General features: G+C 44.5%; 1 protein-coding gene across 1 annotated transcript; it reads right to left on the bottom strand.

The window, feature by feature from the left end:
* Positions 1-18,857: 18,857 nt before the first annotated feature.
* LAPTM5 (lysosomal protein transmembrane 5) lies at positions 18,858-63,821 on the bottom strand. Its single transcript, XM_020983357.2, has 8 exons — positions 63,642-63,821; positions 33,730-33,823; positions 32,418-32,494; positions 27,186-27,317; positions 23,169-23,294; positions 22,877-22,972; positions 22,398-22,490; positions 18,858-19,777 (listed from the first exon to the last, which is right to left on the bottom strand). Exons 1-8 carry the CDS (start codon positions 63,726-63,728, stop codon positions 19,700-19,702), a joined length of 783 nt encoding a protein of 260 aa, XP_020839016.1. The 5' UTR covers positions 63,729-63,821; the 3' UTR covers positions 18,858-19,699.
* Positions 63,822-72,089: the final 8,268 nt, after the last annotated feature.

Genomic DNA, 72,089 nt, shown 5'->3' with positions numbered 1-72,089 from the left:
CAATAGGGCCTCATGAAGCCCGAAGAAGTGACAGGCCTGCACCTTCTGAATCAGCATTTCACAGCTTTTTCAACATCAGACCACCAGCCACCCCGGCAAACCTCCGCTGTGAGGGTGGATGGCCAAACCCACAGCCTGACCATAGTCCAGCCCTCCCAGAGGCCAGCAAAGCCACTCTGGTGTCTCTGCAACCACAGAGCCAAGCCCACAGTCAGGTCCCTCCACCGTGGTTGGAAAGATTAACATTCTAAATGGACTCTGAGGGACCCCAACAGGAAACTCAGCCTGGGACTCATTGGCCACCAAAGTAGTTCAGCTCTGGAGAGAAACTGAGGAGGAAAGAAGCCAGGCCAAGGCCTGGTGCTATTTCATTCCAAATAAAGAGAGTTGAGGTGTTTAATATGCCTTGATTTCACTCTTGAAGACTCCAGACGTTCTTGTTGGTGGTATCTCAGTGGGCCAACAGCGCTCAGAGTTCTAATTCTATCTCAGACACTCACTAGCTCTGTGATTGTAAGCAAGTCACTTAATCTCCCTAAGCCTTAGTTTGCTTACCTATAAAATGGGGATAATAATCCTTGAACTACTTCCCTCCCAGGGTCATCAGGAAGAAGATATTTTGTAAATCTCAAATTTCTGGAAAATATGAAAAGCTCTGTTTCTGGGAGATGCTCTGGAAGGGATCTCCAGAGATTAGTCTGTTCAATCCCCTGGCCCCAAATTGCTTTGTTGTTCAGTCATATCCAAATCTTCGTGACCCCACTTGGGGTTTTCTTTGCAAAGACACTGGAGTGGTTTGCCATTTTCTTCTTCAGATCATTTTACAGATGAGGAAACTGAGGCAAACAGGGTTAAGTGACTTGCCCAGGGTCACACAGCTAGTAAGTGTCTGAGGTCAGATTTGAACTCACAGAGATGAGTCTTCCTGATTCCAGGCTTGATACTTTATCCACTGCATCACCTAGCTGTTCACAGCCCCAAGTAGACTTTGTTATTTATAGTTATATATAAACAATATAGTATTTATAGAGCACTTTAAAAATATTATCTCATCTTTTGTCAGTATTAGGGTAGTGGGAGGGGAAAATTATATGTATGGATAGATAGATTAGATAGATAGATAGATAGATAGATAGATAGATAGATAGATAGATAGATAGATAGAAAGAGAGAGGTAGAATGGGGTAAATTATCTCACATAAAACAGAGGAAATAAAAGGCTTTTACAGTGAAGGGGAAATTGGGGATGGTGAGAGAGAATGAGTGAATCTTATTCTCATAGGATTTGGCTTAAGGAGGGAATAACATACACAGTGGGGTATGGAAATCAATCTTACCCTACAGGAAAATAAGAGGGGAAGGGGACAAGAGAGCAGGGAGTTGATAGAGGAGAGAGCAGATTGGGGGAGGGGATAATCAAAAGCAAACACTTCTGAGGAGGGACAGGGTCAAAAGAGAGAAAAGAATAAATGGGGGGAAGAATAGGATGAAGGGAAATATGCTTAGTTTTTCACAACATGGCTACTATGGAAATGTTTTGCATGAATACATATCTATAACCTGTATTGAGATGCTTGCCTTTTCAATGAGGGTGGGTGAGGAGGAAGGGAGAAAATCTGTAACCCAAAGTTTTAAAAACATATCTTAAAAATAAAAAAAATATATTATCTCATTTGACCTTCACAACAACCCCAAGAGGTGGGTGCTATTGTTATCCACATTTTACAGATGAGGAAACTGAGAAAGACAGCGGTTAAGTGATGTGCTCACAGTCACACAGCTAGTAAGTATCTGAGGCAGGATTTGAACTCAGGTTTCCTGGCACCACTTCCAGTGCTCTATCTACCATGGCACCTAATAAATCACCCATCTGGTTTGTTACTCCTGGGCTCGCTAGGCAGTGGTTCCCACTGTGGGTTATACCACGTCAAAATCACCAGTCTAAATCATGAGAGGTTAAATAGAATATAAGCTCCTTGAGGGAAGGGACTTTTTCTTTTTTATCTTTGAGTCCCCAGTGCCTAGCACAGTGACACACAGTGGCTGCTTGATAAAAGCTTATTGCCTGATTGGTTCAGCAGAGAAGGGAAAAGAATCCTAGAGTTGTGTCCAATCTGCCTGAAGTGGTGCTAGTCAGACCACACACAGGGGACTGTGTGCTCTTGTGGTCATTTTAAGGACAGTGATCAACTGGAATGCCTAAAGAGGAGGATGACCAGGACGGTAAGAGGACTAGAAACCATATCTTCTGAAAAGTAAAGAAACATCGTGGCCCAGTGACAACCACATAGAGTTTGGAGTTAAGGGAATTGAGTGCAAATCCTGCATCTGCCCTTACTCTCTGTATGACTTTAGACGAGTCACAACTTCTCCATGCCTCAGTTTCCTTATTCATAAAAGGAGATAATGAGGAGTTCTCAGCTTTTGCTCTGTCATGACCTCCCTGGTCAGTCTTGTGAAGCCCTGTGGACCCCTTTTAAAACAAGGTTTTAAAATGCATAACATAAAATACATAGAATTACAAAGGAAATCAATTACACTGAAATACAATTATCAATTTTTTTTTTAAAATAAGTTCACCTACCCCAGGTTAAGATCCCCTGTCCTAGATGATATCTGAGGTTTCTTTGACTTCTCAATCTATGGATCATAACTCTATATTCAGCCTTAATTCATGGCAATCTGGTCATCTTCCATTATTTGAAGGGCTGTCCTGTGAAAGGCCATGACTAACTTTGTTCTGCTTGACCCCAGAGGCCGAACAAAGAGCCTCTGCTGGAAACTACAGGAAACATGGGCTCAATATGAAAAAAAAAAACAGTCCTAATAATGAGATCTATCCAATCCAATTCCAATTATAGTCAATATTCAGCAGCACAAGGCAACTGGTTTGCTCAGTGGACAGAGCTCTAGGCCTGGAGCCAGGAAGACCTGAGTTCAAACACTTACTAGCTGTGTGACCCTGGGCAAGTCACTTAACCTCTATTTGCCTTAATTAACTGGAGAAGGAAATGGCAAACCACTCTAGTATCTTTGCCAAGAAAACCCCATGGACAGTATGGTCACAAAGAGTAAGACATAATTAAATGACAATTCAGCTGCAGTGTAGAAAGAAGCCTATTACAGAAGTGTGCTAAAGCTAGCCCCTATTGGCTAAGGAGAGCTGACTATAAAATGTTCAGTGTGAGCATTTATGTATTGGAAATACTACAAATAAAGGCTTGATTTGTTGTTTCGTTGATTTCTAGACTTAAGAAAGTGTTGGGGGAAATGTTAATAAGGCTGATTAAACTTTTAAAATGTTTTGTGGATGCATGTTTTCCTGGAGAGCCGGTTGTGAAACATTTACCAGCACACTCCTTCTGGTAGACTACCTCAGAAAACTAAAGGGTTTATACTGACACCATTACTGCTCTAAGTGACTTTCACATGCACTTCCCCTGAAATCATGATGATGATGATGATGATGACAATGATATTTCTATAGTGCTTTGAGGTTTACAAAACAAGTAACAAATATCTCCTTTGATCTTCACAAGTGTGAAAGGTAAGTGCTGTTATTAGCTCCATTTTATTTATTTTATTTATTTTTACCCTCATTTAATCCACCAGAAGAGGAAACTGAGGCAGACAAAATTAAGTGACTTGCTAGCAGCTAGTATCTGAAGCAGGACTTTCATTCAGGTTTTTCCTGACTCCACTACATCACTCCATTCACTGTGCCACCCAGATGCCTGCCTCAAATGGACTGATGGACCAGGACAGTACTAAGGATGTGGACGGTAGTGATAGGAGAGAACATTATGACAGCAGGAAAATTCCCACCCAAGTCAAAGGACTTCCAGACTGGGTTTTGCATCAACACCGGCTTGTTTCCTCAACTTCCAAGAAGGGTGGAGCACTACCTTCTTTGGTGACAGTGAGGGGACTGCCAGAGGATCTCTCAGAGTACTCTGTGCCCCAGGGTTCAGCCTCTGAGTATGTCTCTGTTTGTGGCACATGCAGCCATCTCCTGATTCTGTGACTCCTTACAACAAACCACACTAACCAAAAGTGGTCCCCGCCACCCTACGTGTCATTTCCTGCACCAGATCCTGATGGGGAAACTTTCATTATGTTCCTTTTATCTTCAAGACCCTGTGCTGAGTAGAAATTGGGGGCAGGGAAAGGGAACAATAACTTTGCCTGTATTGCCTCACTGAAGACTTCAAACAGCTAGCCTGTTTCAGAGGAGGATAAAGGCTCAGAAGGGTTAAGAGATCATGGGCATGCAGCCATGTGCCAGAGGTGGAACTTGAACCCGGGTCTTTCATGCCAAGAAGTTTATAAAGATTAAAAAAATAAAAAATACAACGTTCCTGCTCTCAGGGAGCTTCCAGTCTAAGAGGGGAAATTACAAAAATTAAATAAGTAATCAGCAACCTGGAATCAGCAGTATTCTGGAAGACCACCTCCAGAGATGATGACAAAGGGATTCCTGAGTGGGGAAGGTCGGTGGGACAAAATGACCTAAGTACAACTCCAAAACTTTCTCTGATGACCTCAGATGAAAACAAGCTTTCTGCTCCGATGGGAGGAGTGTGTATTATGTCACCCAGATGCACTTTTCACATTTACTGTGTATTAACACTATCTGAGGGGCAGCTAGGTGGAGCCATAGTGCATGAGCACTGAGCCTGGAGTTAGCAAGACTTATCTTCCTGAGTTCAAATCTTGCCTCAGACACTTTCTAGCTGTGTGACTCTGGGTGTTCCCTGACAGCTGTAACCAGGGTGTAGTAACTCGGAAGCCTAATTTAAAGGGTGCCAGCAGCACTTGCAGTCTTGAAAAAAATCATGAAAAAAAATAATAGTTTAACTCCTAGTTGGCAAGCCAGAATAATTCATTAAAATGGGAATCTCCTAGATGCTGGATTGGGGTGAGCGCCTCCTGCCTGCCCACTCTGCCTCTTGCCTCTCAGCAGGGAGCACCTGCACAGATTGCAGTTAGTGGAACTTGCTTCCAGCATCTCTTACTTGACTGTAGGCTCACTAAAGGCAGGAACCATGCCATGCCCAAGTTTTTTGTCTCCTCTAAAGCCTAACACTGTGTTCTGCACATAGCGAGTACTAAATAAATGTTGAATGAATGATTAAATTTAAGCATTCAATGATGCATAGAAACCATAAGATAACATTTAAAGCAAGAAGGAACTTTAGAGATCACCTGGTCTAACCCCCCTCATTTTTCAGATGAGAAAACTGATGCCCAGAAGAGATTTGCTCAGGACCACACAGGTAGTTAGTGGCAGAGCCAGAATTTGAACCTGGGGCCTTCTGTCTCCAAATCCAATGACCTGGACACTGGTCCACACTACCTCTCTCAATGACCCAAACCCCTCAGACACCTCACCTGGTGCCCCGGGGGTCCATTCTTCCCTTAGGAGAAGCTTTGTGGAAGAATGAATAGAATGATGGACTTCTTGGCATGAAAGACCTGGGTTCAAGTTCCACCTCTGGCACATGGCCACATGGCCATGATCTCTTAACCTATCTGAGCCTTTATCCTCCTCTGAAACAGGCTAGCTGTTGGAAGTCTTCAGTGAGGCAATACAGGCAAAGTTACTATTGCCTTTCCCTGCCCCCAATTCCTACTGAACTAATCTGTGATGTATCTGGGTACTTTGATGCCGGGGGGGGGGGTCCCTCAACGTTGATGGAAGGAAGCAATTTGAGGGTACCTGGCTTCCCCAAATGAGGGCTGGAGATTTCTTTTCCTCTTTCTCAGGGGCTAACTGTCGTCTTCACTCTCCCTCTGGCTGGGCCCCATTCTCTGAGCCCTGGGATGAGGGGGAGGGAGGGGCTGACGCCAGAGAATATCCATCCAAAAACAGTTCCTTTCAGTTAGTCCAAAAGGAGTGAAACCATCCCCCACCTGCTAGGGCCACTTTCAAAGGAGGCTTGTATCAGCCTCAAACACAGCATTGATAGGGCCCCCGGCCCAGCTGGGAACAGAACTCGGGCAGCTTCCGTTTACCTTGGGTTGGCCAGGCCTGTTCTAACATTTCAGCAAACCGAAACTATTTCCTGCCTCCCACCCCTCTTCCTTCCCTGCCCTGGGCTCCTATGTGCTGCTCTCGCTCTCTCTCTCCACTGTACATTCTGTCTCATCTCACACTAACTGGCCTGAGGAGGCTACCTTCAGTCCCAGGCACAGAATGAGATGTTTTGTGTGGTTGCCTGCACCTCTGAAAGCACAGGACTGTGGGGTTCCTCTAAAAGCTGAGTCTCTGCACCTAGCAAATGTTATCATCATCACCATGACTATTAGAAAACAAACATTTATTAAACATCTACTACATGTTAGGCACTTTGCTGAGAGCTGGGGATACAAAGAAAGACAAAAGATAGTTCCTGCCCTCAAGAAGCTCATAGTCTAATGGGGGTGGGGAGGGGAAGGCAGGGCCATCACGCAAGTAATCCTGACCTATGTCTTGCCACTGGACTCCAGTGACTGGAGGAGATAATGAGGCTGACAACTTCGCATAACCCAGTCTCACTTAAATCTAATTATGTACAAGTCAAAACATCACCTTCCTGACGTCATTGGTCCTCTGAGAACGAAGGACGAACAACATTCTGATGGGGGAGGCAGCATGCAAACAGTTGTATACAGACAAGATATAGACAGAATAAATTGGAGATAGTCTAAGAGAGAAGGCATTAGAGGAACACTGCGTTTTGGTCCAGACCTGTGCTTTCTGTACTACAGGGAACTCCCAGTGTGGAACTTCTGCTAATAAAATCAGCAACTCTTCTGCAGTTATTGTCTTAGAGAGGACCCTCTCTAAGTGCCACTTGTGTGACCAAGGTCACACAGTCAGTGGCAGGAATTCTATATGAGCCTTCTTGATTCGAAGCCTGATCCTCTATGCACAGGGATTCTTAACCTGGGTTTGAGTTTTGGCTTTTGGCTTTTAGTATTTTGACAATTGCATTTTAGTATAATTGATTCCTTTGTAATTGTATGTATTTTATTTTATGCATTTAAAAACATTATTCTGAAAAAAGATCCATAGGCTTCACCTGACTTCTGAAGACAGGGGAGGAGGATGGGCTGGGGGAGTCTATGACATAAAAAAAAAAAAGGTTAGTAACCATGGAATCCCTTGAACTATGTGCTGTATCTCCTTATTACTGCTATCTTATTGGACAAAACTATGGGCCTCAAAGCTTCCCCAAGATGCTTTGGACTGGCTCTATTTGCATATGAAAGGACTGGAAATTTGACCGAGAAAGAAGTGAAAGAGAAGACATTGACCTTGTCCCAGGCTTGATCTGTCCTTGCAGCCTTTCCCTGTCTATTCATCCACCTCAATAACGAAGAGGATGAGGGCTCAAAAACTGGGGAACCCTGTACCCTAGAGCTTTTGAGTGGCTATGAGGCAAATAACCTTTGCCTGATTTAAAATTTAGCATGAAGAGATCAAAATTAGGAAGTACATGCAATGCTTATCATGAACCAGAATGGAGTTGCCCACAAAAAACCCAAGGTCACTATCTAGCGAGTTAGTACAAATCAAAAAAGAAGCCCAATACATTAACTACCTGGGATAGGCAGCACCCTACTGTTTGTTCTGAGGAGTTTGGTGCCTGGGGCTGAGAAAGATGAAGAAAACAAGGTGGGACCAGAGGGAAGACTTTTTGAGTGTTTGCTTGTCCCAGACAAGGATTTCTGCCCTTTTTGGATTGTCCCAGGCAAGAGTTTATGCCTTTTCCAAAACAGCAGGGGAGGTGGAAAGAGACAACATCTGTAAGGGAAACGAGCATGATAGTGTCCACTCTTCTTTTAAGAAACAGATAGCTAAGGAGCCTAGCTCTAAGTTGAAAACAGCAAAGAAATAGAATATAAATTCTTTGATTACATTGTTTCATTCATCATATTTTTATCTCCAGCAAGCTAGCACACTGCCTGGCACATAGTAGGTACTTATTAAATATTTGTGGACTGAATGAGTGGTTGATCCAGTCAAATATTATCCAGTCAGGCAGTGTCCAGCAGCAGAGACTACTCATCCCACGGAGACCATGTGTCTGCAACAGACCCGTGTGTCTATCTCAGCAGTATTCAGCTAAGCAGCTTCTGAGGAAGCAGGGTCTAGCACAGCTGCATCTCTCTAAGCAGTGTTGTGTGGAGACTTTGAGCCCAAGGGAATGCAGGCCCAGCAGAAACAGTGTAATGACAGTACTAGAAGGCATTAAAAGCTCTGCAGCTGCAAAGGTATTAGTTACTTCTCCACAATGTTCCCTACATATAAGTCTCTCCATAAACATTTTTAAAAATAAAAACATCAGGAAACAAATTCCAGATCGAAGCAAAGAGTAAGTTCTGGGTGAACTGGTCAGATTCCAGGGTAGATTTTTTTTTTCTAATTAATAGCAGTCAATAGATCTTTCAGGTCCTCAGAGCTGGTGACAATGCTGCCTTGACCACAAATTTTGTGGTTGTGTGTGCCCCCTACATGTATTAACTCTTCTCAGTATTTGCGGCTGAGGATACCCTAGGCTGTGGGGGGAGAATGTTTTGCTGATACTTTCCTTTCTATGCCATTTCATTAAGTGCCTTTGCTTTGAACTCAGTTGTGTCCCACCATTAAAGGTAGAAGCACTAGTGGGGGCTCATGAGATGTGGTTTTAAAGGATGTAGCCCCAAAGAATATCTCAAAACTAGAGTAACAGTTCTCAGGGGTGGGATGGGGGGTTCCTGCCCTTTGAGCAGAAGGAGTTATCAGGTGCTTGAATGATTATTCTAAAAATTAGTTGTATTTTTTAACATATGCATTAAAATCCTATTCTGGTGCCACATTGTAGTTTGGGAGCAACCCTGGTTTCTTGCAGATTATGCCGACAGAACCCAAACTCTGTCATGTCTCCTCAGCCTGGAAGTGCATCAAATAGAGGCCTAGCAAAAAAGTATGTGCCTAGCAAACTTTGGAGAAACAGTGTCATGTAACAGGAGGAATTCCTGACTTCGAATCAGGAGAGATGTAGGTATGAATCCCACCTCTAAGGTCAACAAGCTGTGTAACCATGGGTGCCTCAATTCTCTCATCTATAAAGTAGAGGCGACAGTACCTATAACACCTAACCTACAAAGCTGTTATGAAGATCCAATGTGGCACAGTGGATAGGGCACTGGTCCTGGAATCAGAAAGACCTGAATTCTAGTTTGGTTGTAGACACTTACTAGCTATGTGACTCTGGGCAAGTCACTTAAACTCTCTTTGCCTCCATTTCCTCATCTGTAAAGTGAGGATAATAATAACAGTATCTACCTCTCACAGTTGTTATGAGGATCAAAAAATATGATTAGCACAGTGCCTGGTATACAGTAGGCTCTATATAAATGCTTTCCTTCCCCCAGTGAGATGTCTGGAAAGTGCTTCACTTAAATTGTCATAGAAATGCTAAATATATTGAATTTTATAATGATTTCCAGATTGGCCTACACTTCTTTTCTTTTTTGGCTCCAACAACTCCAAAAGAGTGTCTATGAAAATGTAGAGAAGCTGGAGTCTGTGTTAATGGGGCAAGAATCACACCAATGAAATCCCAGATCCTCAAATACATGGAAGAAGCATGTGTATTTAGAAAAAGGTTTATACTTTTCAAAGTACCTTCCCATCCCTTTTCTCATTTGATCCTACTGGAATGGAGAGAGCAGGAATTATCATCCCATTATTGAGATAAGGAAACTGAGGCTCAGAGAGGCAACCAGACCCGACAAAATGATCCATTGAGTCAGTGGCAGAGGCACCATCCAGCAAAGGTATGATGGTAATGGCAGGGCCTGAAGTGCAGCTGATGGGTCACTGACAATCCCAAAGCTCTCTTAAGAGTCCCTTTACCCCACATGACCAAGCCAAGATGGCAGCTCACCTTCTTCACAGCTTCACTCCCTCACAGACCAGGGAAGAGGAGAATTTGAGTGACCTCCACCGCCCTTGGTCATGATGAAGAATCTTCACCAAGACAACCGAAAACCCCACAGGAAAGACTTTGGATGAGTCACGAGGCCCCTCAAGACTTCAGATCCTTCCTCTATAAAATGAAGATAATCTTCTTGGTATCATTAGCCTCAAAGGACAGTTTTGAGAATCAATAGATTTTATATATTTGTGTGTATACGTGTGTGTAGTGTGTGTGTGTGTTTTTATTTATTTATTTTTAACTTTAAAGTGCTAAAAATATGTTATTAAGGCTCAAACTTTTCTATTCTCAGAGAATCCTTCCACGGCTCCTTTCTATCTATTGTATGCCCTTATTAATGCACACATTGTCTCTCTCCAATTATTCCTTCATCCATTCAATAAACCTTTATTAAACATCTTTTATGTGCCAGGCACAGTGCTAAGTGCTAGGGTTACAAAAAGAAGCAAAAGATAGTACCTGCCTTCTCGGAGCTTACAATTTAATATAGGAGATAACATGCAAACAAAGCAAGCTATATAGAGGATAAATAGGAAACAATTAACAGAGGGAAGGTACTGGAATCAAGAGGGGACAATTAGAATGTAAGCTTCTTGAGGGACAAAGACATTCTCTTTCTTTCTTTTTTCTTTTTGCTTTGTATCTCCAGCACAGCAGGCAGTTAGATAGTTTAATGGTCAGAATGTTGGATTTGGAGTCAGAAAGATCTGAGTTCAAATGCTGTCTCTAGCTGTGTGAACTTACTAGCTGTGTGACCTTGGGCAAGTCACTTAAACTCTGTTTGCTTCATTTTCTTCATCCATAAAATATGGATAATAATAGCAACTACCTCCCAAGGTTACTGTGAGGATCAAATGAGATAGTATTTATAAAGTGCTTTACAAACTTTAAAGTGTAAAAGAAACCCTAGCTATTACTAGCAGAGTTCCTGGTACATGGTAAATGCATAATAAATCCTTGCTGTTTGTTTGATGTAATTACCAAGTATTCCAACATTTTAAGTTCTAAAGACCCTTCCATCTTTAACATTCTATGATCTTCCATTCCTTCTGGCTCAGATGTTTTATGGTTTTATGTTTTAATTTCTAAGGAAACTTCTAGCTCTGACATTCTGTGTCCTAAGGGATCTTCCAACTATGATACCCTAGGTTCTAAGGGCTTTTCCAACTTTGATATCCTAGGTTCTAAGAGCACATCCAGCTCTGACATTCTGGGTTCTAAGGGTCCTCCCAGTTCTGACATTCTCTGTTTTAAGATCTGTTCCACATATAATATTCATTCCATGATTCTATGAAGATGTTCCTGAGTGATGATGAAGAAAATGAAGAAGAAAGAAGTAGAGTAAAATGTGGAAGAAGAGGGAGAGAAGGAGTAGGAGGGAGAGAGAGAAAAAGAAAAGGAACAGCAAAGTCACGAAGGGCAGAAACTTTAAAAAGGAAACTGGCCAGGAGGCATTGATGGGGATGGGGGATGGAGGAGAGGCGGGCTGCTGGCCGCCCCATATCACTGCCTCACCCCAGAGGAGTGATTCTTGGGGGAGGAGAGATGGGAAGGGGAGCAGGAATTACTGGGCTCTGCTGCTGATGGTCTTAGTGTTGGGGTGAATAGAGCACAGTGCATCTGAGGACCCAGGTGCTGCCTTCCTCCCTCACGTCCTCCAGCTCTGAGAGACCTAGCCACATCCCCTGGGTGCTGGGGGATCCAGGGTCTAGGAAGATGAATGTGTCTGAAGATTAGTGTGTCAGGGCTGTCCCTGAGCAAGCTTTGTCTCAATGGGGCTGTTATTTATCTCTCTTAACGCTCTCCAAGGAGTGGGAAGATTTAAAATAGCCGATTTGTCAGGATGCTACTGAGTGTGTAAATCTCACTTAAGTCCACGGGATAAATCAAGGAAAATCCCCATCCCACAGACAACCTCTAATCCCCACAGATCCACGTTCAGGACTCCCATTTAGTTAGGAGTTCTCTTACTCAGACTCCTCCACTCCTGGGGGTGCTCTTGAAATCCTCTAATTTTATGTTTTTGGAAGGCCTATGACCTCCTTGGTCCAGTTCTGCCTGGTTGTGAGTCCAGCAATCTCTGTAATCCCTTTCCTGGTCCCCAGAAAGAGAGGCCACTGCGGGCCTCGGCTCAGGAGACCAAGCTTCTCCTCCCTGATCTACTCCCCCCGATTAAAACCACCAAGGCTTTAGCTGTGCCAGCGTGGCGCCAAATGCCCAGAGAACAGGTCTAAATGGGACCAGATGCTTTTTTGCCTGCATGTTTAGCATTTTGCACCATAGTGCTGGTCTGACCAGGGATCAATTTCTCTCGAGAAGTGTGAGCACAGGTTGTGTGGCTACCCCATCATCCCTTGGGGGGGGGGTGGAGCAGGGGGAGGGAAGGGCAGTGGTGGATTCAACAGGACTCAGAAGACCTGGGTTCTAATTCCACTCTTGCCTCCAACTCTGAATGACCAAGGTAAGTGAGGCCCACGAGGTTGTTCTAGGGGAGACCTTCTTCATTTTGTTGTGCCATAGACCACTCTGGCAGCCTATGGATAATTGATTAGATTTGCGCCTGCTATCGTAACTGAAGGAAATGTTAAATTTCTGTTAGAAATTAGTGACAATAAAGTTTTTTTTTCCCTTTAAAGTTCACAGATTCTCTGAAATCTAACCAAGGACTCCTCCCAGCTCAGGTAGTCTATAAGCCAGTTGGAGAGACCAGGTGTGAAGTATAGTAAGTCCTGTCTCCTTTAATGGGTCTTGTTATCTACTCCAACATCACATTTTAACCTATTCAGCTCTATAATTTAGTGTTCTAAAGTCCCTTCCAACTGTGACATTGTAGTTCTAAGGGCCCTCCAAGCTCTGACATTCTGTGTTCTAAGGGCCCTCACAGCTCTGACATCCTGTGTTCTAAGTTCCCTGCTAGATCTGACATTCTGTGTCCTCAGTTCTCTCCCAGTTCTGATATTTTATGTTCTAAGGGCCCTCCTTAGAGCTCTAACTATACACATACTAAAGTTTCTTCCAAACCCAACATTTTGCAATTTAAGGTGCCTACCACCTCCACTCTGTTTGAAGGTTATTTTCAGCTCTAACATTGTCTTCTCCCTTCTAACTAACAACATGTGTTCAAAGTCCTTACAAGCTGTAAGACTCCACCATTGTTCCAGACAGAGCTCCAGAGGGCACCAGCAGAGGAGTATGAGATGAGGAAACAGCCCCTGGAGAGGGGTCGTAGCTATTCCCCAGGAGCATCTGTGCAGACTTTGGGCCTAGCTTTTTCTCCACAAATGTAACAGCTGTTTGTCTATGAAGTGGAGGAGGGTAGTGGGGGTGTATGTGCTATCTGTCCAGCTCTCATGCAGCAAATATGTAAAGAAAGACTAAAGAAAAGAACTTAGAGTCTTTTGGGTAAGGAAGAAAGCACATCTCAGTGTGTCTCACTCATGCAAGCTCTGCTCCAGCCAGGCAGCACCTTCACTGTGTTTGTACATCCTTGCCTTTGCCTCCTCCTTCATCTATCACCGTTCCTACACACCACCCCTATTATTGAAGTCATTCATCTTCTCTGGACCACAGTTTCCCCATCTGTGAAATGACAAGGATGGACTCCATCTCAGATGTCCCTTCTGGCTTTTAACATGCAGTCTCAAAAAAAAAAATCTGTAAACATTCTGAGATAACCAACAGGCAAAGTCTGGGGATTTAGACCTTCCCCCAAGAGAGACCACTGAAAAGTCACCTTCTCATCTTAGATGGGGAAGCTTGTGGGAGGAACAGAGAGGCAAGCTGAGGAGCACATAGAAGGGAGCCCAAAGGCAGGAGAAAGGCAGGGTTCCATGGGATTGAGGTAGAGAGCAACGGAAGGAAGTGAAACATTAGTCTTGGGAAAGTTTTGATCCAGATTGTGGGAAGAAGCCGGAAAAGATCATATTGTACAATTTATTTTGTTTGGCATATATTATTTCTATTCCAGTGTCTTATCTTATTTGTATCTGCCTCCCCCATCTCTATCACTGAACACAAGGGTTGCTCAGTGAGGTCTGGTTGAATAACATTGATTGAATTGGATGAACCAACCCATTTGCTGCTCACCATACACAGTAGTTTATCTCTCATTTTTGTTTCTTTGAACAAGTGATGTTTGGTTTCTACAATATACCAGCTAACTGCCTGCCTCCACCCTGTAACTTGCATCCAACGGGCAGTTGAGATGCTAAGTCTTACACAAGGCCTTCCCTGATCTCCCAAGGTATTAGTGCTGTCTCCCCAAAAAGAATTTCTATTTTATGTTAATTTTTTTTAAATTTTATTAATTTCTTTTGATTTATCACAATCACTTTCATATGCTTTTGAGTTGAAAATTTTTCTCCCCCTTCCTCCCCTTCCCCAAGACAGCGCACAATCTGATATAGGCTTTACATTTACATTCCTATTAAACATATTTTCACATTAGTGAAGTTGTAAGTAAAAGTTAAAACCAATAGGAGGAACCATCAGAAAGAGGAAACAAAACTCAACAGAAGGTAAAAATAAGTGATAGCGATTGACTTCCACAGTTCTTTCTTTGGATGCGGACAGCATTTTCCACCCCGAGACCTCTGGAGATGTCTTAGATCCTCGTAATGCTGGGAAGGGTTCAGTTTAACAATCTTAGTCATCGCAAAATGTGGCTGTTATTGTGTACAAAGTCCTCTTGGTTCTGCTCACTTCACTCAGCATCAGACCATACAAGTCTTTCCAGGTTTTTCTGAAGTCAGCCTGTTCATCATTTCTTATAGCACAATAGCATTCCATTACATTCATATACCACAACTTGCTCAGCCATTCCTCAATTGATAGGCATTCTCTCAATTCCCAATTCTTTGCCACCACAAAAAGAGCTGCTATGAATATTTTTGTACATGTGGGTCCTTTTCCCATTTGTTTGATCTCTTTGGGATATAGCCCTAGAAGTGCTATTGCTGGGTCAAAGGGTATGCACATGTTTGTAGCCCTTTGGGCATAGTTCCAAATTGTTCTCCAAAATGGTTGGATCATTTCACAACTCCACCAACAATGTATTAGCATTCCAATTTTCCCACATCTTCTCCAACATTTATGATTTTCCTGTTTTGTCATGTTGGCCAATCTGATAGGTGTAATGTGGTACCTCAGAGTTGTTTTGATTTGCATTTCTCTAATCAATAACGATTTAGAGCATTTTTTTATGTGACTATAGATGGCTTTAATTTCTTCATCTGAGAACTGCCTGTTCATATCCTTTGACCATTTATCAATTGGGGAATGGCTTGTGTTCTTATAAATTTGTCTTATTTTAGAAATGAGGCCTTTAGCAGAGAGACTGGTTGTAAAAATTCTTTCTCAATTTTCTACCTTCCTTCTAATCTTAGTTGCAACTTTATGTTTATTTTTTACTGACTTATCTATGTGTATGTTATTTCTCCCAGGTAGAATGTAAGCTGCTAGAGGTCAGGGACTCTGTGTGTGTGTGTGTGTGTGTGTGTGTGTGTGTGTGTTTATATCCCCAGTGCTTAGCACAGTAAGCATTTCATATGCTTGTTTGAATGAATGAATGTATAAATAAATGAGTGAATGAACTAACAAATGATCTCTCTCCAAACTTGGACTTGATATATGCAAGTCCAGTCCTCCTTTCTTCTCTGGAGGAAGAGAAATTTGATGTCTCTGCTGGCCTGCGTGACTCCTTCAGGCTCATGACAAATATGGCAGCCACCAGAGCAGGTATTCCCACATCCTACTCCATACTTCTGAAACCCGGACAAAGACTCTGAGGCTGGCAAGCAGGAGAGAGTAGAAAATGAGCAGGGCTGAGAGAAGACTGAGCATGAACCTCTTATTTCATTTGCTCAAATTCTGCCTTCACCAATCCTCCCTCTCCCTTTCTGATCCAGTCTCAGAGGGTGAGACCCTTCCCTTTCCAAGTTAAACTCTCCCTTGCGCCAACTCCCTCCCTCTTCGGATGCTTGTCCCATCACTTATGCCTCTCTCTCTTTTCTATTTACCCACTGCCTACAAACAAGGTCACATCTCCCTTATCCTAACAAACAAAAACAAAACACCAACCCTTCCTTTTAACCCTGTAATCCCCCCAAGCTTTCTTGCTGGCTGTAGGGTCCTTTTCACTGCCAAACTCCTGGAGATAATAATCAACACTCATTTCTTTACCTCCACATCACCCCCTCCCTCCCTAACCCCTTGCAATCTGATTTCTGACTCCATTCCTTGACTGAATAGCTCAGTTGAAAATGCTGAATTGCTTAACTTTTTTATCAGTGAAGCCATCTTCCCTCACCTTTCTGCAGCTTGAGATTCTGCTGATGAGGCCCAGTGGTTCTGGATATTCTCCCCTCTCTTGGCTTCCACAATCCTCTGTCTCTGTCTCTCTCTGTATCTCTATATCTCTCTCTGTCTCTGTCTCTGTCTCTGTCCCTCTCTCTCGCTCTCTCTCTGTCCTGTCTCTGTCTCTCTCTCTGTCCCTCTCTCTCTCTCTCTCTCTCTCTCTCTCTCTCTCTCTCTCTCTCACTCACTTTTTCTCAGTCTCCTTTGTTGGATCTCCATTCATCTCCCACTATCTAAGCCGCACTGTCTTTTAAGGCTCTGTCCTGAGTCATCTCCTCTCTCCACATCCTCATCCATGGTGACATCATCATTTCCTTTGGATTCAATTCTCCTCTCCATTCAAAGGCCTCCCAAACCGATGTCTCTAGATTTAATCTTTTCTCTCAGCTCCAGGGTCTCACCTCCAACTGCCTATTGGACATCCTCACCCAGAAATCCTACCTCCACCTCAAACACAACACATCAAAGGACCAAATTAATCATATTCCCCTAACCCTACACCTCCTTCCAACCTTTTTATTTCCATTGAGGCTACCAGTATTTTTCCAGTCACTTAGGTTCACAATCTCAGCATCCTTTTTGACCTGACACTTTTCCTTTGAGGCATCTAAGTGGCTCAGTGGATAGAGCCCTGGGCCTGAAATCAGGAACACCTGGGTACTCAGCTGCGTGAGCACAGGGAAGTCACCTAACTTTCATCTGCCTCAGTTTCCTCCACCATAAAATGGAAATCATCATAGTGCTTCTTTCTTTCCTTCCTTCCTTCCCTCACCCTTGGCATCCAATCAGGTGCCAACTCTTACTGATTTTCTTCTCTCTGCCGATATAACCATTTCCTTAGTTAAAACTCTAATCACCTCTCACCAGGACTGTGGTAATAGCCTCCTTAATGGTCTCCGTGCTTCTAGCATCTCCCCTTCCTAGCCATGCTTCACACAGCTGCCAAACTAATCTTCCTAAAGGTCAGTTCTTATGGTGTGACTCCTCTGCTCAAAGACTCTCCATGGCTCCCCAGTGCCTTGAGGGTAAAATAAAAAATATCCCTTTAGCCTGTCATTGTGGGCCTTTCATAATTTGGGTCCAACCTACCTTTCCAGTCTTCTTCCACATTAGTGTTCTTCATGAATTCTATGTTCCCTGCACGGATTGGATTAATGGCTATTGCATGAACTCATCATTCCTCTTCCTTCTTTCATGCATTTGCACAGGCTACCATCATGCCTGGAGGATGCTCTCTCCTCATCATTACCTCTCAGAATCCTTTTTACTTCAGAGTTCATCTCACATGGCATCTCTTTCATAATAAGCCATCCCTAGTCCCCACCCCTTCACTTTAGTGAAAATGTCCTCTCCCGGGCAGCTAGGTGGTGCAGTGGATAGAGCACCAGCCCTGAAGTCAAGAGGACCTGAGTTCAAATTCGGCCTCAGACACCTGACACTTACTAGCAGTGTGACTCAGACACCTGACACTTACTAGCAATGTGACCCTGGGCAAGTCACTTAACCCCAATTGCCTAAAAAAAAAAAAAAGAGAAAGAAAAGAAAATTTAAAAAAAAAGAAAATGTCCTCTGCCTCTTCATTTTTCCTGAAGCCTTTTACTTGGCTTTCTCTTTTCCCTCTGCCAGATGATATCCTGTATTATGCTTGTCCAGACACGTGTCATCCTTCCCACTCCCAATAAAAATGTAAGCTCCCTGAGGGAAGGGACTATACCTATTTTCATCTATATATCCCCAGTGCCCAACAAAGTGACTTATATTTGTAGTTCACTCAGGATGGAAGGAAACAAGCATGTATTAAGCACCTACTGTATGCCAAGCACATTACCAAAAAATGATCTCCTTGATCCTGGGAGGTAGGTGCCATTATTATCCTCATTTTACAGTTGAGAAAACTGAGGCAGGCAGAGATTAAGTGACTTGCCCATAGTCACATAGCTAGAAAATGTCTGAGGTCAAATTTGAACTCAGGTCTTCCTAAGCTAAACACTGTAGTCACTATACCACCTCGCTGCCTTAATATATGTGTTGGATTAAAGTGAGAGTTCGAGTAGAGGAATAATCAGGAATTGGTCTGATAATAACCACTCCTCAACTAGTTTCTGGTCCTTCCTGTACTATTAACTTGCTGCGTGACCTTGGGTAAATCATTTCCAGAAGTCTTCTATCCTCCTCTGCCAAAAGAGAGAGTTGGGCTAGCAGATAGATAGTCTCTTAAGATTCCTTCCAGTTCTGACATTTCATGCTCATAGGATCCCTCTCATTTTATTGGTGAGGATCACAGTGGCCAAGTGACTTGTCCAAGGTCATGCAGGTATGAAGTGATCTAGGTCTGTGAGTCAGAGCAGAGAGAAATCATTTCAGCCAAAAAGAAAATCCCTCTGCTCTCTTCACTCTTCCCCCCACCTCCCATCTCCGTGGTTCAACGCTTGTACTAAGTATCTTAGAATGGCCACAGAGTGGAAGGGTAGTGGGAGTTTTAATAAGACAAGTTAGCCCTGGGGAATGTTCATGCTTCAAGAATTGAGCCAGTCATAGAGAAAGCTTTAATGCAATTTTAATGAAGCCCTTTCCCGTTACATATGGAAAGCAACTATACACGGCCCAGAAGCCTGGCCCACTCAGCCTTTTTCCCTCCACCCAGGCCCCACCTCACCTGGGCTCCCCAAACCCAGCCCACCTCTCAGGTTCCTTCAGAGGGGCCAGCACCCAGGCCTCTAGAACCTCCATCAGAAGCAGTAGCCAATAGGGAAGTGATTCTGGAGGGGGGAGGGGTATGATTCTGGTCCAGAACCTTCCAGGACCCACGACCATTGCAGTCATGGTGAGGACATGGTCCCATGTCTCAAGCAGCAAGACAGATGCATTTCAGGGCTGAGCTGGCCGTTGGGTGACTCATTCACTACAGTTTGCATTGAAAGCTGTTTGACCAAATTAACCACTATAGGACTGAACTGACTCATCCAGTTACTGACAAAGTCTCCCAAAGTATTCAACTAGGAGGCAGCATGGTGGACCAAACACTGAATTTAGAGTCAAAGGATCCGGGTCAGAACACCAGCTCTGCCATTTACTATCTGGGCAACTTAGGGCATGCCACTTTCCTTTTCTGGGCCCGAGACTCCTCATCTGTAAAAACAGAGGGTTTGGACCAGATGGTATGAATGGTCCCCTCTAACATCGGCCAAGACCGCTCCTCCTACTGGTGGTTATCAATAACAGGCCCTGAAAGGGTGAAAGAGACCAGCGTTCTACTGGGGTTGGTAGAAAAACAAACACATCTGGACGGAAGCCGGACAGTAACTAGGGGCCATTTAAAGCATAAAGAAGCATCTGTAGCAACTTGGCCAAGGGGAAGAGGGATCGATCGCAGCCTCTCACACGGCCGAGTAAGGGGGCGGGGCCAGTTCCTTGGAAGGCATCGCCATGGCTTCCTCGTAGGTCGGCAGGAGCACCTAGAAGGAAGAGATGAGTCAGGCGGAAGATAAATGCAAGGAAACTGGATCATTCTGGGCTCTGCTCTCCAGCTGGGGCCCAGTTCCTGAAATTACTAGAGAATCCCACAACCTCAAGGTGGGAAAGGACTCCAGAGAGCCCATACGTCATCAGAAGTCTTCTCTCCAACACCAGCCTCCCCCCAAAAGCCATCATCCGGCCTCTGCTTGAAGACCTCAACTCACAAGGAACTCATTACCTTTCAAGGAAGTCCGTGGCATTGGCAGTCAGTCAACAGGCATTGCTTAAAGTGCCTGCTCCATACCCATGACATTTATGTTGTGCCCTGCTGTAAGTTCCTCCTATTTCTACCCTCTAGGGCCAGGCAGAACAAACCTAATCCCCTTGCCATGAAGATAGCCCTTTAACTGCTTGGAGACCCCAGTCTTGTCTTTTCTCTAGTCTTCTCTTTTCCAAGAGAAAAACCCCTCACTTCCTAAAACCAATACACATTTAACCTGTCCTACTGTGGTTGTTCAATCGTTTAAGTTATGTCCGACTCTTTGTGACCCAATTTGCGGTTTTCCTGGCAGAGATACTAGAATGGCTTGTCATTTCCTTCTCCAGCTCATTTTACAGATGAGGAAACCTAAGCGGAAAAACAGGGCTAGTGACTTGCCCAGGGTCACACAGCTAATAAGTGCCTGGGTCTGGATTTGGACTCAGGTCTTCCTGACTGCTGGGCCCATGCTCTACAAGCTATGGTGCCACCTAGCCCTCCAAAATTGTCTGATAGTCCTTCATTATCTTGCCCTCTTTCTTCTGAATATCTACCCTGTCAAAAATCTGTCCTAAAATGTGGTGGCCAGAACTAAAAGTACTCCAGAAGTGGTCTGACAAGAGCAGAAGAGAGATGACTAGCAACTACTTGCTTCTATATTGGGGCCACCTGAATTTAATTTACTCTTTCAGCTGCTACGTCCTGGCTGACTCATATCAAACTCTTGCACTTCACCAAAAAAAAAAAAAAGAAAACCCCATGAATTGCTTTCTAGTCACTTCCACCCCTCAGAAATTCATTATTAGTGCACCTGAATTTGTTTTTTTCCTTTGCTAGAAATTTCTTTCTTCTATTGGTCTGAAATCTGCCCCACCCCAACATCTCCCCATTGCTCCTAGGTCTGCCCTCTCTGAGGCCAAGGAAAATAAGTTTAATCCCATATACATGTGTGTGTATGTATATGTATATATATGCAGTATATTAAAAGCAATAATAATAATTTAAGTATAGAATCTTGCACTCATCCCCCTTAAATTCCATTTAATCAGCTTTGCCCCAAACATTCCAACCTGTTGAAATCTGGGAGTGAATATACAGGCTATTGCTTAAATCTTTACGTCAACAGCATATTGAATAACCAGGTCAACCATTCATCCAAGTAATTGATTTTCACAATTGAAAACAGGACCGAGGAAGTCATTATTAAGTAAGGATCCTCAGTTGTTTAGCCTGGTGTCCACATTAGACAGTATGGTATGGTGGGAAATCATTGGCCTGAGAGGCAGACTTCCTTCTAGCTCTGTGATCTATGAATTTGTAAATGTTGATTTCAAGTATTTGAAGGACAAACCAGGAAACAATTGATGGAACCTCCAGAGGGGAAGATTTAAACAAGAGGTCAGGAAAATCTTCTTCACAATTAGAAGTGTCCAGTTATATGGGGCAGTGGAGAAAGCATGGACCTAGAGTCAGGAAGCTGTTTGGTCATTTTTCAGTTGTGTAAGACTCTTTGTGACCCCATTTGGGGTTTTCTTGGCAAAGGTACTAAAGCAGTTTGCTATTTCCTTTTCCAGCTCATTTTACAGATGAAGAAACTGAGGCAAACAGGGTGAAATGACTTGCCCAGGATCATACAGGTAGTAACTGTTTGAGGTCAAATTTGAATTCAGGTCTTCCTGACTCCAGGCCCACTGTTCTAGCCACTAAGTCACTTGACTGCCCCATAGGGAAGAGGACACTAAAAATGTAGGTGGGGCCAGTGCTTTTGGGGAGACAGATGGAAACACTGGTTGAATCTTATTTTAAGACTAACTTCAGGGGCAGTTAGATGGCACAGTGGATAAAGCACTGCCCCTGGAGTCAGGTGGACCTGAGTTCAAATCTGGCCTCAGACAATAGCTGTATGACTCTGGGCAAATCTCTTAATCCTGATTAAAAAAAAGATTAACTTCAGCTTTCCAGCACTCCCTTTCTCCCTTCCCCCAAGGTTCCGGGAGTTCAAATTTAGAAGAGGTAGAACTAGGCATTTCCATGCCCAGAATAAGCAGTACTAACCATGCCCTCAATTCAGTTGAAGTAGGAGAGGGAGAAGAGACTGAGGCCACTGGGGTGAGGGAGGTAGAGAGGGGGAGACCCGGCTTGGGAGGAGCTTAATTAGCCAGCAGTCACTGAGAGGAAGAAACAGATACCTGGTAGCAACCCATTTTAACTCATTTTTCTTACTAATTAGGTTCTAATTATCACATTTTTTTCTTACCTTGTTATAGGTTTGAAAGTATTAACACACCCCTGTAAATGTCTCCACCCTAAGGCAAAACCCTCATTGGCCACCCTCATTACAGCTTAAGCTAAGTGCTCACCTTCTGGAAGATCTTGGCATTGACTTTGTCCTCAACCCTATTTAGGGATTTTATGTACTTGTAGCATCTCCAAACACACTTGAACATGTAGACCTGAAAAAAATTGACTGGAGTTCAGAGTATGAATCACAAAACCCCACATCCTTCTGGGGGTGGGAGGGAGAAGGAACACATGCAGTCTCTAATACCTCGGTGTAATTGATTTTATTAGATCAATACTGTTCTAAATAGAAGAGACCCAGAATACTATAGGAGTCCTTGGCTCCCTGCTATGGTGGGAGATGGAGGGAGGAAAGAAAGTCAGAAGGAGAGGTAGAGCCAAAGAGTGCCAATGATAAATTTTGCCAGTTTCAGTGATTTATCATGCACTATACTTGGGCCCTACCAGTCCAGAGCCCTGAGACTCAGAGTTCTATAACGTGTACCCTAAGCAGTTGTGGCGGGGAGGGAGAGGCAAGGCAAAGGAGGACGTTACATACCTTCAAGATAAGGACGATGATGAATGCTATGGAGAATCCAATCATCAGCTTGACAAATTGATCTTGAGTTATGCCTTCTTGACTTGGGAGATAATTCTGCAATTGTCACAGGGACAGATGTCATGAACTGTTATTTTAGGGAACCATCTGACAACCCGAACTGAGCTACCATCACTTATAACCCAGGATCTTCACCAATCCTAAGCACCTTAGGGGTGGATGTCTATTTCATCCACATCGTAAGTAACTCAGGCCAAGGTTAACACTAAGATTCTCCAGCGATCACACTCACCATATGGTTCATGGACTTAAAGTTGAGGTAGGTAGGGACCTCCATATAGGAGCTGCAAAGGGTCAGGATGCTGAGGCAGAAATCTAGCAACTGCAGAGCCATGAGGGGGACTTTGAAGGGTGTTTTCTGGAGAAGGAAGGAAGAAAAGAAAGGCATGTGAGATGACATTACTTGACAGACTAATCCATGACCAGGAATGAACTAGAGGCAAGTGGTAGAAACTCAACAAATGCATGTTGAAATGATTCGAAGATGAGTCAGAAAGGTACTTAACTGTACTTAAGTATTGTATTTCTTTGAATCTTGTTCAACTTTCACATTCATTTAAACACAGTGATAAGATGTTATGCTTTGCTGATTTTTTTAAATAAAGAATTGTTTTTCAGAGAAAAATCATAACTAATTGGGAAAACATGCTACATTCCTTGTTTCTCCTGTCTATGGGAAGGCTACCCTTTTGAATTTTGAGGCCAATGGAGCAGTTAAATAGGATGTTGGACTTGGAATCAGGAAGTCCTAAGCTCAACTCTTACCTCAGACACTTAGTAGCATTCTGATCCTGTGTCACTTGACCTCCATTTCCCTTAGTTTCATCATCTGTAAAATGGGCATGGAGGCAGCTAACTGGCTCAGTAGAGAGAATGTTGGGCCTGGAGCCAGGAAAACCTGACTTCAATCAAATCCAGTCTCACTTACTAACTGTGTGTCCTTGGGCAAGTCACTTAACTTCTGTTTGCCTCAATCCACTGGAGAAGAAAATGGCAAACTAGTGCAGTATCTTGCCAAGAAACCCCCGTGGACAGTATGTGGTGTGCCCATGAGGTCAAGAAGAGCAGGACTTGACTGCATAAGTGAACTACAACAAAAATGGATATCCCAGTAGTCCCTGCTTCTTAGGGTTGTTGTGAGGATCAAATGAGATAATATTTATAATGCGCTTTACCAGCCTGAAAACACTATGTAAATGCTAGCCATGGTCACTATTGCTCGCGCACTGCTATCTGTCAGACAGTAGTGTCGGCTTCGTTTTACTAACCTACACCTGAAAAACAGTAACAAAGCCTGGGATGCAGCATCACAAGCCTGTAATCCCTACCATGAGGCAGTCTCTTCCAGCTCTGCCTCCCCAGGTCTTCTCTTCTGGGGGGCTAACAATCCCCAGGTCCTTCACCAGATCCTCAGGGGACCTAGGCTTCCAGGGCTCTCTTAATTTTGATCACTCTTCTCTGGATGTGACGTGGTTGGTCAATGTTGTTCTAAATAGTGATAGTGAACATTTAGATATCGCCTACTACGTGCCAGGCACTGTGCGAGACACTCTCTACATATTACCTCATTTGATCTTTACAACAACCCTGGGAAGATGGTACTATTATTATCCCCATCTTACAGATGAGGAAACTGAGACAGACAAAGGTTAAGCAGCTGCCCAGGATCACACAGCTAGTAAGTCTCTGAGGCCAAATTTGAACTCAGGTCTTCCTAACTCCAGGCCCCACACTCGGTGCACTATGGCGCCCTCTACCTGCCCCATGTCCTCCAAATGTCCTTGGTGCCTAGGACTGAATCCAATACACACCAGATGTGGTCAACATTGCACCTCTACCATTGTTCCATGAGATCACATTAGCTTTTAGGGCTTCCATATCACACTGTTGACTCATGAAGAGGTTATAACCAACTAAAACCCCAGGTCTTATGACTATAGTTTAACCACACACCACTTCCCCCCTTCCCACCCCTCCAATCCTATACTCGTACAGCTGATATTTTTTCTTAACCCAAATGTCAAGCTTCACATCTATCCCTATTAAATTTCCTGTGATTAGAAGCAGCCCATCATTCTGGCCTGCCAAGGTCTTTTTGCATCCTGATTCTGTTATCTAACATGTTAGCCATCCCTCCTGGCTTTGGGCCATCCAAAGATCTGACGAACAGACCATCAGTGCCTTTATCAAAGAGATGGTTGAAAATGTTGAACAGAAAAGAGCTGAGGCATGATGGATCCCTGCTTGCCTCAATGCCATGCTCCACCTGACTGCTTAATTAAGGCATTTTTAAAGAAGGTTTAGAAGAACAAGGATTGAAACAAAAAGGGTATAAGCTTTATAATCTACTGGGACTATCTCACATTATGATTCTGTGGTCTGACATCCTCTGTTCTAGTGTTCTGTGGCCTGAAGCTTAAACCCTTCACAATCTAACCCTCTAAGAGTCTATGAAAATGGGTTTTCACAGTGGCCTTCAATTAGGCAGAAAATTCAGATCGCCAGGACAATTGTTTCCCCCAAAGACTCTGATAGTTCAAAATATCTGAAATTTAAGAGAGGTGGGCTTATATCCCCCTAGGGTTTCTCTCTTCTTCTGATCCACTGCCCACACCAACTTTTCAGGAAGATTCTAATTCAATCACTTGTCAGTGACGGGTGTGCTAGCCACTTTGCTCATCAACCTCGCCTCCTCCATCTGACTGCATCCTACCTGCCCCGCTATAGGAAGTACACATAGACTGTCCTCTGTTTTCTTTGTTCAACCAGGATCCCCATCCACATAGAGGTCCTAGCTCTATAATTTGCCCAGCACTGAGTTTAGGTAAGGCATTTGTGCATCCTCAGGGAAAAATTTGAAAATTGCATGTCTGCCCTCAGCCTGATGGTCCCTTGAGGGTCTGAGCCTCTGTGTAATACCTGAGATTTAATGTATCACAAAATAAATTCCTATGAACCTTGGAGAATGGACTTTTCTGGCATTAAAAAGTATGCATTTGCATTTCCCTCTTTTTGTTGGAAAGGTGGGGGTCTATAGATGTGGAATGTTACATATACTGTCCCATTAAATCAATGTGTTAGTTGACTTTTGTTCAAATTTTTTCCCCTTTGTTCCAAAGGAAGACTCACTGGAAGGTAGAGAGTAAACAGTACATTTGGAAAACTAAAGGCATGGATAAAACTTTTAAAATAGTTTTTCAAATAAAAGATATAGGATGACAAAAATGAATTAACACTGTTTAAATGAATTTGAATATTGTTGATAAGAAGACCAACTTTCTGCTTTATAAAATAGGGAAGTAAAATAACCCATATGGCCTCCTCCAGGAAGGACATCTCAACCAAAGAAAAGTATCTATTCTATTCAGAAGGACCAGGGAAAAATATTTTCCTACTTTGGCATTTCCTTCTCCATCTTATCTTACAGATGAAGAAACTGAGGCAAACAGGGTCAAATGACTTGCCCAAAGTCACAAGGTCAGTAAGTGTCTGAGGCTGGATTTGAACACAAGTCCTCCTGACTCCAGGCCAGCACTCTAACCCTCTGAGCCCCTCTGCCACATAGCACATTTTGCCATTTTAGCAGTATCACGAAATAGCAGCCCTACTGCTTCCAAAGACCCAAAGATAAACATCACTCAGAGGACAATGGAAAGGTGGGTGTGAGTAGGCTATGATATGTAAACAATGAGAAACTCCAAAAAAGGACAGGATTAAACAGTAATTAATTACATGCTAAAAAAATTAACTAAACTGTGTCATCAAGGAAGAACATGGTCTGGTCAGGTGGAAGGAGCAAAGGTGAACAGAGTACTCTACTTGATAGCTTCCTGATGTTGGGAGAAATCGAGGAAAGGCTCCAGCCTGCCACGTGGATCCTCTGGGACAAACATTGGGGATGACATAAGATAAGAGCTGAGTTGCATAGGAAAGGCAGGCGTGTGGGGGTTTCAAACTATATCGTCCGAGGAATTTCCAATTGATGAATCACAGATCCAGTTGAGTAGTAAGCCCAAATAAATCATTGATAAAAATAAAACTTTTACCAAAAAAAATTTTAAAATAAAGGAAAATGTGCTCTCATCAAGTCACATTAAGAAGCTTTGCCTGCCCACGAAAATATACCCTGTGTATTTGAGGCTAGGTAGCTGCCTGCCTCACTGACCTCGGTCCTGCCATCGTCCCAACTTCTGTTCTCCTAAGGCCCAGAGCCCCAGGCCTAAGCTGGTCTAGGAGGCTGGGCACTCACCGTCCGGCTGCCCCGGGAACTAAACTTCAGATAGGCAGGGAGTTCAATGTAGGAGCCCAGCAGCGTGAGGAGGCACAGGAGAAAATCCATGATTTGCAGAGACAGGAAGGGTAAAAGATGTCGCTCCCGGTTCTAGAAAAAAAAAAAAAAGGAAAAAAAGTTTTACTGACTGCTGGCCTGCCATTCTTGAAGAACAGATGCTTTCAGTCCTCACAAGAACCCCCCCACAAGGAAGGAAGGAAGGGCAACACTTAACTGGCTGATCATGAAGGAGCCTTGGGTCCAGATAAGGGAAGGCCTCCCACCTTCTAGAAAGATCCCATGCCTCTGCATGGAACCAGTATGGAATGTGCCTGAGTACACCGGGAAGAGCACTCAGATCCCACATCAGAAACTTTCTGAGTAACTTTGGCGAAGTCACTCTGGGCCTCAGTTTCCTCACATGTAAAATGAAGGATTGGGACCAGAAGGACTTTGGGGTGTCTTCCAGCTCCCAGTGTGCCATCTTGTGATACTTACCAGCAGACCGTGGAAATGGCATGCAAAATTTGGACCACTGCTGGGCTTTTTAGGCAAGAGGGTTCAGGGAGGGATTTGGAGCCTGAATTATCCTAACGATTTCCCAGACGCCTGTGACACTGCTTACTGACTGCCTGGAGCTCTTTCAGAGCCTCTACTTCCACTTGGCAGACCTAGAACCAGCCTAGGTATCCACCCTGGTTGGGACAGAGAGCCAAGCTAGGCCTTCCTTCATCTCCAAACTCCCTGGCTTACATCATTCCTTCTTCCTCTCTCTGCTTTGCTCCCCTCCTCCACTTCCCAAAGTTGCCTCATTCTACAGAGTCAGTGTCCTTCTGCTTCTGAATCCACTTGTATCCAAACCATGATTTAAATTCCAGATCTGGAGTAAAAGGACTTAGACTTTAATCCTAGTTCTGCCCTTTGGGCACGTCTAAACCTCTCCCAGCCATGGTTCCTTCCCTCATCTGTAAAATGAAGTGGGTTGGACTAGGTGATTTCTAAGGGCCTTCTCAAGTCCGTGATCCTATGATTCTGTGAGACCACCCAAGCCTTCTAACTATTGTTCAGTCATTTTCTAAGTTGTGTCTGACTCTTCACCACCCCATTTGGTGTTTTCTGGGCAAAGAGCCTGGAGCGGTTTGTCATTTCCTTCTCCAGTTCATTTTACAGATGAGGAAACTGAGGCAACCAGGGTTAAGTGACTTGTCCAGAGTCACACAGCTAGTAAGTGTCTGAGGCCAGATTTGAGACTTTGTGACTCCTGGCCTCACACTCTATCCACTGAATCACCTAGATGCCCCAGAACCAATGTGGGCCTTCTAATACCAAACCCTAAAATGATTTTCCTTGTCCCAGGCCCAAAGACTTCATCCTTTTGGTCCCCTGGTTTCAGCCAACAATCCTGCTAGAAAGCAACTTATCTCATGGTTCCTGCTAAAGTATGAGTAATAAGTAGATTATAGGTGCTTTCCCTCTCAGAATTCTATGTGTTTGTTAACCCAAAGGAATGACTATCTAACGGTCTAATCTCAAGCAATGTGACAGATGGACAGCTTGCAATTATCTGATGGCAAGGGGAGCTGATTGTTTGATCTTTGTTCCCTGGAGACTCCCCTTTTCAGGACCTCTTTCCCCACTCACATCATTCGAGGTACGCTGTTTATAGGCTCTGTGTGTTTCCTGGGCCGCAGAGATAGTTCCTGTTTCCAGTGATGCTGAGTCAAAAGCCCCATGATGAGGCCCCACAGATGCCACAGAATACCAGCCCATTGTCAGTCGGAGCCTGAGATGGGAGCCTATCTGTTCTTCTTCTTAGAAGTCTCATGGCCAAAGAGGGGGAGCAAGTAGGGGCCTGTCTGCTGGAATAATTCAGGCCAGAAAGAAGCCTTGAGCTTGAATTCCCCTCCTTTGCCTCTGTGGCCTGTGGGCCTGAGCCCTGAGGAGGTGGGGATCAGAAGACATGGGGATATGGTCGGAGCATTACCACTAACTCACTAGGTAACCTTGGCCTAGTGGGGATAATAATCCCAGGTCACAGGGCTATTGTGAGTGATTCAATGAGATTGAATGAAAGGGCTCTAAAAATTATTGATGTTAGATATGTGTAAGGGCCTAGTGTTATTAAGATTAATGATTATGCCAGTCTTTTGATGAGTTCCCACCCTAAGCCCATGGCCAGGATGCCACTCCAGCTCATTCAAGGCCAATAAAGACAGAAAATGACTCTTAGGTCCAGTGGTACAGAGACCTTGAGAGGACTTGCTGGTGGACACTTGGTCTAGGGATATATCTCTCCTCTTATTTTTTTTTTTATTTTTTGGTGAGGCAATTGGGGTTAAGTGACTTGTCCAGAGTCACATAGCTAGTGAGTGTTATGTGTCTGAGGCTGGATTTGAACTCGGGTCCTTCTGACTCTAGGGCAGGTGCTCTGTCTAGGGCCATATCTATGCGAGCCCCCAAATAATCCATCGAAGGTTACTAGGCTTGTACTAATAGGGTGGCCACAGAGAACAGTATTCCCTCAGGAAGGTGGCCACTCCCTCACCAATGGGATGCTAAGTGGTGGTTCAGTGCTCAGATATAATGGTGGCCCCAAAAGAAGATTCCACATCAGTCCCCAAATTGTTATTTTCATGGTGCTGTGTAGACATCTCATGGTCCAGCTCTCTGCCTCTAATTGCATCCTTCGGTCTTTTCCAGAATTTGGTTCATTCATTCCCAACATGCCCCTTTCCCAATCCCACTTCTGCTACTTTGCCCAGCGTTGGCCAAGCCTGCATGCAAGAACCAGCCCCCAGGAAGTCAAGGACATTTGTGTTTGTAAGCTTTTCTGGGCCTGCTCTTCCCTCCTCAGAACCCCAGCTCCTTGGCAAGTATCTAGTGTCCCCAGAGGACATTGATGGGGACCCACCCGAGTCTGCCTGACTCCAAAATAATCCCTCCTACTCTCTTTCTTCCTCCCACAAGAACTTCCTTCTCGGTGCCTCTGCTGTAACTGCCAAGAAACTACAGCTCCCGCTAAGAAACTCACTCACACTTAGGGAGAAATGAATAACAGTTTCCTCTGCTGTCCCACCCAAGGAGGTTTGCTTTGCAATATAGAATGCACGTCTTAATTCAAAGAAATGAATTTCTAACGACAGGATTTCAAGCATTCTGGTGGGCCGGTAGAGGAGAAAATTTGGAATTAATGTGGCAAGGGAGGGTTCCCAGAAAGACACAAAGCACTTTGACAATTTCCTCATTTTGATCTTCACAACAACCACCTGAGGCAGATGAAGCAAGCATTACTTTATTCATTTTAAAGATGAGTAAAACTGAGGCTCAGAGAGAGAAAGTTATTTGACCACGGTTACAAGGAAAGTAAGGACTTGAACCCTGGTCTAGTGACTTCAGACCTGTGTTCTTTGCACTATACCAGTGCCTCTTACTCAGCTAGATGAAATAGTAAGCAGAAGCAGGAACTTGGAGGCAAGAAAGCCTAAGTTCAGATCCCACCTCAGACACTTAGGAGCTGTGTGACCCTGGGCAAGTCACTTAACCTCTGTCTGCCTCAGTTTCCTCATCTGTAAAATGTGGATAACAGCACCCATTTCCCAGGATTGTTGTGAGGATGAAATGAGGCATTACATGTAAAGGGCTTTGCAAATTTTATGTTATATAAATGCTAGATACTATAACTGTTACTTTGCACCCCATGGATGATCATCTATTGGGTGTATCTACATATCTATGCAAGCCCCCAAATAATCCATCGTGGGTCCACTCAGGTTACCAGCTCCGTACTAAGAGGTGGCCACAGAGAAGCAGATTCCCTCAGGAAGATGGCAACACACTGCCCAGTGGGATCCAAATGGTAGCTCAGTGGTTAAATATAATGACAGCCCTGAAAGACACCCAGCAGAGAATGGAGAAGGGGAGTCGTTTGTTCTTCCTACAAATCCCCCACCCCCAACAGAGAGAGGGGGGGGCGGGGAGGGAGGGAGAGAGAGAGAGGGAGAGAGAGAGAGAGAGAGAGAGAGAGAGAGAGAGAGAGAGAGAGAGAGAGAGAGGGAGAGAGACACACACAGAGAGAGAGAGAGAGAGAGAGAGAGAGAGAGAGAGAGAGAGAGAGAGGGAGAGAGACAGAGAGAGAGACAGAGAGAGAGGGAGGGAGGGAGAGAGAGACAGAGAGAGAGAGAGAGGGAGAGGGAGGGAGGGAGAGAGAGACAGAGAGGAGAGAGAGAGAGAGAGAGAGAGAGAGAGAGAGAGAGAGAGACAGAGAGACAGAGAGAGAGAGGGAGGGAGGGAGAAGAGAGAGAGACAGAGAGACAGAGAGAGAGAGAGAGAGAGAGAAGAGAGAGAGAGAGAGAGAGAGAGAGAGAGAGGGAGAGGAGAGGAGGGGGAAGAGAGGAGGGAGAGAGAGAGGAGAGAGAGAGAGGAGAGAGAGAAGAGAGAGAGAGGAGGAGGAGGGAGGAGAGAGAGAGAGAGGAGAGAGAGAGAGAAAAAGAGAGAGAGGAGAGGGAGGGAGGGAGAAGAGGAGAGGAGGAGGAGAGAGGAGGGAGGAGGAGGAGAGGGAGAGAGAGGGAGGAGGGAGGAGAGAGGGAGGAGGGAGAGAGAGGGAGGGAGGGAGGGGAGGGAGGAGAGGAGGGAGGGAGGGAGAGAGAGGAGGGAGGGGGAGAGGGAGGGAGGGAGGGAGGAGGGAGGAGAGGAGGAGGGAGGAGGAGGGAGGGAGGGAGGGAGAGAGGGAGGGAGAGGGAGGGAGGAGAGGGAGGAGGAGGGAGGGAGGAGGGAGGGAGGAGAGGAGGGAGGGAGGGAGGGAGAGGGAGGGAGGAGAGGAGGGGGGAGGAGGGAGGAGAGGGAGGGAGGGAGGAGGGAGGAGAGGGAGAGGAGAGGGAGGAGGAGGAGAGAGGAGGGAGGAGGGAGGGGAGGAGGGAGGAGAGGAGGGAGGAGAGAGAGAGGAGGAGGAGAGGGAGGAGGGAGAGAGAGAGAGAGAGAGAGAGAGAGGAGAGAGAGAGAGAGGGAGGAGAGAGAGAGAGAGAGAGAGAGAGAGAAGAGAGAGAGAGGAGGGAGGGAGGGAGAGAGAGAGACTTTCCCCCAGAATCGATGAGCCTTTGAAACCAGCATAGGCTTCTCTCCAAGTAAGCTTCGGAGCTGTCCAGCTTTGTCAGCCGGGATGCACAGGTGCTTCACGTCCACTGCTAATGGGCTGCTCCACTGGCTGCCTCTTACCTTGAGTACACCATAGAGCAAGCTCACACTGATGATAAAAAGCATGGTGATGAGCAGGAAGCTGGAGGCAATGTCCGCTGAAAACCAAGGGAAAGGACAGTGAGGGCCTTGGGGTACAGCCTCAGGGAGTGGACCTGCAGTCAGAAAACCTGGATTCCAATGAGGGCTCTGCCTCTTTCTAGCTCTGGGATCCATAGGCCAGCAATTGCTCTACTCCTCAGTTTTTTTCATGTGTCTGTAGTTTCTTCCAGTTTTAAATTTCTGTTCTGATCTGATTTGACCTGACCCAAAATAAGCAAAGTCATGGAGTAGAAAGAAATAAGAGGTCTGTTCTAGGGTTGTGTTCTAGGTTGTTACTAGCTTAATGTGTGACCTTGGGGGAGTCACTTCCTCTCTCTGGGACTCAATTTCCTCACCTGTAAAGTAAGAGATTTGGAACTGAGTCATTTTGAAGATCCCCTCTGTCTCCAACATTTTATAGAACTCTCTAACCATCAAATTTGTCCAAGTAATCAACCAGAATTTATTAAACACCTACAACGTGTCAGTCATTTCACTAGCCACTGGGCATGGAGAAACTCAGAGGAGATCACATGTAAGTATAGATGGTCTTTTCGGTCACTTTCAGTGCTAGAGCTCTAGATTCTTGGTATGTACAAGGCAGTATACTTGTATGTACATACTTGGTATGTATAGGGGCAGTGAGATGGCATCAGAAAGACCTGAATTCAAATGCAGCCTCAGATACTTAATATCTGGGTGACCCTGGGTAAGTCACTTGATCTCTGTTTGCCTCAGTTTCCTCATCTGTAAAAAGAGCCCAGGGTTGTTGTGAGGTCTCAAAAAAGATATTTGTTTTTTCAAAAAATCACTAAGCATGGTGCCTGACACATATTAGGCACTATTTAAATGGTTATTATTATTGTTATTAAATACAAGACAATTTTGGGTAGGGTAAGAGGCACTGGTAGCTGGATTTTAAAGGAAACGAGAGATTCTAAGAGTCAGAGATAAGGAGGGAGGTCACTTCAGGCAGAGAGAACAGCCATTATAAAGATCCAGAGATGGGAAGTGGAGGGCCATGGTTCAGCAGTGAAAAGGGCTGTCTTACAAATTTTCTATCCATCCCTGGAAGTGGATCACCCAGAGAGCTTGTGAATGACCACAGCTGGTATAGTCCCCTAAGATCCCAGTTCTGGTCCCAAGGACTGACTGGGCTGCCCCCCACACACACACAGCCCTAGCTCAGGTACTCCTCCTCCCTTCAGCCTCCACCCGCCTACTGAAACCACCCCCTTCCCCAGGGACATACCAATCTTGTAGTATGACATCTGCAGGATTTTGCAGTATCCTCTGCCAGTGGCCACTTCCACTGAGTGTTCAATGAAGAGCAGCACACTCATGACCTAAAGAAGGGGAAAAGAGATGGTTGGGGGAGACGAGGTCACTGAGCACCCACTTCTAGCTGGGTTGGCCTTTTAGAAGCCAGTGGTGACCGCAAATCCCCAATGTGTGGCGATGGAGCGGAGCAAGAAAAGTGAGGGCTTGGGGGAACTCCAATGGCAGCAGAGCCATGGATCAATCACCTCTGAGTCTCAGCACCCCCATCCTCACCCTCCTCTCCACCCAAGGAGTTACAGTGCCAATCACAGCCCAAAGGACAAAGAATTCAATTCAAAATGTATTAAATTGTACTTGGAATCATCCCAGCTACACCCCTTGAATCAATCAGCATTTATGAAGTACCGCTGTGGTCCACGCACTATGTTAATCAATGGAGCGCAAGTACAAAGGAGAGGCAGGTCTGTCTTTAAGGCACCTATGTTGTAGTAGAATACAACATGTCTGAGGGTAAGTAAACATAAGAGGGGTGGGTGGGTGTGGGTGTGTATGTGCTATGGGGGGAGTGGGGGTGTCAGCAACATCAGGAAAGGTCACTTGAAGTATGTGGTACTTTGAACCAATTATTTCCTACCTATGCAACCCTGGACAAGTCATCTCCCCTCTTTGAGACTCCGTTTCCTCATTTGTAAAATAATTATTTTAGTGCTGCAGGTTATCCAGCAGAAAGCTTCAGTCTCATTACAAAGGGATTGGACTGGGGGTCTTCTAAGGTTCCTTCTAGCCAAAGCCAACCTCTCACAGCTGGTCATTGTCCTGCCTGGAACTCAATGCCATCCTCCAGCAGGGGTCTCACCACAGCAGAAGAGAGTGGGGCTACGGCCTCCTTCCTCCTCAATGAGCCTCAGTTTACCTCAGTTAGATCAACTTAGTCTTTTGGGTGCTTGTGTCACAGTGATTCTTCTTCCAATTTCTTCCTCAGATCACAGCTTGTTTCTGATTTACAGGAAGTTTGCCTACTGCAGTGAAGACTTAGAATTGTAGAATACAGAATGTCAGAGCTGGGATGGGGCTTAGAACCCAGAATGTCAGGGCCTTAGAACATAGAGCATCAGAGCTGGAAAGGGCCTTGGAACACAATGTCAGAGCTGGGACGGGGCTTAGAACTCAGAATGTCAGGGCCTTAGAACATAGAGCATCAGAGCTGGAAAGGGCCTTGGAACACAATGTCAGAGCTGGGACGGGGCTTAGAACCCAGAATGTCAGGGCCTTAGAACATAGAGCATCAGAGCTCGAAAGGGCCTTGGAACACAATGTCAGAGCTGGGAAGGGGCTTAGAACACAATGTCAGAGCTGGGACGGGGCTTAAAACCCAGAACGTCAGAGCTGGAAAGGTCCTTAGAACAGAGAATGATGGAACCCAGGCTACAGAATGTTAGAACTGGAAGTCACCTAAGCACCTAGAATGTCAGAACTGTAAGAGGCCTGAGAATGCAGAATGGTAAAGCTGGAAAGGACCTTGATACTTGGAAGGTTGGCTCAGGGAGGGACCAGGAAGCTTATTTAGCCCAGCTCCCTTGTTTTGTAAATGAGGAAATGGAAGCTCAGAAAGAGGAAGAAATGCCCCCAAAGTCAGGCAGAAAGTCAGTGAGTGAGCTGGCCAAGGTGTCAGGGCCCCAAGCTCCTCCTCTAGGGAGTTGTCAACCAATAAGCATTTATGAAGTGCTTCCTGTATACCAGGCACTGTGATAAGCATTGGGAATACAAAGCCAAAGGCCCCCAAGTCTGTGACCTCCAGGAGCTTACATGATACCTGCACTGATGAGCACAGACAAGACCACTACAAGGCAGATCCAAGCAGGAAACTTGGATGGAAAGGCACTAGCGGCAGGAGAGGGAACCATGCACCTCCTTCTCCTCTTTTCACTCAGTCCCCCTACAGGGGTTGGCCCTCCAGGGAAAGCCTCTCTGCTCTGAAGCCTCTCCTCCCCAAATTGGCCTGGATTGCTCCACCAGACGAGTTAGGTCTCAGCACTGGCCTGCCCAGGACCTCTCTTTCAAACCACAGAAACATCTGAACAGAGAGAACATTTCCCTTCCTCTCAGAAAGGAGGCAGTAATCACATCACTTTCTTCCCTGTGATAAAAAGCTGGGCTAACTGAGGCGGAAGGTCAGGGTACTGAAACAGAGGAAAGGGCGATGCAGACAGAAAGGAGAAGCGAGGCTGAAAGACAAGGAGGTCACGGTTTCATCTTCTACAGCACAGAGTCCCTGACCCTTCACTAGACAATCCAGCTGTTTCTTCAAAGAAGAGAGTTCTCCAAATTCTGAAATCCTTCGTTCCAAGGTTCCTCCCTCCTCTGACATTCTGTGTCCCAGCTCTGCCATTCTGTGTTCTAAGGCCCCCCCATTCCCAGCTCTGACATTCTGTATCCTAAGGCCCCTCCCAGCTCTGCCGTTCTATGTTCTAAGGCCCCTACAAGCTCTGACATCCTGTATTCTAAGGGCCCTCCAGCTCTGACATTCTGGGTTCTAAGAGCCCTCCAGCTCTGGCATTCTGGGTTCCAAGAGTCTTTCAGCTCTGACAGTCTGGGTTCTAAGGTTCCTCTCCCCTCTGACATTCTATGTCCCACCTCTGACATTCTGTGTTCTAAGAGCTTTCCAGCTTTGACACTCTGGATTCTAAGGTTCCTCTCCCCTCCCACATTCTGTGTCCCACCTCTGATATACTGTGTTCCAAGGCCCCTCCCAGCTCTGACATTCTGGGTTCTGTCCTTACCCTGATGTTCTGTGCCCTTAACATCTTCCATCCTGTGACAGTGGCCTTGCTGATCCTCAAACCACACACTATCTGGGCATTTTCTCTGGCTGTCCCCCAGGCCTGGAATGTTCTCCCTTTTTATCTCCCCCTCCTGTCTTCCTTCAAGTCCCAGCTAAAATCCCACTTTCTACAGGGAGCTTCTTCACTGATGCCTCTTAATTCCAATGCCTTCCAGCTGGTGATTGTTGCCAGTTTATCCCCTCTCTAGCCAGATTATCCGTAGGTATTTGCATGTTGCCCCCTCCCCCATTAGACAGTGAGCATCTTGTGGGCAGGGATTGTCTTTGACCTTTCTTTGCATCCCCATCACTTAGCACAGTGACTTGCATACAGTAAGCACTTAATAAATGTGTATTGATTCACTGACTATATTACAGGGTCCCTTTCAACTCTGGCATTCTTTGTTCTAAAGACTTGGGCTCATTTAGAACCTCAAGGGAACTCAGAATGATCTCATTTTACTTGCCAGTTGGGCAAGGAGACTGGGGCGGTGTCTCCCTGGCACCAGCTGAGGCCCAAGATGCACCACCTGGCCAGTGTGAGCATCCTCTCCCTAGAAAGCTGGGTACTGGCTAGGAACAGACAGTCTTCTCTTAACTCTGCCTCTTAACTCTGCCATAACCAGGATGGAAAAGCCCACAGAGTTATCCTAAGCTTTGGCTCAGACCCCAGGCTCACCAAACCTTCTTCCATTTGCCAAGTCCCTGGAAAGTGTGAATGTTAATATTCTAGTCAGTAGAGAAGGATATAAACTCATGTGTTTGCAAAATGTTAGTGTAAGAAAGCATTTTAAAGAGCATTATATCCAAACTCCCTCATTGTACAGATAAAGAACTTGAGACCCAGAAAGGAGAAATAACTTGGCAAAGGTCACCTGAAAAGGACCTTAGAATAACCATCTTAGAATACCTAACATTTATGTGACACTTTAAAGTTTGCAAAGTAATTTACATATAGTGTCTCACTTGAGTGGATGCTATAATTATCCTCATTTTACAGATAAGGAAACTGAGGCTGAGAGAGTTTAAGTGACTTGCCCAAGGTCACAGAGGTAGTAAATATTGGAGGCCAGATTTGAACTCAGGTTTTCCTTCTTTGAAGTCCAGCACCCCATCCATTGCACTGCCTAATATCAAACGTCAAAGCTGGGCAGGGTCATAGAAATTATCTTGATCAATACCCTCATGTTGTGGAGGAGGAAATTGAAGCTTAGAAAGAAGAAGTAAGCTAGTTGTAGACCTGCCCTAGGATTCAGGTCCCCTGATCCTACTGCAGGGATATTTCTACTCATTCTAAATTAGCAAGAGAGCTGAGATTAGAACTAATGTCTCTGAACTCATAGGCCAAGATGTAGATCACTCCACTGCTGCCTCTGTCTAGAACTCACCCTTTAGGGTTCTAGAGGATCAAATGAAAATGATAATTGTAAAGCACTTGGTACAATGCTTGGCCCATGTAAGTGTTTTGTTCCCTTTCTCTGTCTTCCTCTGCCCTTACCAGTTAATCAGTCATAAATTAGTCTATTTTTTACAAACTCTTTGGAGTTTAGTCAACAGAGATTAGCTCCCCAAGGATCAATCACTCCTAAGGTCATTTCCAGAATCCTCAGACCAGAGCACTTGATGGGACCCTCTCTGATGCCACTGGGGGCTTTCTAAACAAGAGACAAAGTCTGGGCAGCTTCCATCTTTACCACCCCCATAGCACCATGGATGGCCCAAGAGCCTACTGAGGGGAGCAGATAATGGGTTCTCTGGGAAGAGAAACCTTGGACAAGGCAGGGGTGAGAGCTGGTATTCTAGAACCCTGAAGGATTGAAAAACTACAAATTCCCTGAGTTGAAAGGCACATTAGAGGTCATCAAAGACTACCTATTAGTGATCTAGAATTTATTTTATCACCTTCCTCTTAGGAACCATCCAGGTTTTTCTTGAAGATCTCTAATGGTGGGGAACTCATTACCTCCGAGGCATCTTGTTCCACTTTTGAACATCTCTGACTTGATAAGAAGTTTTTTCTTATATAGAACCCAAATCTCTTTCCGAAAGTTCTATTAATCCTCATTCTCTCAGCCACAGCTCCAGAAGACTCCTGATGAATCATGCTACACCCACCCCCCTCCCTCCATACATAAGTGATGGGTGCAGAGTGCAGATGGAAGCAGATTACTTTTTTAGACATGGCTAATGTGAGAATTTGTTTTGCCTGACTAAAAATATCTGTAACAAGTTTTGTTTTTCTTGCTTTCTCAATGAATGGAGGAGGGGCAGTTGAGAGAGAGAGATTTTCAGAACTGAAAATGAAATAAAATTGAATTTTTAAAAACACAGTAAAGAATAGCAAAAAAAAAATTCCTTGTTCTATTTAATGCAGCCAGACAAATCAAGTCCAATACCTCTTCCATAAGACAGCCCTCCAAATACTCGAACACGACGTTCATATGCCCCCTGAGCCTTCTCTACTCTGAACTCACATACTTCCAGTAATTTGTAGTTATGACTCAAGCTCTCAGCCCCCCCAGGATCTTAGTCACACAAACTGTTGTCCAGCCAGGTGTCCTCCATCCTACAGTCAATATAATTAAGTTTTATTTTTATCCAAACCATAAGGCTTTACAGTCATTCTTGTTAAACTTCATATTAGGAGATTCGGTCCATCATTTTGGCCCATTGGGATCTTTTTAGATCTTGATCCTGTCAGCTATCTATGCAGACCATCACTTACAGCCTTGGGTTATCTCCAAAACTGATGAGCATACCATCTATGTTTTCCTTTAAGGCATTTGTCAAAAGGACAAACAGCCCAGAGTCAGAGGTAGATCCATGATGCTTTCCACTTGAAATTTCCTTTCCAGGTTGACAACAATCCATTCATCACAGCTGTTTGCGTACATAACCTCATCTGAGCCTTAACAGGTGCTTGACAGTCCTCCACACTCCACCTTTATTAACTGTCCTGTGGAATTCCCCACCATGACCATTTCGAACTGTTGTTTTTCTCTTCTCATCATCAACTACACCCCACTTTTCCATGCTTACAGCAAGAGACCCATTGTCTTACTTAAATGAGATGACCGAGGTCATATGATATGAGTTCTTTCAGCTACCCACCATTCCTCAAATTCTCAGTATCATCACCCACTCTCCTTACCTGAGATCACAGGTGAGGCATCCCTATCCTTCAGTAAGCCTACCTATTCCCTTGGTCGTCCTTTTTCTCCTCCTCTTCTTCTTCTTCTTTCTCTCTCTCTCTGTAAGTCAGTAAGCATTGATAAAGTATCCACTATGTGTGAGGCACTGTGCTAAGTGCTGGGGATACAAAGAAAGGCAAAAAACAATCCCTGCTCTCAAGGAGCTTACAATGCAATAGGGGAGACAATATGCAAACACATATATACATATATATGCAAACATATAAGCATATGTACATACATATATGTATGTATATGCAAACATAAGCATATGTACATACATATATATGTATGTATATGTATATGTATGTGTATGTGTGTGTGTGTGTGTGTGTGTGTATGTGTGTGTATAATAAAGTGGAAATAATCAACAGAGGGAAGGCACTAGCATTAAGGGAAATCAGGAGAACCTTCTTCCTAATCGCTGGTCTGTCTTGCCTACACTCCAGTCTCCCCAGCCCTAAAAGATTGAAGGCAAATGGAGTGACCACTTGTTCAGAGTGTTGTAGAGATGGACTCCTGATCAAGCAGAGATTCTGGGGTTTCTTCCAGTGCTGTGATTCTATGGTTCTGTTCTACCTGCTACAGCCCTCCTCAGCACCCACCTGAAATGTCACAATAATAAATCAAAAAACACTTACTAAGTGTCCACAATGTGCCAGGCACTGTACTCAGTACTGGGGAGACAGAGGAGAAAGCACAGTATATGATGTTGGGTTTGTCCATAGTTAGAGCAGTGACATAGGACAGGGAATTAGAGCCCTTTGCCTGGAGTCAGGACTCCAGCCTTTTCTTCTCCTAAGCCTTCTCTTTTCTAAGAAAAACATCCTCAGTCTCACATATACCACATCCTACAGCCCCTTGTAATCCTGCCCTTCTTCCTCTGGATGGCGTCCAGCTTGTCAAAAATCAATCGATGTGGCACAAATGGGTATGGAATCAGGAAGCCTTGATTTCAAATCTAGCCTCAGCCACTTACTAGCTGGGTGGCTTTGATCTGTCTGCCTCAGTATCTTCAATTTTAAATGGGGATAATCATAGCACCTACCTGCCAGAGTTGTTGTAAGGATCAATAACATAATATTTGCAAAGCACTTAGCATAGTGCCTGGCACATAGTAGGCATTTAATACTTTCTTCCTTCTTTGTTTGTTGACTTTGCTTACTGGAAGAATGAAACTAAAATGCTCACTAAGGTCCCTTCCAGTACAAGTATCTTATACTCTAATGAGGCAGGTAGTACGTCTATAAGATGGTGCATGCACAGTACACACAGAGTCAATGCAGAGTAACCTTAGAGGCGTAGATCTTAATGGGTCTTCCCCGATCTATGCATCATATGATCTTAAAATATTTGAAAGGCTGTTATGTAGAAGAGGAATTATCCAATCAATCAATCACAAACATTTATGAAGCACCCACCCTGTTCCAGTCATTGTTAGCCACTAGAGATACAAAAACAAAAGTGAAATAGCCCCTGCCCTCAAGATGCTTATATTCTGTCAGGAGAGACAATGTGTACATAAATAGTATATCCAAAAATAGATAAAATAAATATGATGTAATTTATACCACATAATCTATATCACATGTAATTTACATTGCATTACTTATATCACATGCAATTCACATTACATTATTTATAGCACATAATTAATATTACATTATTTGTATTATATGTAATTCACATAATATTATTTATGTTATATGTAATTCACATTATATTATTTATATTACATGTAACTTATATTACATAATTTATATTACATGTAATTCATGAATTATTTATGTTGTATGTAGTTCACGTTACATTATTTATGTTACATGTGATTCGTGTTATATTATTTATATTGCATGTAATCAGTGTTACATTATTTATATTACATGCATGTTATATTGAATTCTTTATATCACATATAGTTTATGTTCCTTATATCTCATGTTATTTGTGTTACATTATTACACATATGCACAAGGGGAGGTCCAAGCAGCTGGAGATGGGCACTCATGTTGAAGGGAGTAGATAGTCAGAGGGACCTTGGAAGGAAACCAGAGACTCTAGGATGTGGAGTGGAGAGAGGAGCACATTCTAGGCATGGCCATAGCTCAGACAAGGGCACAGAGACGAGAGATGAGGGTCATGTGAGAGGAATAACAGAAAACCCAGGGCAGCTAGACCGTTGAGTATGTGAAGGGGATTTGTGAAATAAAGGCTGCAAAGGCAGATTAGCACCATGTTGAGATGAGTTTTACATACCAGTTAATGGCCCTAGCTTTTGATCCTGGAGGCACTGAGGGCCGCGGGAGTTTGTTGAGCAGGGGAATAGCCCCTCAGACTCGGGCTTTAGGAACAGCAACTCAATAGGACTTCTGGGATCCGGGCATCGGATAGAAAACTGTCCTCTGCCTAGTTGTGGCCATTACCCACTCACCAGCATCTTGCTTAAAGAGATCTTGTCAGAGAGTCCATTTTTAGCCTCTGGAAAGCACCTTACTTTCCCAGTTTGCAGGTGTTGGGGGACCAAGGCAGAGCAAATTCAAAACATCAATGACCCTCCTCGGACACTGGGATTCTTTGTTTCCCAGGCCCTTTTCCTTTCCCCATCTTCACGACCCTTACTAACAGAGGGCAAGCTCCCTGAAAGGAGACATCAGTGAGTACAGTGGTGTGCGTAAGTGAGGTCTGGTCTTGGCCTGGTCTCTTCTTCCCCTCAGCCCTCAGGTGGTCGGCAGAGAGAGAATAAGTGACCACCTAAGTAAATAAAGGCTCATAGTGGTGCTGAATCGATACTTGTTGAATGGATAGATGAATAAATTTAAAGCCAGAGAGCCTGGATTTGACCTTGGGCAAGTCATTTCCCCTCTGGGTAAAATGGAGATTAAAATAGTGACGGAGTTGTGATAGAGAAGTAGAAACATTAAGGAGCTATAGAAATGTGAGCTGTGCTTTCTGTAATGTGGTTGCAGGAATAATTGAAAGGTCCCCAAGTACCAACATAGCCCCCTCCTCTGAGGAACCTTCCCGACTAACCCCTGAAAATGATTCTCTCCTTCCTCATTTTTTTTCTAGGGTCATTTCCTGATACCTCCTACAACCCACCTTGTATCATCCTTATCTATTTGCCTATCTGACCACCTCTCCCTCTACCCCAATACATAGGACTAAATTACTTTTAAATTTGTATTCCTAGGGCCTTACACACTGTAGACACTAAAAATGTGTATTTCATCCATGTCTCTCTATCTCACTCTCTCATTTTCTCTGACTGTTTCTCTGTCTTTCTTTATCTGTCTCTGTGTCTGTCTTTCTGTCTGTCTCTTTATATTTCTGTCTCTGTCTCTGTCACACACACACCCCTTCTTTTTGCTTTTTTTAGACTTTTAAAAAATATTTTACTCAAACACCAAAAATCAAATACACAATAAAGAAAAGAAAAAGAAACATATTACAAATTTAAATATTGAAACTTAAATACAAAGAAAAGAAAAACACATCACACATAGCAGACAGAACATGAGAGGATTCAAAATATACAGCAATAAATTCCCATTTCAAGAAAGCCTATATGACAAATACTACATGTTGTGTTGAGAGCTGTCCAACTTTGCTTTCTTCCAAGTTTTCTTTTGTTCTCTACTGTGCACTTTTTACTTTGTTCTTTTTCACACACTTTCCTTTTAACTGAAGTTAAACTGAAATCCCATGTTCTACAGGAAGCCTTTCCCAACCCCTCTTAATTCTAGTGCTTTCCTTCTCTTAATTAGTTCCTATTTATCTTGCCGGTATATAGATTGTTTGCTTATATAACCCATATTTATTTGCTGGTTTGTCTCCTGCATTAGACTGTGAGCTCCCTGAGGGCGAGGACTATCTTTTGCCTCCTTCTGGTACAATGCTTGGCACAAAGTAGGTGTTTAATAAACATTGATCAACACATGCACACATATACACCATCTAGTTGAAAGTGAAAATTCCATTAGCTAATCAATCAGTTCTTGCATTATGTCTCCAGAAGTTTCCAAATAAAATAAAAAGCAGTTGCCTGGGAGGGTAGCACATTAATCTCTTACTTCCCAGTGGTCCTGCATGGTGCATTCCTGGGGCATGCCAGAGATGTGGTTATCCTGCAAAGGTTTCCACCTTACCCTACTCCCCTGAGACAAAGAGTTCTCCCCCTACTCCTATTAAAATAAGGAACAAAAACAAGAAATCAGTCTACACCCACCTATGTAGCTGTAGCACGGATGCCATGTTTTCATCACTTGATCTGGAGAGTCAGAACGGCTTATGGGATAAAGTGCTGTACTCACTGAGTTTCAGTTTCCTCATCTGTAGAATGAGGGCATGGACCTCAGTGATCTCTTAGGTCCCTTCCAGCTCTAAATTTATGAATGATTTCATGGTTTCTCCCATGGCTCCATGGGACAAATCAGATCCTAGGAAGCAAAGTAGTCTCAGGAAAACCAAAGAAAAACAGTTCCAACCCCCAGTGTGACCTTGGGCCAAGCAGCCCCGCAGGACTAGGGAGAGGGAGCAGAAAACTCCCTGGAGATCACAGTCTGGAGGCTAGCTCAGAGCCCCAAACTTGTTATCTCTAGATTTAGCTCAGTTCCTCAAGGATGATTTACAGAGATGTGGCAGAGAGCCCTAATATGCGGGGATCCCTGGAGGAAGCACCCACGTCATTGAGATCACCTATCCATTGGAGGATGTCATACCTGTATCAGGTAAGCGCTCTCAGCTCCTGAAGAGGGAGACTCAGAACTGGGAGGAGTCTCAGAAGTCATCACGACCTATCCCCTCATTTTACAGACGAGGAAACTAGGACTCAGGAGGGGGAAAGACTTGTCTAAGGTAGCACAGAGAGTTAGAGGCAGAGGCAGAATGAGGGGCAGGATTCCTGACCCCCAGACCAATGATCTTTATCAGAAAATCTTTGCCCAGTGGAAGCCCCCATGTGGGATGAAGGTGGGCCTCTGATCTGCCCAGGAAAAGTAGCAACAGCAGTGAAGAAACAAGAGGCAGAAATAGAAAGATGGGTCTGTTTTGACTCTTGCTACAAGTATTAATTCAGCCAAGGAGCCCCAATTGCCCCTCTCCCAACTTTTTTTTTCCATAAGGATCAAATAAGCACCAAGGTGTAGTGAATAAAATATAGTCTGGGAGTCACAAGGCCTGAGTTCAAATTTCCTCTCAACTATAAATCTCCTCTCTCCACTCCGTGATTTTCAAATAAATCACTAAACTTCTCTGGCACTCAGTTTTCTTATTTGTCAAACGAAGGTGGGTGGACTAGATAATCTCTAAGGCTCTTTCCAGCTCTGAAATTATGTCCTAAATTCTCTTCAGTTCTGACATTCTGTGTTCTAAGGTCTCTTTGGTCCTGACATTCTGTGTACTAACAGGCCTTCCCAGTCCTGACTTTCGGTGTTCTAAGGGCCCTCTCACCTCTTACAGTCTATGTTCTAATGTCCCACCCAGTTCTGACATTTTGTGTTTAAGTCCCCTCCCAGTTCTGACATCTTGTGTTCTAATGTCCCACCCAGTTCTGACATTCTGTGTTCTAAGTCCCCTCCCAGCTCTGACGTTCTGTGTTCTAAAGACTCTATCAGCTCGGAAAAAACACAAGGGGAAAAAAAAGAGGAAGAATCCCAAAAGGAGAAAATAGAAGGGAGAAATGACCATTTTGTATGAGTGGCCTGCGCCCATAGCCACCGCACTCAATCTGTCTTCAGTTCCCTGCAGTCTGGCTTCCAATCCCAACCACTCACAGAAGCAGCTTTTTCCCTCCAAGGTCACCAATGACCTCATCCTCCTTGAGGTCTCTGAAGCATTAGAAACTACAGTTAGCCTCCTCCTACTGGATAAGCTCTTCCCTACTGGAGGCAACCTGGCACAGTGGGAAGTCTCTGGACTAGAGTCTCTGGTTTTGGAGTCAAAGGACCTAGGTTCTAAACGTAAGTACTGCCACAGAACCCAGTGTGCCCAGGGAAGGGACAAGCAGATATAACACACTCTTTCCCCCTAGCTATCTTCCCATCAGTCCATGAACCAGGGAAGAGCCTCAGAGCTGTGCCCACATCAGGGACCTCTCCTTAAATGTGTTATCTAACAGAGCTCCTCCGTCTTTCTGCAATAACGGGGCACCTCAGCTGGTGCTGAGTTCAGCTGACAGAGTTTCACCCCCTCTGGCTCTTCTCTCCCCAGCCACGGTGTTGGCGGCTTCTCTAAGAAGGGAACTGAACCGATTCACTCCCCTTCCCCTTCTGCAATGAACCTGCATCCCCAAAATCTGTGACCTCTCCTCCTTCTCTTTATGTCTCACTAAGGATTCCCTCTTTGGTGCCTCGAGGTCCCCTACCCTGCTAAGGAAACCATTGAGACTCGTTATCACTATCATTTTTATAAATCACAGATGTAGAGCTGGAAGGGACTTATATGACTTCTGGTCCAACACTCGCAATTTACAGATGAGCAAATTGAGGCCTTGGAAAGCTAAGTGACTTGTCTAAGGTCACAGAGGTACTAAGTGTCAGGGGTCAAATTTGAACTCAGGTCCTCTGACTCCAGAGCCAATGCTCATTCAGTTTGTCTCGTGCCGCCTGCTTATCATCATTATGATTGTACATTTGCAGAGGATTTCATCCCTTAGGAATTTTCATACACAGCCTTGCCTCTGATCTTCATAATTCCCAAAGGGAGGCCAGACTGGTAAGCTCATCCCCACTTTACAGATAAAAGCAAACTGAGGCCCAGAGACTCTATGATCACAGATAGAAGGACTTGAGATGTCATTTAGTGTAATCCTCCCCTCAGTTTTTACAAATGAGGAAACTGAGGCCCATGGGAGAAAGTAATAATAATAACACTAAAATAATATGAATAATAACTACTATTTATATAGCACCTACTATGTGCCGGGCACTGTGCTAAGAGCCTTATAAATATTATCTCATTTAATCCTCACAACAACCCCGGGAGACAAGTGCTATTATTGTCCCCATTTGCTGGTTGAAGAAATTGAAGTAGGCAGAGGCTAAGTGATTTGCCCAGAGTCACACAGCTAGTAACTGTCTGAGGCAGGATTTGAACTGTCTTCCTGACACCAGTCTGAGCCTTCTATCCACTAGCTGCTTGGATGAAACTAATGGCCCCCTTCTCTCTCTTGTTCCCTTTCCTCCACTCCCATTTTCACACCCCTGCCCAGAGCTTTTGGGTTGTCTGTCCTGGGGGCTCTTTAACTGAGCTGCCTCCACAGAGGCCAAAATCCAAAAACTAATCCCAAAGGAGGGATAGTGCCACATGCGGGATTTCTCTTCTCAGTGGAGGAGATTCTCCTGCTGTCTTATTCTGCCTATGTGCCAGGGGCACCCAGATGCAAGGGAGAGACGGGTTCTCTTCCTGAATTCAGGAGATAAACCTCTTGCCATGGACAGGAAGTAGTGAGTCCTTTGGCATCAAATAGGGAAACCACAAAGAAAAGAACAGAGATGGAAAGAGACCTTCCCGACATAGCACAGCAAGTGCATGATAGCCCAGGGTCACCCAACAAACCCCTTCCCCCATCTCTTATCAACCAACAAGTATTTATTAAGCACTTACCACAGGCACTGCCCTAAGGACTGAGGATATGAAGAAAGAGCAAAAAAAAAAAAGCCCCTGCCCTCACAGAGCTTGCATTCTAAAATTTTGGAAGGACTCTTTGTACATGAATTGTGACATATGGTCTAGGTGGAAGGCGGCCTTAGAGGAGAAGGCATTGATAATGCTATCAGTCAGTCAGTCAGTCAATAAACATTTAACAAGAGTCTACTGTGTGTCAGACGCTGTGCTAAGCACTAGAAATATTAAGAAAGGCAAAAAACCCTGGAGTCTCCTTAAGAGCGTGGACTCTCTCTAATGGGAGAGACAACATGCTAACAATGATTTACGAACAAAATATAGACAGGATAAATCGGTGATAATCACCAGAGGGAAGGCACTAGATTTAAGAGGGATTGGCAAAGGCTTTCTGGAATTTGAACTGGTCGATTCTCAGCATCTCCCAAACTACACTTGGGCTCCAAAGGCCAGACTAGACTCTCTCCCTCAGCCCCTTCCCAGGCACGTTTCCTCCTATTCTCCTCACTCAGTCTTCTGTTCTCCCAAATCCACTTTCCCTTCTTTCCAGATGCCCTCCCCTCCTGCTCCCTATCTCCCGCCACCGGAAGCCAGTAATAACTGTCTGTGGAGCTGAAATCCACACTAATACTATTGCCTTATTACTGGATAATCTTTCCAATTTCCCAGGTCCAGTCTCCTCTTGTTCCAAAATCCGGCCTGTCCCTCCAAGAAGTCTGCATTCCTTCCTTCCCACCAGCCAGGCCACAGCCTCCAGCTGCCTGAGACATTTAGGCCCCTCCTAGTCCAAAGAGTTTCCCCCTGACTAAAATCTCCTCTCTTTTTGGAGCTTTCCCCTCTCCAGCCCCCTTTCCCCAGCCCCAGACACCTAGTGCCAGATCCACAGCCAGATAGACAGGGCCCTGGTTCCCCAGGTCATGGTCACGCACCAGCCTATTCATACTTTCTCACACTGCACATTTTCGTTGCGGGGGGGACCCTCACAGGAGAGGGCTCGCACACCAGTTCTATGCTCTGGAAGGCCAATCGTTTGCCATGTAGTCAAGACACCAAGAGGAAATTGGAGTAAGTTAAATCAGGGGAGATTCAGGCAATCTCTCCAGGATAACGGAATCTGAAACCCCAGAAGAGACAGGAGAGGATACGGCCCCAGTGAGCTGACAGTCTCATTGTCTTCTGCCTTGGTCAGGGGCCAACTGGAGTACTGGGGTCAGTTATGGGCACACTTTAGGAAGGACATTGGAGAGTTTCCAAAGGAAGACAAGTCAATCAAGAAATACATATTAAGTAGTAAGCTACAAGGAAAAAATAAGGAAGATCCCTCCATAGGAGCGTCTGTTGAAAAGTCTAGGGATGTTTAGCCCGGAGAAAGGGGAACTAGGAGTGGGATGGAAGGGGAGGGGGGGCAGGGTAGACGCAGTAGTTGTCTTCAAGGATTTGAAGAATTGTCAGAAGGGGAGTTAGCCTTCTTGTGCTTGGCCCCCTGAGGGTAAAACTAGGAACACTGGATGGAAGACCAATTGTCATTCTGTGTAGAGAAGATTGGAGCCGTCCACAGGTAGGATGAGCGACCCCTAGAAGGCAATGGGCTCCCTCTTCCTGTATATTTTCAAACAAAGGCTGGAAGATTATTTCTTGAGGATATACAGAAGAGACTCTTACTCAAGCATGTATTGGACCGGACCACCTCAGGGGCCCTTCCAACTCAGACACGCTTTCATACTGGGATACAGAAAGGGCTTCTGACATTCATGTCCATAAGATGTGGAATGATAATAACAACAACAATGATAATGATAACAAATACTATTTCATGACAACCCTGGGAGCCAAATGTAATTATTATCTTCAGTTTACAGATGCAGAAATAGGCAGAGAACAGTGACTTCACTTGCCCCTCACCCTACAACTAATAAGTATCTGAGGCCATATTCGAACTTGGGTCTTCTTGACTCTGCTCTACCCACTGTGCCACCCAGTATGGCGGTTGTCCCTCCCAGCAGTCTCTTCTTTTAATCACTAATCTAGCAACTTGACTCTTTCAGGCACCTCATCCAGAGAGACAGGTGACCACCCTAGACACAATCCCCTGAGGCATGAATAAATAAATAAATAAATGAATAAATAAATAAATAAATAAATGAATAAGTGAATAGATAAATAAATAAATGAATGAATGAATGAATGAATAAATAAATGAATGAATGAATGAATGAATGAATGAATGAATGAATGGATCCATGAGTAAATGAAGCATTTATTAAGTGCTTACTATGTGCTACACGCTGGGGAGAAAAACAAAAAAGTGAGACAGCCGCTGCTCTCCAGGGCTCACATTCTGATGGGGGTTTGAAGGTTTGAGCTGCAAGTAAGATGGAGAAGTCCTACAGTCCTTAGGGCGCATAGGCAAAGCAGATGGTAATGCCTTCTCTTTTGCATTCTTTCCACTAATAAAATTCTGTCAGTTTATGATGCTAGATGAATTGATTTGATTTGATATTATCTTTCGACATTAGCCAGAGACATTGCCTTGGACCGAATAGGCTGGACCACTCCTCTAAGCTCACTCCCTAAACTCCCAAAGGCCATAGCCCACAAATCTTTTCGCCACATGGCTGTCACCCAGGAGTGGCCCCAGACCCAGGCCAAGAGGAGGGATTTATTATACAAAGGGTGATGCACTTTTACAGGAAGTCCTAGGTGCGTCACCTCTCACACTGTCTTTACATATTGCCCAGAATACATTCCTGGTTCCAGGCTAGTGCCCCCCAGGCTTAAAATAAAGCCCTGGCTTCCTGTGTATATGTATCACAGTGTGAGGTGGTAGAATTGGGAGGGGGAGGGAGAAGGGATATAACTCCCAGCAATAACCCCATAATTAGAAGCATGGCACAGGGAAAGGAATATTAGATTTGGAGTCTGGGCAGTTTTGCCATTTACTAATTATGTGACTTTGAACCTTTCATTTAATCTCTCTGTACCTCGGTTTCTTCATCTGTAAAATGAAAGTGTTGGAAAAAAATAATTAAGTCCGTGTGATTATAATGACCAAATTTAACCATGTGGAACAGATAAGAAAATACAACTCTTTTCTGTCTTTGAATAAGTGGAGAACTATGGGTGTGGAACACTATTCATGCTATCAGAAGAAGTAAACGGGTTGGTTAATTTTGTTTGGTTTTGTTATTGTTGTTTTTGCTGTTTTACTCTTTGTTGGAATCTGGCCTTTCTTCAGAATAACCATGGAGAGGAAGATGATTTCCCAAGATTCTACAAGCCACTGATGTTATCAAACAAGGGGGCTTATGGGATTGTTAACAAGGAATTTGGGGAGAAAGAGGAGACAGGAACAGAGGTCAAGAGGGTTCAAGTGGCAGCTGTCCTCCATAACGACACCATGTGGATTTTGCAATGTCAAGCATTCATCGCCTCCAAGAAGATTCTAAAAGCTGTCAGTAGGGTCCTGCTGCTACTAAAAACTGAGCACTTACTGAGCAATGATTTAGATGAGATGGACTCCATTTTCCCTCCTTGACTCAAGGGTTGGGAAAGACACTGCTCCTTTAACTGAACTATTCCCCCGATATCACTTCAACTTCAGATCCGTGAGTGAGAAAGGGACTGAGCTGAGGAAGCCCCTGCAGCTGCTACACTTAGAAGCTTTTGCATTGGCTGCTGTTATTTCCAATAAACTCTTGGCCAGTCCTTTCATGCCACCCTTCTCTTTCCTTGCATTTTTTAGCCTTTCGTTGGCTATTGTTTATGCAACTGCTATATAAAGAAATGAACGGTCCATAACCCTTGTGTCAGGTTCACTGTCAGATGCAGTGTGGAGGGAAGTTTAGATCAGAGCAGAAGATGCCCCAAAGATGGATAGGATGGGAAAAGATGGTTTCTTCTCCAGGAGATCACAAATTCTTTCAGTTACTCTGCTATGTAATCCTTAGCCAGTTGAAACTAATATGCAGAGAGGGAGCACCTTGCCTCTTCTCTCATTGAGATTTTTTCTTCTGTGTGCTGAAATCTACCCCATTTTTACCTATCTTCTTTTTTCCTCACCTGTCTTCTCAGATGAGGCAGCCCCACTGCTCATCAAAGCTAACTTTAGCCTCACTCTAATGCTCTCCATCCCATCCCATCCCATCCCCTCTCGTAACCAGGACTGTTTTCTATTAACCATTCCCTCTCTCTCTCTCCTCTTTAATATATCCCTCTCTATTGTTCTTTTCCATCTTCCTAGAAATATTTTTAGGATTCATATATTAGGGCTGTTATTTAAAAAAAAACTCTTTCCCTTGGTTTTCCTACTCCTCCAAGCTCTGGTCCTGTCTTTCTGACAGAATCTCAAAGTTAAAAAGAATTCAGAGGTCATCTAGTCCAATCTGTACATGCAATAGGAATGTAATATCAATGTTTAATTGGCACATAAATTGGCATTGTAGAACATAGTATCTTTAGAATATCAATTGGCAGACATTTGTTATCAATCCACTTATTTAGTGCCTACTTGTGGCAGATGCGGAGCTAGGCCCTAGGGAAATGTATCCTTTGTTGAAGACGTGTGGTGATAGGGAAGCCAACATCTCCCAAGATAGCCCACTCTACTATACCCATCCCTAATTGTTAGGAAATTCCCACTTACCTAGAACCTCAATCTGACCCATTGTTTAGGTGCAAGTGGCATCAGTTCTAAATCAGTCAAACCCCTCCCCACTTAACTGTTTTTCTAATACCCAGGTAAGTCCCTTCTATGTCTTCCATGATAAACATTCCTCTCCTTGCAGGGCAGGGTCTCCAGTCTCCTCAACACCTTAATAATGTTGCCCTACTATGCTTGTGATCCTCTCCTTCACCACCAAACTTCTAAACCAAACTTTTGGAATCCATGAACTTGGTTTTTTAATATTTTGACAATCGTATTTCAATATAACTGGATTCTTTTGTAATCCTATAGATTTTATTTTATTAATTTAAAAGCATTACTCTGAGAATAATAACTTCACCAGACTGTCAAATAAGTCTACAACACACAAAAGGTTAAGAACCCAGTTTTAAAGAGACTTTTTGCTAAATGCCTCCAATGTCTCACCTCCCACCCCACTCCCTAACCCTCTGAAATCTGACTTTCCTCCTTGCCATTCCAACGAAAATCATCTCCCCAAGGTCACTAATGATGTCCTAGGTACCAAATCCAAAGGTCTGTTCATTCTCTTTGATTTCTCTGCAGTTTTGGATGGTGTTGTCTACACGAGTCCTGAATAGTCTTCCATCCCTTGGCTTCTGGGACAATGTTGAATATTCTCCTACATCTCTGATCGTTCTCAATCCTCTATACTGATTCCCTCTCCTGACTCCTAAATGTTGATATTTCCCAAGACTCTACCTTATATCCTCTTCTTTACTCTCTCTCTCTCTCTCTACTTGCCTTCTTCTTTATCTCATCTACTCTTACGGTTTCAATTAATACCTCTATGCAGATAATAATAATCACTGGGATTTCTATAGGGCTTTTAAGATGACAAAGAATTTAACCTACATACTTTCATTTGGATCTCACCAATGACTCTAAGGGTAGGTACTACAGCTACATGAATCATAGCAAGTAACTGAAGTAGGATTTGAATGCAGTTATTTCTGACACCAAGCCCAGCACCACACTGATTCTATTAAGCTGTGTCTGTATGTATGTGTGTAAAAACAGAGAGAGATGAAGAGAGGAGAAAAGAGGAGAGGAGAGGAGAGGAGAGGAGAGGAGAGGAGAGGAGAGGAGAGGAGAGGAGAGGAGAGGAGAGGAGAGGAGAGGAGAGGAGAGGAGAGGAGGAGAGGAGAGGAGAGGAGAGGAGAGAGAGAGAGAGAGGAGAGGAGAGGAGAGGAGAGGAGAGGAGAGAATGCTGCAAGCTCCATGCCCACATCTCTGACTGCCTGCTGAACATGTCCACCTGGATGTCTTGTCAATATCACAGACTCTCCATGTTCAAAGTTGAACTCATCTTTCCCCCTAAAATTGCTGTACTTCCTAACACCTCTCTTTCTGTTGATGGTTCCAACATCCTCCAAGCCACCCAAGCTCAAATCCTTGGATATATCTTTGTCTCTCCTTCTTTATACATAGGACCTGGCACAGAGTAAATGCTTAATAAATGATTGCTCATTGATTGGTCGATTTTCACCCACCACACTCTCCACAGCCAACTAGTGGCCAGGTCTTTTCAGTTTCACCCCCTTTGCATCTCCTGTGCCCACTCCTACTTCTCCATTAACACACCATCATAGCCTTAGCTCAGGCTTCTGGAACTGCTCACCCAGACAAATTCAAGAGCCTCCTTACAGTCTCCTTACCCTCTATAACTCATACTCCTCACAGCCACCAAAGAAATCTTTCTAATGCACAAATCAAATCTTATCACTCTCTTGCTCAAAAATCTTCAGTGGTTCCCCATTGTCTACCAAATAAACTAGAAATTCTTTGGACTGACATTCAAGTCCCTCCACAGACTTGGCTCCTACCTGACTTCTCAGTTATAATTCACAGGACTTCCTTCACACACTGTATGTTCTAATCAAACCGAGCTGTTAGATAGTCCTGATTTCATCTTGCCCTCTCCCATCTTCAAATACTTGTACAAGCCAGCCTAAGAACTAGAATGAGATCTCATTCCCACCCTCATCTTTCCATTTCAGGTTCTTCAAGGCCCCAATTCAGTTGCTCCATAAAGCCTCCCATAGTCTCTTTAAAAAATGATCCCTCCCTACTTGAATGGAAACTAGAAAGATGTTGCATAGCATATTGGGTTTGAAGTCAGAAAGACCTGGGTTCAAATCCTGCCTCAGACATTTATTCCATTATATGATACCAGAGAAATCATTTAACTTTCACCAGCCTCAGTGACTTCATCTGTATAATGGGGTTAATAATAGCTAGCATCTATCTCACAGGATTGTTATGAGACTCAAGGGAGGTAATATACATAGAAGAGTCTATGTGGGATAGTGGATAGAGTTTTGGACATGGAGTCAAGATGACCTGAGTTCAAATTTAACCTCAAATGCTTTACTAGCTATGTGATCCTTGGAATGTTATTTAACCACTCTGTACCTCAGTTTTTTCATCTGTAAAATGGAGATAATCATAGCACCTAACTCCCAGGGTTGTTATGAGGATCAAATGAGATACTTATAAAGTTCTATGTAAATATGAGCTATTGTTACAACAGAGTGCTATGGAAGCCTTAAAGGGCTATATAGATTTTAGCTGCTATTATTCACCATCTTCCTCTTCCTCAATGACTTCTTGAGGATGAGGACTATGATTTTTCCTCTTTATATCCCTAGCATTTAGCATAGTACCTTGCAGTGACTGAGTCCCAGGGAACTTCCTGAGAGAAAGGGAAAAGGAAACATACATTTATTAAGTATCTATTATGTGCCAGGTATCTGTGCTAAACATTTTACAAATATTAACTCAGTTGAGAAGTTAAGTGACTTGCCTAGGGTCATACAGCTCGTGAGGATCAGAGGTGAAATCTGAACTCAATCTTCATTACCCCAAGCCCAGCTTTGTAGCTGCATTCCAATGCTTCCTCCTCTTGCACATAGCAGGCAGGCCTCCATAAACATTCCTTGAATTTGCCTTTGTCCTTGTTCTTCCCCATCGCTCACCCCAACCTATCTCCAATAATCAGAACACATCAAATGTATCTACCCATCCCTGGAAATATTTGAAGACAACCATCATGCTGTACCCCCCCTCCCACCCAAGTCTCATCTTTTCCAGGCTATAACCCTCCCCATCTGTGTGGAACCTCGGAGCCTGGGGTATGAGCTCTCCATTAATGACTCAGTGTCCACAGTGCTTTCGCACAAGAGACACTCACTGGGCACACACATAACACTTTCATCTTTCACCTCTGGGCTTTTGCATTGCTCTCTCCCATGGCCAGAATATTTCTCCTACCCAAACCCACCTCTTAGAATTCCTAGCTCCACCCAAAGCTGAGCTGCAGACCCATTTCTCACACAAGGTCTTTCCGGATCCCTCCAGTGGTTAGGAACCTTCCTCCTCTCCTTATCCTGAAAAATTGCTTTGTATAAATATTTTGTACATACATCACCTCAGCCCCTCCTGCCTGGACTATTCGTAATAGACTTCTGACTGGTCTTCCTCCTTAAATCTTTCCCAACTCTTATCCATCCTTCATCTAGCTGTTAAGGTGATTTTTCTTATTTTTAATTAAATGTTAATTTTCTCTCCCTTTCACCTGCCCCTTCCACTAGAAAAGAAAACCAAAACCCTTGCAACAAATATTCATAGCCAAGCAAAAACTAATTCCTATATCAGCCATGTCGAAAAATATATATCTTATTCTGCATCTTGAGTCCATTGGCTCTCTGTCAGGAAGCATTCTTTTTCATCGGTCTTTTGGAATTGTGGTTGGTTATTACATCACTCAGAGTTCTGAAGTCTTTCCAAATTGTTTGCCTTTACAATGCTATTATCATATAAATTGTTCTGGTTCTGGTCACTCTGCTTCATCCCATGTAAGTCATCCCAGGTTTGTCTGAAACTCTCTCTTTGATCATTTCTTATGACACAGTAGTATTCCATTTCATTCACTAGTTTGTTCAACCATTCCCCAGTTGATAGGCATCTTTTCTTTTACCCTTTATGATATATAATTTATCTTTGTGTATTTAGACGTGTATGAAATATCTATAACTGTTAGTGAAAGGTATTTCCTGTAATACAGAAAAGCAATATTATTGTAACTTGGCACCATGGTTAATAAATGCATACAACTTGTTTGTCTATGCATGCTGAAAGGATGCATCTGTCCATAGTGCTAAATTTTCATGAATGAATTTTTGCTATGTTGTAAATTCTTAATCAACCTGTCTTATTAGGTTGTATTAGATTTTCACGTTCAACAGTGACACCAATCTTTTACTTGCTGTGTGATCGAGAAGATTCCCATAAGACCTGTTGCTTTTTAAATCTAATACAGTGAGGATAGGGATGAATTATATCTCAAGTTTGGGGGAAAAAAAGTTGTTTCCACTTCTTTGCCACAAGGTGACTTTCCTAAATTGTAGGTCTGACAAACAACTTAGAAAGATGTAAGAATTTGATCAATGTGGTGACCATCCATGATTTCAGAGGACATATTACGCATCTCCTGACAGAGAAGGGAACACTCAATGTGAAGAATGAGAAATACATTTCCAGACATGGTCAATGTGGGAGTTTATTTTGCTTAACTATGCATATTTGTTACAAGGGTTTTAGATTTCTTTCTTTTTCAGATTTGCACCAAACATTGACTTCTCCACAGACACATCAGAAGCTACAGGAAGAGCTAATATGGTTTGCTGAGCCTGTAGACTTTCATTTTCAGTTTTTAGAACTGGGGGACAGGGGAAAATGGGGGAAGAGAGAATTTAAACCCTTAATTGTTTAAACAATTTTGTTAATGTAGCTCTGACCATGTATGTCATTCCTCTTCTCAATGAACTCCAATGGAATCCTATTACATCCAGGATCAAACGTAAATTTCTCTTTCGACATTGAAAGCCTTTCACAAGCTGGCCCCTTCCCACTTCTCCAGTCTTCTTACCCTTGGCTCCTTTCCACATGAAGCCAAATCCAATGACTATGGCCCTCCTGCTGTTCCTCAAACACAACACTCCATCCTCCCCACACCATGTCTTTGCACTAGCTGTCCCCTCTGCTTGGAATATTCTCCTTCCTCACTTCTATCTTCTAGTTTCCCTGGCTTCCTGCAAGACTCAGCTCAAGTGTTTAATAAGTGTTGATTGATTGATTAATCATTTGAAATCCCACCTTCTGCAGACAGCCTTTCCTGGATCTCCCAGCTGCTAATGCTTCCCTGCTCAGATTCCCTTCCATCTACTCTGTATGTAGCTTGTATACACCTATATATGTACTTGTTGCCACCCCGAATAGAGTGTGAGTTCTTTGAGAGCAGGAATTATTTTTGCTTAGCACAGCGCCTGACACATAGCAAAAGCTTAGCAAATGTCTCTTAAGATTTTGGACATGACCAGTGGGAATTTGTTTACTGTCTCTTTGTTAGAAAGGTTTTTGTTGTTCCCCACCCCAAGAGAAGGGAGAAAAATAGATTTTTTGTTCTTGAAAAAATTTAATTTAAAAAATTTTAATTTAAAAAAAATTGATGGTACAGATTCACTCAGAAGTGCAAGAACCTGACCCTGAGTCCCTGCCACATGGCACATAGGCCAGTTTCAAACAGTAGGGGATACAGGAAGGACCCAGAGCTTATGAAAACTTCCAGGGCATCTGGGCTAGAGTAGAGGCAGCATGAGGGTACTGAGCACCCTAGAGAAAGAGGGTCACAGAGAAGGAGGCAGGAAGACACCCAAAATACACTCTGTCTCTGGTCTTCCTTGATGGGCCACCCCACTGGGAGGAAGGAATGAAGGCAGAGAAGCTTCACCCTCTCCCCACCCTTCCTTTCGTTGCTCACCTGATCATTATCATTGCAAAAAAGTTGAGCAAGAGATAAAAAGGAAGCACCCAAAGTGGCAAGATACCAGGCCAGTCCTTTCTCCTGAGCACACACAGTGTGCCCGAGGGGGCTGCTGATTTCCGCCATGCTCGGCTAAATAAGGGCACCGACTGCCAGCAGATGCTCAGCCGCTGTCCCTGACAAACAGTCAAGAAGCTATTTTTATCCCACAAACATCAACTTTCAAATGTCACTCAGGAAGCTGCCCAGAGGCTGTCGGGCTTCAGTTTCTACCTTCCCCACAGCTCATTCTTTTAGTTCCCATAGGCTGTTAGTTCTACTCATTCAGACATTCAAGAAACCCTGGGCACTGGCTGTATTCAAATCTTTAGTGGGCACAAAGAGACATACAGGCAGATCACACCTGGGCCCTGTTCTCCCAGAGCTCACAGTCTAGTGCATGGGATCACATAATTATAAGGCAAGGTGGGATGCCTGCCATTTTGGGTGAACAGACCAAGGAAGAGATGGATTCTAGTTAGGACCATAGGAAGTATTGGACATTTAGAGGATATTTCCTAGATGGGCAACTCTGGGGGTCTGGGGCAAGCAGAAACATTTGAAATTCATGCTCCATCCTCACATGAATGCTGAGTTTCTGCTCCTGAGACTTTGGAGACAGGAACAAAGTCTCTGCCGTGGGACTTTGCAAAGGGTCCATTAGAGAGTGTCGGCTTCAGGATCATCCAGGGTCAAGGTCAAGATACATAAAGTGAATCCACTTTTAAGTGGGGTAGAAGAAGCACTGGGCTGGGGGCCAAAGTGGGGTTTCAAGTCTCTGTCTTCTGATTCCAATCCACTGATTTCCCCTTCAGGCATGGGTGGGACTGGGTGACCTCTGAGGCCCTTTCCCGATTGACATTTTTGCCTCGATAAGTGACTCACATTTATTTGGGACTTGGCGGCACTTTCTTGACCATGGGACTGCTGTCATTTCATCCTTATCACACAGGAGGGAAGCTAGGCCTCAGAAAGGCCAAGTACTTTACCCAAAATCACACAGCTAACAAGGGGATGGTCAGGACTCAAATGAAAGCTTCTGATGGCCAGTCAAGAGTTTTTTCCAGGATGCTACATAGCTTCTCTTGTGTCTTACTTAAACCAAAGCAATGGATTTCTAGGGCATTCTTGGCAGCACCTCGGGAGGCCAGTGGAGGAGATGTTTTTAGTCCCTGCTCTGCCAGCATCCTTCATATCTTGTCTCAGATGATGTCATCATCATCCAATTAGAAATGGGAGTTAACCTGATTTGGAAACATACACACACACACACACACACACACACACACACACACACACACACCCCACCACCACCACCAGGCTCAGTTCTGCAGAAATCTCCCTAGTTCCATTGCCCTTTTACAGCAGAGCCTCACCCAGTCCCAAGGCAATGGCAATGACTCCTCTCCCTCATTGCTCTCCTCTGAGGTAGATCAATGAATAAACTCTTCCTGGGAGCCCCTCCTCAATCATTGGTGTGGGCAAGATGAGTAATCTGAGCAGATCTTGACAGCCTTACAGAGGCTTATTGCCTCTAAGTATGCTGTGAACACATTCCAGGGACCAAAGACTTCTTTGCATAAGATTTGGGCTTAAAATATTGACATTTTAACCCACCTGGCCCCACACAGGTCACCTTCCATACAGAGTCCTCTAGGGTCATAAATCTCGAGCTGGGAGGGACCTAAGAGGCCATCTAATCCAACCCCCTCATTTTATAGTTAAGGAAACTGAGTTCCAGGCAGTTTAATTGATTTGCCCCAAGTCACAAAGCCACTAAGTGTCAGAGGTAAGACTTGAAGCTAGACTTTCTGACTCCAAAGCTAGTGGTCTTTCCACTGCGTGTACCACACTGCCTCCAACAACCATGTAGTTGGTCTGACTCAGGCAGCTTCCAGTTACACCTCCTGGCCAGGTGTGGAGAACCTACCATGTCAGAGGCCACAGTTGGCAAAGAACAGGCTCCAAGTTGCATTATGATTGGGTGCCAGCAGGCAAACCTGGCTATAGTTAGCAATTCATCTGAAGAACAATCCAGGGGTTTTAGAGGACAACAAGTTCGCTATGAGTCAACTGTATGATGTGGAAACCAAAAAAGCCAATGCCATCTTGGGCTGCATTCAGGAACAAGGGGGAGCAATATTCCACTCCATCCGCACCCCATCACTTGCCATTGGCAGACCATATTGTGTTTGGATCTGGGTACCACATTTCAGGAAGGATGATGATAAGCTAAAGAGCAGCCAGGGAAAACCAACTAGGATGGCAAAAGGCCTCAAGCTGGTACCCTATTGGGATTGGTTAAAGGAACGTACAGTGTTTAGAATGGAAAAGAGAGGATATAGTGGAGGACATGGTAACTGCATTCAAGAATATGAAGGGTTATTGTGAAAAGAGGGGAGAGCCTTGTTATGCGTGGAAAAACCAGGAATAATGGAAGGAAGTTACAGAAAAGCAGATTTAGGATCAATCAAAAGAACTTGGCAGTTGGAGCTACCCAAAAATAAAGGGAGTCTCTCCAGAAGTAGTCACTTCCCCTCATTAACAGTCTTCAAGCAAAGGTGGATAGAAACTCATTGGGAATTTTGTAGAAGGGATGCTAGATCAAGCACAGAGTTGGGCTGAATGGCCGCTGAGGTCCTTTCCAATTCAGAGGCTCTGTGATTGTGTGCTCCCCAGGCTGAGCCAGCCATAATTACGCAAGTGAACCAGGAAAGCCATACCCTCTCCAGATCACAGGGCTTAGTCTCAGTAGACCCAAGAGACCTTTTCTTGTGGGCAATGGCTACACAATTGACTGGCCTGCTACTCCCAGGAGGGCTGGGTTCACGAGTAACAATGGCTAGGCAGAGTCCTCAGTACGCGACTGAGGGTAGTGACTCCAGCTCTAAGCAAGGCGGAAACATCTGGATGACTGCATTTTTTTCCATCCAGATGCTTGCTGCTGTGTCAGCCCAGCCCAGGGGGGCACATACACATCTGTTACCTTTGGGGACACTCTCAAAATGGTCTAGGTTTGTGAATGCCAGCCTTTGGACTTACGGGATATTTCCAGGGAAGGCTGCCCCATGGGTCAGATGACCACTCACACCCAGAGCCCTGATCTTCGCCTCTCAGTTGGGCTATGGCGACAGCCTCCAACCTAATCTCCTGCTTTCTGCCGTACCTTTCCAATACAACCTATGCAAGACACTAGAGAGATCTTCCCATGCTGATCTGATCATATCAGCTAAACCAGGGGTGGCGAACTTGCGGCCTTGAGGTCGAGTGTGGCCTAGGTCCTTAGGTGTGGCATTTTGACTGAGCCCAAGTTTCCCAGAACAAATCTTTTTATTAAGGGGATTTGTTCTGTGACATTTGGATTCAGTCAAAGGGCCGCACTTGAGGACCTAGAGGGCCACATGTGGCCTTGAGGATGCAGGTTCCCCATACCTGATCTAAACTCTCCAAGTCTCAATTTCCTCATCTGAAAAACAAAGGTAATAATAACACTGCTTCTCAAGAGATCAAGATCAAATGAGATATATGTATATATACATATATATATATATATATATATACATACATAATATATATATATATATATATATATATATATATATATGTTTGTGTGTGTGTATGAAATGTTTTGCAAACCTTAAAGTACCATATAAAGGTAAGCTATTATTATTCTTCAGGATCTGGTCACCCTCAACCTTATCTCATCTATGCCCCACTCTAAACCTCATTCTTCCGTCAGTTTGGGTTCATCACTATCGCTCAAGTATCCCAGGTTCATTCCCGCCTTTTCTCTCTCACTTGCACCATTCCCCCTTTCCAGGATGCCTCCTTCTCTCATCATCATTATCCAGTCTTCACCTTCTAAACTTTTAAGGAACAGCTCACCTCCTACCCTTTCCCTACCACAAAGCTTTTCCTGACCACTCCAACCTGTTAGTGATCTCTCCTATGAACCTGGCTTCTGAACTTCTCTTTTCTTCTTCTTCCTCTGTTTTGTCCCCTGGTTAGACTGTAATCCCTCTGAGGGGAGGATTCATCTCTGTATGACCAGTGGAGCCTTACATTCTATTTTGTTGTTGAGTCCTTTCAATGCTGTCTGATTCTTTGTGATCCCCTTTGGGATTTTCTTGGCAAAGATACCAGAGTAGTTTGCCATGTCCTTCTCCAGCTCATTTTTTTTAACAGATGAGGAACTGAGGCCAACAGGGTGAAGCGATTTGCCCAGAGTGACACAGCTAGGAAGTGTCTGAGGCCAGATTCTGAACTCAGAAGATAAGCCTTCCTGGTTCCAAGCCCGGTGCTCTATCCACTGCACCATCTAGCTGCCTAATCACCCCAATGCCTTTGACCAAACATGATCTTGGGGGCCCCTCCCCATCCTGGTGGCACTCATCAGGACTTGATCTATGTCAGCAGTGTCCTTCCTAATTACCATTAATATATACACGGATTCATAGCCTTATAGATTTAGTGCTGGGAAGGATCTTGGGGATCATTTCATCCAACTATTTCATTTTGCAGATAATGAAACTGAGGCCAGGAGAGGTGAATGACTCACCAGAGGTCACAAAGGCATAAATGACAAAGCCAGGGTTCAAACCAAGATCTGCTGCCTCCAAATTCATCTTTTTTTTTCCCCCTCCAGAGCCAGAAGGAATCTCATTTTGCTCAAGGAGCTCAGGGTTCTTATTTTTTCTCCCAGAAAGCTGCATTTCTACATTGAACAACTCTGTCCAATTTTCCCTCATCCACTCTCTGTGCACAGGTCATTAGAACCCTCTTTCTCCCCTGCTGGCCTCCTCCTAGGAGGCTTAAGCACAAGTGATAAAGCTGTGATGGAAACCAATACCAAGCACTTTCCCTTCGAGTCCAAATGCACCATCTCCTTACAAGTCTCCTTTCTCCCCTGGGGCTGAACTGGAGGAGTGTCCTGTCATCTCTGAAGTGCATTCATGCTCAGCATTAAGGACAGCAAGATCAAAGCCAGGAAGCCAAAAAGAATGGGAAGGCAAGACCAAAGCAAAATACCAAGGAAGCATGGTTGGGAGAAGTGAAACCTAGGAGAGACAATGTCCTTTACAGCTTGGTAATCGAAGGGAGGTCTTTGGAGCAAAAAAAAAAGATGTTCCTTCCAAGACCAGTCCCGCCCATCTGTGGATTGCACATCCATGCTGGAGTGGCCATCCAGATGGGGAAGGGACCTCATAGATCATCTAGTTCAACCTCCCGATTTGCACATAAGGAAACTGAGGCCCAAGGTAAGGAAACTGAGGGAAGCCATCTGCCCAGGGTCACATGAGTAATAAAGGGAAGACCCCAGAACTCAAACCAAAAACCAGGCATCTTTTGGAGCTAGAAGGGACCTCAGACACCCTCATTTTAAAGCAGAGGAAACTAAAGGCCAGGGACAGAACATAGTTTTTAAAGGGCCACACTGTGAACCAATGGCCAGGTCAGACATGCCAGCCCAATTGTCTTACCTCCTTCCACCCCTCCTCTGGCCCAGCACATACCAACTTCTGTGCTAATGCAGTGGGTATGACACAGACACAGACCGTTAGAGGTGGTGGTAGACAAAGGTTAAAATGACAAGTTTCTGAGGACCTAACCAAACTTGTAGAAGAGGAGCCGTTCTCAGGCCCCAGAGAAGAACAGGCGGCTTCCCATCTGGCCCTGGCTCCAGGGAAGTGTGACGGGCATCACTTACCACGTGGTAGATGCCCAGGGCCGTGGTGGCAATCCTGACATTGAAGCAGTTGCAGATGCGCTGGGTAGGGACAACTCTGAGGGCCATGATTGCTAGCTGCCCAACCTGGCAGTGGCCCCTCTGTCTGCCTGCTTGGCTTCTGACAAGGTCTGCTGAAGATGAAAGAGTCAGTCTAGACTCCAGTGCAAAGAAAAGAGAAGTCACCTCTCCACCCCACCCCACCCCACCCCCATTTCACTTCCTTCCTCTTTGGAGACCAAGGCCAGCCTGCTGAGAGAGGGTTTCAAGACAATGGGGTGTATCTCCAATCCAATTCAATTCAACTGTCCATGAAGTTCCCAAGGGCCTTCCTATTATGTGCCAGGCACTGAGCCAGGATGCTGAGACAAAAATGACACGGTTCCTTCCCTCAAGGAGTTTATATTCTATAGGGAGGAAACAAGGCATACACGGATAAGGGAATACACAAAAAACAAAGTCTTTTCAAAGGATACCAACAACTGTAAGGATCAGGAAAGGTTTCATGTGTAAAGTGGCCCTTGAGTTGAGCTTTGAAGAGAGCTAGGGGACCTAGGAGGTAAAGGTGAGGAGGAGTGAATACCAGGCATGAGTCACAACCTATGCAAAGATCTGGAGGTGAGAGATAGGGGGAAAATGTACAAGGAATCAGCAAGAGGGACAGTTTGGCTGGATTGAAAAGTGAGTAAAGGTGAGGAATGTGTGAAAAGCCCAGAAAGGTGTGCTGTGTTGTGAAACACTTTAAAAGCTAGCCAAAGGAGTTGGGCATTTTATTCCTGAGCAGAGAAGAGCTGTCATCAAAACTATGCTTTTAGGGGGGCAGCTAGGTGGTACAGTGGTTAGAGGCCCTGGATCCAGGAGGACCTGAGTTCAAATCCCACCTCAGACACATAACATTTACTAGCTGTGTAAGCCTGGGCAAGTCACTTAACCCCATTGCCTAGCAAAAAACAAACAAAAAACTATGCTTTAGGAATATCAGTCTGGCAGCTGTACAGAGCATGAATTGTCGAAAGAAGAGACTTGGGATAGAGAAAAGGGATGAATGAAAAAGCATTTATTAAGCAATTAGCACAAACCAAGCTTTGTAGTAAATGGTAGCCAGGATAGGGGAGTAGTGAGGATACAAACACCAAGACTATCCTTGCCCTCCAGGGGCTTACATTCCAGTACGGACAGACCACATGTAAAGGGCAGTAGTGACCCGGAAGGGGTATTTTTGTTTTGAAAGTTACAAGTATGGTGAATGGAGTCTAAAGGGTCAGGCCTGTGTTTCCAGTAGCAATGGCAGTATTAATTTGATCATGATTGCAGAATTGAAAAGGAGTAGGTAGGGGCAAGGAACACTAGCAGAGAGCATTGGTTGATGAAAAGATGTCCCGGGAGTACAATTAAAAACAGCTGGAACCACCTAGATATAGTGGGCCACAGGAGGCCCTCCCCATTCCATGGGAGTTCTGGAGCTAAAAGGGTGAAGTTCTCCAGAGCATGGTCTCTGGTCCCACTTCAGCTCTCCACCACCCCCACCCACCCACCCACCCAGGAGGTAGCTAGTAAGGCCACGGCCCAGGAGTTAAAAAGCAGTCTTCTTAAGGAATTATATTGGAGGAGGCTCATACTTAGCAAATCATGTTAATTCTCTCGGGGAAATGAAGTTAAATGTGAATTACCCTGAAACACAGCTCAATCTGGCAGGCCTGCCCTGGGATGCACATGGCCCAGTGAAACATGAAGGTAAGCATTCTTTTGTAATCCCAGCCCCAAAGTCCATTGGTATTGGGGGAGATCCATGTCCTGAATCTGGGTGAGAGACAGGACTGAGCTGGGGAGGTGGAAGAGCTCCTGCTCCTCAGTCTTCTTTGAATCTCTGGACTTTACCCACTTCTGGCTTCCAGCTTCAAGACTGAAGTTGGAAAGGGCCAACCTCACTTCACATTGCTGAAGGAAAAGACTCTGGGGAAAAGCCAACATGAGAGGAGCTGGTAGTCTCCATCATGTCCCCATCACTAGCTTACTACACTGGAGACCTGGGGGAACTTTCCCTTGGGTGAGATCTGGGACACTCCCTCTCTCTCTATATATATATATCTCTCTCTGTGTATCTCTCTCTCTGTCTCTGTCTTTCTGTCTCTCTCTCTCGATCTCTCTCCCTCTCTCTCTGTCTGTGTGTGTGTCTCTCTCTGTCGCTGTCTCTCTGGCTCGCTCTCTCTCTCTCTCTCTCTTCTCTCTCTCTCTCTCTCTCTCTCTCACACACACACACTCTGTGTGTGTGTGTGTGTGTATGTGTCTCTCCCTCTCTCTCTCTCACCCCCTCTCTGTTTCTGTCTCTATTGAACTGAGTTATCTCACTCCCAATTGGAGAGCTCCTTCTCTCTGTATTGTTTCATATATATGCTCCTATGTATACTTTCTCTGATTTTTTATTTGCTACTGATTTGAATGAATGTGTTTTCTTTGATAATTGCTTTATGTGTTTATTGTGGAACTGGTATTCAGAAAGAAAGGAGTCAAGCCTCAGATATGGAGCTTGGGGTCCTTCTCCTCTCTAATACTGAAACAACAATCAGAAATTAGCTTGAATCTAAAACTCACATCCCCTAGACAAATAATATTTAAGGGAGTAAACAGATTTACGTCTAGTCCAAGATCGCACTGCCTCTCTCTGAGGAGAGCAGAATGGTGACCTCTCACCCCAACTTCCTGCTTCCCCTTCTGGCAGGAATTAAATTGTCTCTTGTATAGGGTTGGGGGAGAAGAGGCTCAAGATGTCAATTCTGCCTCCCTTCAAGTTACACAGCAGCATGCCTGTGCCACATGTGAAGGACAGCCCTCACAACATGAGCCGCTCACTACACTGTAGTATCTCAGAAATCCACAGGAAGATGGATGGGGTGGGGAGCAAGGAATTGGCTGGCACTAGGACTATGGATAAGCAAAGAAGGTGGCCACCTAGCCAGTCCCCAAGCCCATTGGTAGGGGACTGTCCTTGTTGGGAGAGATCCATGTAAGGCAACCTATGCAGGGGGACACAATAAGGGACAAATGGACCCTTTTTAAAAAATAAATTCACGTCTTTAAAGCCAAAGTATTACACCAGCCATTGCCCAAAGGGATTTATTTGGTGATAAATTAAATCCCATGTGATATAAGAAATAATTATAATAAAAATAAGTCAAGATTTATAGAGTTATCCTTTCCACAACACAATTTTCCCCAACGTGGTTTTGACATATGGCTGTGGGCATAAGAAATTAAATGGAATTTTGAGGGAGTTTTGTGGAAGCCATAGATGACATACAAAGGCCAGCAGACAACATGGAAAAAGTTTAGAAACTCAGAAATACATAAAATATATGTATAGTATTGTATAATATAGCCTGTGACCAAATACTTTAACAAATTTTACAATAAGGTACTGTAAATACCCTCAAAAGAAAATGAAAAAAAAAATTCAGACTTCTTCCCTGATACAAAGGAAGGGCCAAAAAATTTTATGTGGATTTTCCAGAGCATGGGGATGCTACGCCCCTAAGCCTGCCCCCCCAACTCCATGTGGAAGGGATAACTGTGGTGCTTTAAGGCACCCGCTTTCTCATTTGAGTATCACAACTCCAGGAAGCAAGTGCTATTATCATCTGCTATTTTACAAATGAAGTCTCAGAGTTTCAAAGAGTTGTGGTAACTTGCCCCAGGCTTATGTAGGGTCAGGGAGCTGTCTGAGGTAGAATTCAAACCCACACCTCCCTAACTCCCACATTCCCTCCACTGCAGTACACTAACCTCTCCAGGGCGCAGCTTAAAGCCTTGGGTGGAAAGTAATACAGCGCAAGTGCCATTCTTGAACTTGGTAAAGCTGTAAAAATACCTTGTCCTGGCTGTGTCCAGAGAAGGCTTGGAAATAGGCTATGGAGAGTGGGGGGATCCAAGAAGGCCAGCTTGGCTGAAACACAAAAAAGGAGCAAAGAGGAGTCACGTGCAATAAGCCTGAGAGTTTGGCTGGCACCAGATGGTAAATGGCTTGAAATGCCAGACAGAGGACTTGCTCTAAAGGCAATAGAGAATCACTGAAGTTTCTTGAGGAGGCACACTAGGTGGTCCAGTAGAGATTGGATAGAGCCCTAGACCAGGAGACAGGAAGACATATGTGCAAGTGTTGTCTCCTACTAGTACTAGGTGTTTCTGGACAAGTCATTTTGCCTCTGTCCTTCTCAGTTTCCCCAGGGCTATTTGTGAGGATCAGATGAGATCATCTGTGAAAGTGCTTGGCAAACCTTAAAGCACCACATAAATCCTAGCTTTGATTATTAATCAACTAATTAATTAAGGAGGGGTATGACCGTCAGGTCTGTGCTCCTAGATTTCTGTTTTGCTACCAATTTAGACAAATACATTTCTTTACTATGGGGAGGGGGGGAGAAGAATGTCCCTTTGGTGGTTGTGTGGAAGATGGATTGGAGAGGCAAAAATACCAATTAGGAGGCTCCTGCAATAGTCCAGGCAAGAGGTGATGAAGTTCCAAACTGGGCGGTAACCAAGTTAGCAGTGGGTTAAAAGAAGATCTCAGTTCCCTAGAGGCTGTGGAAAGAGCATCGTTCCCACTGATCCCAAATAGAATTTACTCATAAATGATAAGCAACCTTGATGGGACCCGTTACCTTAGCAACCCCCTTCTTTCATTCTGTTCCTCACAACAACGTTAGGTTGAAGTGGGGAGTGCATGAATTTTGTAGCCACTTTCCAGCTGAGAAAACTGAGGCTCAGAAGCATTAAATACCTTCTTGCGTCATCTTTCTGCCTTCATGCAGCAAAATGCAGATAGACATTTAGAGAAAGGGGGAAAAGAGCCCCCAATACACCAAAGAAAAGAAATTGGGACTAGACTGTCTGCAAGCATCTTAGCCAGAGGTGGTAGAAGAATCCTGAGGGACATGCTGGGAGCACACAGTGGTTCACAGCCCTCACGCTGGAAGCACACCTACATTCACTGCCCAATGGGACACCCAGGGTAGTTCTCCTCACCAGAAAGCCCGTACTGTCATCTCTTCAATAACTGGAGACTATTCAGGCAACCAGGGAGTTTCTCTGGGGGCCCTTTTTTCTGCTTCCCCTCCCCCCCCACCGCCTCAGGCACATCTGGATCTAGAAGTCAGGAACATGAATGAAAAAGCCCCTCAGAGTGGATCTGCCCTCCAGGCTGGCTGCCTTGAAGGCCCCTTGTTTCTCCCCTGGCCCCTCGTTCACAAAGACCCCCTTCTATCTGAGGAAGCTAGGACGTACTGTAACCAGGCAGGGAGCAGCCAGGGAGCAAACATGCCTGAGCCAGCCCCTGTCCCCCAGCCCCAGTGACTGAGGGCCATTATCCCTCCCAGCCCCACCCCCTGGCCCACCCCACCTTCCTGGCCCAGGAGAGTCCCAGAGGTATGAGGCCTCTACAAGGGACCTGGAAAGACCAGCTGTGGTTGCCTGGAGGAAGCTGGCTGTTTCCCTGTCCTGAAAAACAGCCATAGGCTCTGATGTTCTACATCCCCCTCCCATCCTCCCTCTCCTCATCAGTCACTTTCAAAAGCCCCCTTTCCCACCCCCAGTTCTGGGGTCCTAGCAAAAGATATCACATGTAAAAGGAACCTTAGATGTCATTTATCTAGTCCAAGGCTTTTAAGCTTTTGCATGTTCTGGTCTCTTTGGGAGGTCTGGTGAAAGCTCTGGACCCCCTCTCTGAATAAGGCTTTTAAATACATAAAATAAGATACATGGGATTACAAAGGCAACAAATCATATTGAAATATAGGGATCAAAATTCTTTGTTTTAAAACAAGTTCATGGATCCCAAGTTAAGAACACCTGCTCTAGACTAAACTCCTCATGTTCCAGAGGAGAAGTTAAATGTCTGAGCCTCCATTTGAGGGCAGGTTCTCGAACTCCAAACTCATCGCTCTTGCTACTACCTTTTGCAAACTTCCTGAACAGAAAGATAACCTTAGAGGTCACCTAGTCAAAGCACTTCATTTTACAGAAGAGGAAACCAGAAGACAGGAGAGGGGACAGGAGAGAGGGGAAGGGACCCTAACAGTCACCTTAGCTATTCAGTCTTAGCAGAGCCACAGAGCAGAGCCTGGCACCCCCTTTCTCAGACTTGTGCCCCCCCACACCATGAGGTACAAGATCTGAATCAGATGCCCAAGGGGACAAAGATCTCCAAGATCAGGGTGGGAGAATGGAAAAGCCCAGGAAATCTGAGAGTTCAGAGTCCCTGAGGGCAGGCAGAGGGTAGGAAGGAGCAGGAATGCCAAAAGGGCTGCCCATGGGATCTCATAATAAGAAAAATTCCCATCTGGAGAACTCTTTAAGGCTCATGAAGCCATTTCTTCACAACTCCCTCAACAAGGTAGAGAATGGCCAATTCTTGGGGTTTGGAGAGATGGAAGGCACCTGCAGGAGAATAGATAGACATACTAGGTCCCTGGGAACAGAGCTGCGAGATGAGGGACCCTGGACAAATAAGATGGGAAGGAGAGTGGAGAACATGGCATACAAGGATTAATGGAAAGAACTGGGGTGTTTATCTAAAATAAAAGAAGGATGGGGCAGCTAGGTGGCACAGTGGATAGTGCTCCAGCCTCGGAGTCAGGAGGACCTGAGTTCAAATCCGGCCTCAAATACTTGACACTTAGCTGTGTAACCCTGGGGAAGTCACTTAACCCCGATTACCTCACCAAAAAGCCAAAACAATTTTTAAAAAAAAAGAGAAGGATGAGAGGGAACAGGAAAGCTATAGTCAGATGTCTGCCCCATTCAACATTGTTTCTCTATAACATAAATACATTAAAACAAAACCCCACCAGAACTTCATGTAACCTCATTGTTATAACACTCTGTCAGTCTTTTAAGATAGATCATATGGTCATCAATGACAAATGCAAGAGCTTGAGTCGTTTGTCAGATATCTCATGACATCTGGCGCTATTATGCCGGAGAAAGTAGAGAAAGGTTCAGAAGGTTTTCATCACACACCCCTTTGCTGGTCTCTTATGCCCAAGACCTCAGGCAGCACAAAGACAATCTATTACACAAGACTTCTCCAGGAACAAAGATTCTGGAATGCTTCCCTTACAGAATTACCAAAATCAAAATGAAATGGACAGACCCAAAATAAAAGATGGCAGAGCTAAGGGAGCATTTTTTCTGAGCTCTCCCAACACATCCCTCAATACAGCTTTAAAAAGTACATCAAACCAAAATCTGAGCAGGAAAACCAACAAGAACACATTACAATGAGTCATTTTTCCAGCTCAGGACAGCTTAGAAGGACAAAAAGAGAGGTCTGTGGACATGGGGTAGAGGCTGGTCAGGAGCAAAGCTTGGTAGAAGCAGCACTGGCTGTGGACCTTAGAGACAGTGATGGCAGCATCCGTGGAGCACAAGAAGCATCCAGCATGCAAGGATGGTAAGGGGACTGAACATCTGGTCCAAAAGAGATTCCATGGGACCCCAGTGCTAGCACTGAGCACAAGATCTGTGGCAATGTGGCAGCTCTGTTGCCCGTTACCCAGTTCCATGTCACGGTTCTAGGGTGGAGAAGAGTAGTTATGGTCACAAGGGAGTAGACCCGATCCTATAAGATCCCGGAGCACAGATCGGGAGAGCAGTGACCAGACCTCTGCCTGGATCACACCACTTTGCAAACACCCAAAATGTACAGGCCCCACTGAGTCATAAAAGCAGCAGAAGCTCATAAAAAACAGAAACTAAGCTCAGACATTCACCTACACACACACACCCAGAGGAGAACAAAGTCCACCTAACATAAAATCCAAAGTTAAGAAATAGGATGGAAAAAAATGAGCAAATGACAAAAAAAAAAAACAGAACCAGACCATAAAAAGTTACTTTACCATGTGACAAGGGAAGCTCAAGACACAAAGTCAGAAGAAAATAATGATTTTAAAACATCTACAAACAAAGCCTCAAAGGAAAAAAAAATTGGACAAGCCCAACAAGAATTCCTAGAAGACCTAAGGTGATGGCCTCGAGGTGAAGAATTAAACATTAGACAGTGGGCATGGTCATGGTCAATACAGGAATTTGTTTTGCCTGACTGCATATTTGTTGCAAGAAATTTTCCCCTAGTGAGGTGGGAGGGAGAGAAAATAAACACTGGTTCATTGATTTAAAAAGGGGGGGGGGTGCGGGGATTAAACAAAAAGAACTGGAAGTGAGAATTAACAGGGTAGGATGTGTTTGGTGAATATCTTACACCCATTTAGACCAGATCAGTGAGAGTAGGGAAAGAATGTCACCAAAGTTTGGATGGAGACTGGGGGCAGATCTCAGAGGCCTTGAATGCCAGAGAGAGTTGTAATGTGAGTAAGTGGCCCTTGTTAGTCTGAGTCAGGGGGGCAGCTAAGTGGCACAGTGGATAGAGCACCCACC

The sequence above is a fragment of the Phascolarctos cinereus genome, unplaced genomic scaffold, assembly GCF_003287225.1.
Source record: "Phascolarctos cinereus isolate Bilbo 61053 unplaced genomic scaffold, phaCin_HiC Scaffold_726;HRSCAF=1367, whole genome shotgun sequence".
Lineage (NCBI taxonomy): Eukaryota > Metazoa > Chordata > Mammalia > Diprotodontia > Phascolarctidae > Phascolarctos > Phascolarctos cinereus.
This window is presented reverse-complemented; position numbering and strand designations above follow the sequence as displayed.

Coding starts and splice junctions, on each gene's coding strand:
- LAPTM5 (XM_020983357.2), bottom strand. CDS start 63,728: ATGGCCCTCAGAGTTGTCCCTACCCAGCGCATCTGCAACTGCTTCAAT. Junction 23,295..27,185: donor GTTCCCGGGGCAGCCGGACG/GTGAGTGCCCAG, acceptor TTCCTTCTCCAG/AAAACACCCTTCAAAGTCCC. Junction 22,491..22,876: donor TCATCGTCCTTATCTTGAAG/GTATGTAACGTC, acceptor AATTTTTTTCAG/GTCTACATGTTCAAGTGTGT.